At 37.3% G+C, this 72,089-nt stretch overlaps 1 pseudogene; it reads right to left on the minus strand.

Annotated features, from left to right (window-relative positions):
* Window positions 1-7,623: 7,623 nt before the first annotated feature.
* LOC149183305 (DNA gyrase subunit B, chloroplastic/mitochondrial pseudogene) lies at window positions 7,624-46,493 on the minus strand (annotated as a pseudogene).
* Window positions 46,494-72,089: the final 25,596 nt, after the last annotated feature.

The following is a 72,089-nucleotide window of genomic DNA, read 5'->3' on the forward strand; positions in this document are numbered from 1 at the left end:
CCGGGTGTGTGATAGACATCACAGTGTGGCCAAACTGTAGAAATGGGTTTCGGATGTTTGGGGAGATAATCTGAAGGAGATACTGAGGGTTCAAACCCTAGAAAAAGGGTGGTTCACACTACATTTTAGCAGCTTGGAGCACACCAACTTGGTGCTTTCCACGGTTTGGCACTTAGACCTGGCCCCGGTTCTCCTCCATCGATGGACTCCCCTTTTCGACCCGACGAGGGAGAGGGTGGATGCGGGCCCGATTTCGGTTCATTTGCTCGGTTTACCATTGCACTTCTGGATAGAGGATGTCTTCAGGCACATTTGAAATGCACTCAGTATCTACCTCACCTTTGATAAGTCTTATCTAACCTCTGGGAAGTTAGCATATGTGAGGATTTTGGTACACTTGGACTTGTCTGAGTGTTTACTGGAGGTTATTGATATTTGCTGGAGGAAATACACCAGACGGTAATTGCTAGACTACGAGGGTGTTCCCTTTAGATGCCATCAATGCCATAAGGTCGGGCATATTTTTAAGGACTACCCTCTACTGAAAAAGAAGAAAAATCAGACCACAGAACAGGAGGTGGCCTCCCAAAAACATACTCATTAGGAAGCACAGCCTAGGAGACAGGTTTCCTTGGCCACACCAGTCCCGGATGCAGTTGAGATCCCGGAAAATCAGCAGAAGATTCCAATAGTAGAGGCAGTGGCACCTCCATAGTTGAAGAAGTGCAGGCGGCCTCCAAATTTTTCACAACCTTCTCAGTCTCATCCACTATCGCCATCTGAGGGCCTGTCCTCTTCGGATATGAATCCTTCCATTCCTTTCCCCACTTGCAGATCTTCTCATATTGATTGTTATTTATCTAGCACTTTCTCTTCTCTGCATGTGTTAAACCCTACAAGTGATCATCTGGATGAGCATTTGTGTGCAATCCCCCTTAAAACTACTCCTCTCACCTGCTCGATAGCATCCGCTCCCATATTTTCCCCTGCACCCGCCCCTAATCCACCTCCTCATCCCCTGGCTACTACTCCTACCTCACAAGCTCCCCTACTGGGAGATACATGACCCGCTCACAATCAAAGAGACAAGCCCAAGATCAATTTGGACTTGAAATCCTACACTCCCCCCCTCCCCCTAAAATTCAGAGGGGTCGACCCTCCTTCCTTTCAAAAGCCCAAGGCACTGCTGAAGATGAAATTGCTTTGGGGGTTCAATCCACCATTCTAGGGACGCTTAGAGCAAGAGGTTCCCAACATACCCCCCCTCCATGAAGATCTTCTCCTACAAATGTAGAGGGTTGGCTAGGCTAGACAAGAAACTAGCCCTTCGTAGACTGTTAAAAAATGAACCGTTGTATATTATCATTCTGCAAGAAACTCTGGGACCCATACTAGACATTGTGCAGTCCCTACAAAATATGCTTTTTTGTCTTGATGCACATGGGAGGTTGGGTGGACTTGCATTGGGGTACAACTCCCACACCATTAAATTACATAATTACTGGGGTGGGATGGGCCATCTAGGTGCAAACATCAGTTCGGCTGAACCGGGGATACATATTCAGATCTTAAATGTATATGGACCGTGCCAAAACAGACCTGCTTTTTGGCAGAACCTCCTAAGCTCCGATTCTTTTATGTTCGACCACCTGATCCTAGGTGGCGACCTAAAATTCTCCATTGGACATGCCAAATCCTGGGGTCACAGGGCATAGAGAGACTCTCTCTCGGATTACTTTTTGTCTGAACTGGATGCCCACCATCTGATTGATATCCCCTCAGCCAAACCTCAAGCAACTTGGAGGAACAACAAGACTGGGGATGACAGTCTGGCTCGCAGACTAGACCGTTTCCTCATCAAAGAAAAGGTTTTGGAATTGGGGCTTCAAATCAGACACTGGGTTGGTACTGGGGGGATATCTGACCACCTCCCCATTTACCTGGAAATAGTATGGGGGCGAGAAAAACCTAAAGGACCTTTTAAGTTCTGCTCTGTTTGGCTCAAGGATGACTCTTATAAAAAAATGATCTCTGATTTCTAGAGAGCAAATCCCCCTGGGAGAAGAGAAGACAGCACCAAAATATTTATTCAAAATCTTACAACCCTTAAGAAGATGTCCAAACTTTGGGCCCATAATAAAAGAACACAGGAGGATCAAACTCTCTATAAAATTGAAGCTGATATTGCCACTTTTGAGAATAATCTAGGAGACATCTACTCCTCACAAGAACACAACGATAGGATGGTTTCTCATTATGTAGAGAGAGGTAAAATTCTTAAGGAAAAGGAGGAATTCTGGTCACTGAGGAGCAGAGCCATCTGGATGTTAGAAGGAGATCAAAACACCAAATTCTACCATAAATTTGCCAATCGAAGAAAGGCAATCAACACCATATGGAAGCTTCAGAATGATCAGGGGTAGGCATTAAATACCTTTCCTCAACTTGCTAAACTTGCCTCCTCACACTTCAAAAAAGCTTACAAAGCCCCCCAGGATATTAATCTTGTAGAAATCATCAAGGTGGCACAACTCTTTCCTAGATATGTGGATCTCGGGGAAGGGGAAGATTTAATTAAGGCAGCTACTCTGGAGGAATTTGAACAAACCTTAAAATGGTTCAGAAAGGACAAAAGTCTAGGGCCTGATGGTTGGTCGGTGGAATTCTATTTGGCTTTTTTCAACATCATTGGGGAAGACCTGCTTCGAATAATTGAGGATTCGAGAAGCAAAGGTTTTCTTGAAAATTCTATTACTTCTACTTTCCTTGCTCTCATCCCAAAGAAGGACAACCCAAACACCTTCGAGGATTTTTTCCCCATATCACTCTGCAATTTCATATATAATATTATTGCCAACAGGATGAAACCCATCCTCTCTAACCACATCTCACCGGCAATTTTCTTTCCTACAAGACAGACAGATCCATGATGCTATTGGCACTGCCTAGGAAGTAATTCATACATTACACTCAAGGCGTGGCAAAGGTATGATTTTGAAAGTTGATTTATCTAAAGCTTTTGACAGAGTGAATTGGCTTTATATTAGAATGTTGTTAACTCATCTGGGCTTCCCGTATTTATTCATTAAATGGATCATGAGCTGCATTACTAATATCCCCTTTAGTGTCCTGGTGAACGGAAGTACATCTCCCTTCTTTACCTCTGGAAGGGGGCTGAGACAGGGATGTCCCCTCTCACCATTACTCTTCCTGCTCGTTATGGAAGGTCTCAGCAATCTCATCAAAGATGAGCATCAAAGGGGTAGACTAAAAGGCATAAAGATAACAGAAGGTTGCACCCTAACACACCTTCTTTTTGTTGATGACATTCTGGTCTTTATCAATGGTAGTATTGGGGACATTAGCATCATCAAGGAAAATTTCACCCTCTTTCAAGTGGCAACAGGTATGATTGTAAATGACAGCAAGTCTACATTGACAACAGCTAAGTTTACTCCACACGAGATATTATTTGCTCTACAACGCTTCCACTTCACTCAGCTACAATTAGTAGAAGGCCTTAAATATCTGGGCTACAAGTTGAAGCCACTAGGCTATAAAATTGGAGACTAGACCTAGCTCATCTCCAAAATGGAGAAAAGACTAAACACATGGTACCTCAAATATCTTTCGCGGGCTGGAAGACTCACTCTCATCAAAAGTGTCCTGGAGGCCACCCCGATATATTGGATGTCCTTGGCTTGGATTCCTAGAGGCATTCTCAACAGAATTCAAGCCATCTACTGTAGGTTTCTTTAGCAAGGGAACAAACAGGGAAGGATATTTTCTTGGGTCAGGTGGGAGGCCCTAAATCTTCCAAAAAAATGTGGTAGGTGGGGCCTTAAAAAACTTGAGGATTTCTCTTTAGCTCTTGCTGCAAAACTTGGCCAGAAATTAGTTGTAGCAGACAGCCTATGGACGAGGGTTACATATGAAAAATACATAGCTCCCCTACACATCATGGACTGGATTAGGAGAGCTCATCAAAGTACCTCAGGGGTCTCAATTATCTGGAAGGCGGTACTTAAAGCTTTGAGTCCGATCAGGGAAGGTATCACTTGGAGAATTCGATCAGGAAACACAGTCTGAATTGGTCTTGATCCTTGGGTGGGATGTGGGGACATGCACCGATTACCCAGGGAACTCATTCAGTATCTCCAGCAATAGAATTTCACTTATATATCTCAGATTGCTGACCTAGAAAATTCCACTTTCCTTCAACAAGCCTGGAAATCAGTAGAGCAGTTAAACATTCCTCCTATTTGGTCATAGCAATGGGAGGAGTACACTCGAGCCCTTATGGATGCCCACATCCGAATACTGGAAGGGGATGATGAGATTATTTGGGATGGTTATTCCCCAAAGGATGGTTATTTGACATTGGTAGCACCAAGGAAGCCTCTACTACTTGCTGACTGGTGGAGACATCTTTGGAAACTAAAGGCCCCCCCCAGATCTAGACTCTTAATGTGGACCATTCTCTGAAACAAAATACCAACAGGAGAAAATATTCTCAAGTGAACACAACATGGGCCCCACTGGTGCTGTCTCTGTAAGCAGACAAACGAGTCAACTTCTCATGTTTTTTTAGAATGCACAGTAACTTGTAATATGTGGAAACTGATTCTACAACATATCAATCCTTTGGCTACATGGGCTGGGAATACTTGCTTCCTGGCAAGTCTGGTATCACACTTCCACATCCCCAAATATTCAGACCCTTCCACTTCTAAACTGTTGGACAATTTGAACTGCTAGGAATCACAACATTTTTTAAGATTTGGTACCAAATTGGGATGTCCTGGCAAAAAAAGTCATTGTTGATTACGTTCTCATCTTGGATGATCCTCCTCCCAGTAATCGGCGCAACCCTTCTCATCTACAAATAAATTACAACAAACCATGGGATTTTTTGATGGAGCTACCCAAGAGCAAGGTTGTGGCGGGAGGGGGGGGCTATTCTTCACCTATCTCATCATCATTCATTCAACATGCTGATTGGACTCCACAGATGCACAAACAACTTAGCCAAGCTCCTTGCCACAAAACACACCATTCAATTCGCTTTGGAGAAAAATTGCACAGAATTGCAACTTTATGGGGACTCTAAAATAATATGTGATTGGCTGAACAAAAAAACTAGATGCTCTACATATACATTATTGCACATCTTGGATGAGACTTTGTGATTGATCACATATTTTGGTACTTTCACTTACACACATATTTACAGGGAGAAGAACAGAGTTGCCGACAGCTTATCCAAAGAGGCTACGATCGGGGAGCCGGGCATCTGGATGATCAGAGAACATGATGGAGATGCTTTCTACCAATATTATCATAGGCCTTTTATGAATCTGGTTTAGCTCATGTCATGTTTCTCGTATATGTATCTCTTTATTTTTATTAGGCATAAACCTTTTTTGATTATATATACTGTCTTGGTATATGTTTTACAATTTCTTAATATGACACACAGTTATGTATTTTATTGTTGCCCCCTGCATGGATCAAAGGCAACATTTCTGTTATACATGATTTTGATCATGCATTGCATATGCATCAGCATCTACAACATGTAATTTCCTCTTTTATAAATGAAATTATGATTTTTCCTGATGGGAAAAAAAAATTGAAAGAAGGACATTAATAAATAATTAATTCAGACCGCTGTCTGGTCAATTGGTGTGGCACAGTATTATTAATGCATGTGGCCTTGGATGTCCCTCTTGGACTTCCTCAGATATATTTCCATCTATGGGTTTTCTCTCATCCATGAGACAAGTGTTGGATGTGGTTTCATTGTCCTAATTTGCACAAAAATCTTCAATTCAAGGGGATGCACCAATACAACTTTCTTTAGGAGATCCATAGAGGAGTAGCCCAATTCTTCGTGTTGTAGTTCCTTCAATGGTATCCTATCTCCCATGTCGTTCTTCATGAATTTAATCATATAAAATCCAAACCTTAACTTCTCCCTTAACTAACCCAGCCACCACTAGAATAGAAATCTCCTTGTGGAAACAAACATAAGATATTCTGAATGGATGTTGTCTCCTTAGTTTCGGTTGGTGGGTTTCCCTCCTATCCAAGTGATTGAATGTAATTTGATGTAATAACCATGATACTACACCTATAAAATATATGTGCTTCTCGAACACTCCAACAATTGTCATTGCTACTTGTAAATGACACTTTGAAGTCATTTGATTTGAGAAAATAAATGGTATTCAAGTTATCATAGACCATAAGGATATTCTAATAACCACCCAAATCAAAACCTTGAACTCAAGGAAATCCGCAAATGATTAAAATTCTTTTGTGGAGTTGTCATCTTTCCTCAAAATCGTAATCTCATGGTTGAAAGAGACTGCAATATATTCTCCACTCGCAAAAAACACAATAACTTTCACCCATCCTCGACATAGTGTTCTGTACAAGTTGACTAGCCAGTAGTGAATTGTTTCATCTCTATGATTGGAATGCGAGCATCCCCTTTTTCATTTCATGAGCCACTCTAGGTTTTGATCCTCAAATTTATATTAACTGCTCGATCAGCTGAAAAATTTGATCGATCTGGCAATGTAGTGCAACCACGCAGAAGAAGAACCTTTTCAAGAGACCATTCCACCAAAGTAGTGACTGGTGAAGTAGTTCACGACTTACGAAAGGTTGCATAGTCACATTTTCACAAAGTCGCATTACTTGGATGCTCTCTTGAGGCATAATAATGTAATATCAAGACCTATGGTGGGAGTGCAACTCACTGATGGTCGCATAGTCGTAGGGAAGGGTTGGTCGCATTTTCTGCAATCTCGCTTGAGGCATTGGAATGTGACCATTCGACTTGGCTAGAAGTGAGAGATGCTAGAGATCACTCAGCCATAGTGAAGTTGGTCACACTTCCAAATTATACTCTTAATATGCGACTTCGCAACTTACGAGCTTTCCAAAAGAATGTGACCCATTAGATCTTTGGTGTTGGTAGCTTCGCACTCGTTGGGGTACTTTTAGAAGGCTTGGAAAAGTTCTTCATTTACTACTATAATACAACATGCTTGCCCCTCACTTCCCCAAAAAATTTCCTTTAATGCTATCCTTTGAACTTACTACATGATAATACAAACACAAAAGAGAGATCACCAGAAAAATCTATACCTAGATTCGAATTTTAAAACAAAATCAACAACACACATGACTTCTAAGACCTTGACCGTTCATAGCCACAACATGGTTGAGCATATACTTCACAGAATCATCTCTGATTGAAAATTATCTTAAATATCAAGGTTTAGAATGTTGATTTTAGATGCAAATTTCTCAATAAGTTCCTTTCGTGGTTCCACCTAATTTCCCATTAATAAAGAGAAAACCTCATTTGCTTCTGCAACATCTTCCACTATTAGTTGTTTCAGCTTCCTTGTTGCTGGATCCAAGGTTGTCTCCCATAATTTTAAAGGCATCATCTCCCCTAATCCTTTGAAACGTTGAATGTTATATGATGCATTTGATGGAAAAGTCTTTTGCAATTCCTTTAAATCATCATCATCGAAGTAGTAATGAGCTTGCATACCCCTCTCAACCTTATATATTGGTGGAACTCCTACATATATGGAACCTTCCTCAAAATGGTTTTCTGATACCACACAAAGGTAATATAGCCTGAAATTGCCTATCTCATCCTTGTTTTGTGCTACCACCTATGGACTCTCCTTCAACTATAAAAATCTCAAATTCATGAGGATTTGAGGCAGAGCAGTCAGCCAACTTTCCAGGAAGTGTAGAGGACCTTAAAATTATTTTTTCTCCTTACCAATTATCTTTCCCTTTTCTATGCCATGGATGCCTTGTATGAAACTAAATACTTTGAGAGAATGGATTCTAGAACATGAGGATTTAATTCCAAATACTCTGTAAGATATTCCTAAATAGATTGGTTCAAAATCCTCCTCACCTCTAGATTTAGTAGCCTTGTTTTTGTTTGTAGCTCAAACTCTACGTCTTGAAACTTTAACTGAAACTACACATGTCAACCCTTCCCTCACATGCTCACCACTGAGGTTCTCATCCTCCTCCTTGATAAGATTTGACTTCCTTCCAAGGTTATTCATTGTTTTGGTCAATGCAGATTTCACACCATCCATATGAGAACCTCCATCACTTGTTCAGATACTGTTTTCATATCCCAACAAGGTGTCTGTATATGCATCAGAGCACCACTGAAGGGATAAGTCAACAATGACTCTATCTCTTTCCCTCTTAAAGGAAATCGGTTCATGAATAGGTGCCTTGTCACAATTTAGCCAACAGATGTATTCAACTAAGCCTCCAACATAGTGATATTCATTATAGGTTATATTTGTTGCATCTAAATTCTTCTCCGTCAAGGTTATCTTTATCTATGGGTTCAGAAATGCAAGCTCTCTAACATGTCCAACTACTATGTTATAGTCAAACTTTGTCATGGTTGTGAAGACTTCCTGATCTGGCCAAAACCTTACACATGTTCCCTGATGAAATTTGGATTCATCTAAAACGTCATGAGAGGTGAGTTCAGTCACTCACTTTCCACGCACAAAGGTTTGATCCCATTCCTTTCCATCACACCAAATTGTCACTTCCAATTTCTCAGACAAAGCATCCACTACAGGAACACCAACACCATGCAATCCTCCAGAAACATTATAGCCACTGCTTTCCCCACCGAACTTGCCTCCAGCATGCAACACCATCAAAACAGTCTCTAAAGAAGACTTCTGTGTAACATGATGTAAATCTGTGGGAATCCCTCGACCATTATCCGTGATGCTAACAGAGCCATCAAGGAAGAGAATAACATATATGCATGTTGCAAACCCAGCTTGGGCCTCATCTATGGCATTGTCTAAAACTTCATAAACCAAATGATGGAGACCACGAGATCTAGTGCTTCCAATGTACATCCCTGGCCGCTTTCGTACTGGGTCTAGACCTCCCAAAACCTGAATCTATCCAACATTATAAGACTTTGCAGCAGCTGGATCAGATGAAGGGTCTGTGGAAATAGTTGATGACATAAAAGCCTGTATGGTCGTAGAACATCTTGCAAGTGTGAAATTTGTAATCCTTCTGAAGGTGTGTGCTCTCTGGCATCAGAGCATCTTAGCAGTGTCATGTCAAGGGACTACTTATGCAACTGTAGCATAGTTCACTGTATCTCCATGGCATCTTCAACTGAATTCCTGAAAAGAAGATGAGATGAAAATAAGTTAGTTTGCAATAGTGATATTTTCGTGTGAAAACAAATGAGTAAATAAAATAATTCATTTGAGGAGCCTAAACAATAAATGATCCAAACTAAGATGTTATAAATTATATTGGTTGATAAAAGCATGCTTAAGTTTGGAGGCCAACTCAACATTCAAGTGCTTTCATGGATCTATCAATTGTAGTTGATTTTGATATTACATAATGCCCAAGGGGATGATGCACTCATAGAGCAAGTTCCTTGAAACATTTATGACAGTTGGACTATTCATTACCACGATCTAGGGCTTCGAATATACATGGGAACAAGAGCCTTGTTATAAATCCTAATGCACATGCTGAGATGAGGAACCAATCATGAACCTAGGGTCATATGACATGCAATAATTTCTTCCATGATGCTTGACAATGTCGATGGCAATGCACTTTCGTAGGGATGCAAATTAGGTTAAAAGCGGCGGGGGGTCACTTTTTTTTTTTTCTTTTCTTTTTTTTCTTTTCTGAATTTAGGGTTTCTCCCAAACGTTAATATTTTCAATCATAAGGAAATCAAAATTGGATGGATGCTTGCCCAAATATAGGTCATCTGTTGATCATGATGCATATCATGAGTTTCAAAATCATGGGAGACTCTTAATCGCGTCAATGGAGATATTGACCTTCAAAACCCTAAGACAATCCTAAGGCCTATGTTTGAGGTAAAACATGATGTGCGGATGCAATGTATGAAGTGTGAGTGGGCGCACCAAAGGGGTTGGATAGGCAAGGTCGAGGGGAGAGTAACTAGATGAAGGCCTTATCGAAACCCTAGTAGCTTAGGGTGAGTGGTGGGGTGCCCAAAGTTTTGAATATGCCCAAAAATTTGGGTGGTGTTGGAGAGGCTACAACACCTACTAACCTTTTGAAATGTCAATTATATGGAATATGACTACTATGGCAACTTCTCACAGATAGGAATGAGAACTTCCACCATGAATCAATAGGTAGTTTTCCGTCATTCCTCATTTAATATTATTTCAAATAAGTTATAGGGTTAACTTCACTCTGTTAAGGGTTTTCCACTCGATCCTGAAGATTTTGTTCTATGGGATTTTTTTGAGTAAGTCATTTTTAGCTAGGTAAACATAATGTCTTCACCTTTCTAGTTTAAATTTACAATTGGCTCATTGTAGTCATAACCCCAAAGGTTTTGTTGGCCACTCGAAAATATTTTGGGCCACCATAAAGGTGTAGAATTCATTATCCTATCGCTTCATTGTACATATTTTTTGTAGGGTTCAAGTTCGAAGACAGTTTTTGTGTCTTTATACATTTTATTGTGGTGTCTTGTTTTATACACATTGTCACTTCTCTTAGGGATTCTAAGTTTTTTTTCATATGACCATTACCTAGCATTACAAGGGATTAATTTTTCTTTTCATAACCCTCTAAGGTTATACCTCAATTTTCGAATTTAGAAAAGAGGAACCATTAATTTCATTTTTATTATAATAAATGGCATCTATTCTCTTTTTTTCTCTCCCATAAAATCTTTTCCTACCTTTGCTCATATTTGAGCATAGTATATAAAATAATTTACATTTTTATTTTATATGGGATTCTATTTTATTCATTCAATAAAGTCATTACTTTTTTGCATATAATGGGGTTTTTTTTCTCTCCTATAGATTCTAGTCAGAAAGTGAAGGTTATCTTCTTCCATATAAGGTGAAGCATTTTCTTCTCTTGCAAAAAGTTTCTATTTTCTTTATTATTGGTAACACCAACTTTGATGATGCACAATTTTTCATTAAATCATTGTTTGTAAATTATTATAGGTACCCCTTATCTTATTTGTTCTCAATATGATGGTGTCTATGGATAACACAAAATTTCTGTTTTCAATGACATACTATTAGTTTTCCTTCTCAAGTTGGCAGTGTGCTATCCACCCACTTCTCTTCGAGGCTGCCTTTAGCAACATAGATATATTCTTTAATAGAGACAAATTTTGTTGTCATAATACATTCTAGTTTTTATTTTTTTCATATCAATTTTGTTTTGACAATATTTGCAGATATTAACTAAATACAATTTCTATATTTTTCTCTCCAAGAAGGTTCCTTACATAAGATCCATTCTCAGTAATACTTGTGTTAATGTTTTGACATAAATTTAACTTCTATTAAAAATTGTTCAATGGAAAGAACCAAGAAATTTATTTTGATATTTACAATGTAATTTATAAAGTTAATTCAAAACTCATATATGTTTTATTGTCTCCTTATTTTCCAATCATATTATCTTCTACTACTTGCACTGGTGCATTTAAAACTTAATCCTTTTTTAATCTAGTATTAAAATATTGTTTTGAGAGTGGTACTCGTTTAAGAACATGCATGCTCTATGATATTCAATAATTATTTATACATTCTATTCATAATCTCTTTTCACAGTTGTTCCTGAATTCTGAGTACTAGCTATCTACTCATTCATATGTTCTTAGATAAAGAATCATAAAAAATTATATAGGAAATTAATATTATTTAAGTGCATTGTTCGTACCTATTAGATTTTGTTACATTCTTCATGTTTATATTATTTCCAATGTGTGTATATATATATATATATATATAATCTTATATTGAATAATTTTGGCTTAAAATCCTTGTTCTTTAGCACATGATTTCATCACTAAAATAATTATTTCTCAAATAACTTTTATCTCTAGTTTTCCATTTACCAAGAAGTAAAGGACTATAATTTTTTTAAGAAAACTAGTCATTATGTAAAAACTTCTTTTCCGGTATTCATAGAAATGTATGGAAAATAAACTCAATAACTCTCATACTAAACAAACAGACATCCTTTTCTTTTCATTCAGAAGATTTCAACTTCATACCACAAACATAACTACTCTTATCTTTTGAATAATAAAATTTAGTCAGAGATATTACCGACTTGAAGTATTTTATGGAAATAGAATGGCTAGTAACTCGACACCTCCCAACCTGGACAAACCAGATACAGTTTGTACCCCTGAGCAAACATGGCTCACAACTTTTATGTCTATTATCCCTCTTCTCTTTAGTTTTTGTTATCATTTTTTCTCAAAATAATCAAATCCAAAATAAGATAATTATAAGATATTATCCATCTACCACCTCTTTGGGTGGTTATTAACTTCCTCCACCTCACCAATAGGTGGAAGGTAGTTAACTAATCATTTATGAGCCTTTATTTCCCACTTTTGAAGAAAACCTTTTGTCTTGTAGGAAACATGTAAATGCTCATTTAGTAATTTCTAGAATAAAATCTATTCACCCAAATTAGATGCATAGGTCTTTTGATGTATAATAATAAATTTTCAAAAAAATATATTTCCATCCTTTTTCCTCTTTCATCCATTTGTCCCTAGCCATTAATTTTCATAAAATAACATAAAAGCAACTTTACAATAGTATCTATACATCAACCATTATCAGTAAGATTATTGATAATAAATTATTTTATTTTATTTTTCTAATATAGCATACTAACTTCAAAAAGAAGATTATGTAGATGTGATTATTCTAAAGTTTTTAAGATAAGGATTATCACATCCTTGCCTGCTTAAATTTGACATCGTCCCAATGTCTCAAACTTTTGGAATCATTTCAAAATTAACCATAGAAGGATAAGATTCCTTAAAATCATATTATAATTCCCAATTTTCTTCTTCTGGAGTGAAATGTTTCCATTGAACCTTTAGTTGTGCCACTTCTATATTCCAAAGGGTAACCACTCTACAGTCTAGAATATGCAGTGGTTCTACTAGGAACTCTCCCTCTGGTTCCACCTGTACAACATGCCAATCAATTACATGAGAAGGATCATGTACATATTTCTTTAATAATGAAACATGAAATACATTATGAATCTTAATGTTGGATAGTAGGGCTAGTTGGTAAGAAACATGCCCAACTTTGGCTAGCACTTCAAAGGGTCCACAATATCTAGGAGATAAATTAGTATAGATTCTAAGTCTAAGTGTAATTTCTTGGGTTTGAACTTTAGGTATACATGATCTCCCACATTGAATTATTTCTAAGTTCTCTTCAAACATGCATAACATTTCTAATGGTCTTGGGCTATTTTTTTTTTTTTTTAATTTTCTTGACTACCTCTTCCATTTCCTTTAGCATGTTAGGTCCTAGTATGATTTTTCCCTCAATGTGAACCCAACTTAGTGGTACCTTGAATTTCCTCCCATACATAACTTTGAATGGGATAATTTTCAAAGAAGTCTAATATCCAATGTTGTAGGAAAATTATTTTAGATGTAGGTAATATTCCCATTTGGTTTGTTTGTATTTCAGATACATTCTTAACATGTATTCTGAAATATGATTGGTCCTTTCTGTTTGACCATCAGTTTGTGGATGATAGGATGTGCTAAATTTCATCTTAGTTCCCATGTTTTCAAACAAGCCCTTCCAAAATTTGGAGGTAAACTTGGCATCTCTGTCAGAAATTGCAATCTTAGGTACCCCATGTAGTCTGAAAATTTACCTCATAAATATTTCTATAATTTTATAACATTAAAGGTTGATTTAACTGTAATAAAATCCGTTGATTTTTTTACGTTTTCAACTACAACCATGATAGCATCATGTTGCTTTCTGCTTTTTGCTTTTTGGTAACACCGTAATAAAATCCATTGAAATAGTCTCCCATTTCCATTCAAGAATAGGTAATGGTTATAAGAAAATAGTAGGGTGTTGATGAAATGCCTTAACTTGTTGGCATTCAAGACACCTTGACACATATTCAGTTGTTTCATTCTTCATATTTGACTTGTAGAAATCTTTCTTCAATGTTGTAATAACTTTTTATAACCATGATGGCCAATTGTTGGGCTTTTATGAAGATGATCTAATACTAAATTTTTTATACTTACCTCATTTGGTATGTAAATTTTGCCCCAAAACAACAACATTTTTTGTTTTTAATTGAGAAATCAATTTCTTTCTCTCCCAATTTTTCAGTTTCTTGCAAATTTTCTTTAATTTTTACATATTCTGGATCAGAATTTGTAGTTATTTTGAGTTTTTTAGCGAAATCTATTTACCATTTAATTGTTGTTATTTTACTAGTTCAGTGAAGTTTTCTAATTAATGCATCAACTATCATCTTTTCTTTGCCTTTTATGTGTGAAACTCAAAAGTCATACTCAATTATAAATGTTATCCATCTTTCTTGTCTAGCATTTAGATTGGGCTAAACAAATAGATACTTAAGGCTCACATCATCTGTCTTTAGCAGAAGTTTCCTCCCTATTAGGTAATGTCTCCACATTTTAAATGCCTAAATTATTGCTGCTAGTGCTATGTCATGTGTAGCATAACTCGTTTCATGCTCTTTTTATTTTCTTGATTCATGGAAAATAACATGGCCATCTTTCATTAAAACTCCTCCCAATCCTTCTTTTCTTACATCTATGCACACTATTGTAGCTTGTTTTTCACTATGTTCAAAATTCAAATATATGTGTGTGTGTGTGTGTGTGTGAAAGCCAAAAAAATTATATATCATAAAATAAAAAAAGAAAGAATATTTAAAACATGTTTAAGGTCATTTCTCGAATAAATAATGTGGGACTGAGAGTGATGTAGGATTAAAGTTCATTCAATACAGAGCGGCGGGGCCCAATGCAGAAATAAATTAACTATCATGCAATTTGGGAGCATGCTATTTCTAATGGCATTGGATCTTCCCCAAAGGAGAAACCTCACAACACAAAATGTGCAATGGTTATGTACTTGAGTGCCCTCATAGAAGATTCGGTGGATAAACCACCTATGTCCGATCAACGGTTGCGATCGACTGCAATATCATTAGTCGATGGGACCACTTACCACCACTGGTGCCCCTGTGTACGATAAGAGGATTTTGTCAGAGTCTACATCAAGCTAGCACATTCAACAACATGTGAATGAGATTATTACATTGAATCATCTACCATATCACTCCTCCATGTCACCCGACACCTCATCTCATATATTCATGTCATCATCATTACATCCTCACCTCCATGTCAGAAATAAGACATCATGTCTTACATCTATCACTTCATCATTTAACCCTGTTTTTCCCCATTTTTTCCTCGTTTACCCATAAAACCCCGTTGTTATGCTCATAATTATTTATTTTTTCTTTGTTCTAGAGTGTACCAAAGTACACTTGCGTCTGCCAGCTTGCCAATTTTAAGTCCAACGTCAACTTAGAATTTCCAGGTATTTATCCACCATGTACACTTGCTCAACTATTCAAAAATGTTGAAGAAAACATCTATGGTGGGTTCTACAACCCACATTCCTCTTATGGACACAGAAAGGAAAGTTTTTACCTTGTTTGCACTCTAAACCTTATGGAGTTGCGTGAAAACATCTTAGTTGGTAGATCAAATTCCATCGTATATTCTAGAGTTGTAAAATCAGGATTATTCTCTACAATTGTCCCTCAGACATACTTTTTCCCAGAATTCATTACTTGGTTGACTTCTTATCTTTATCCTCAGAAATGTTTTGTGATGAATTCATTGGGGGAAATATCTTCCAATTCTCTACCTTGTTAATTTAGCAGGCCCTTGATTTTCCACACTTTGAGCATTATACCTCTTTTTCTAAAGAAACCCTGATGTCTAGTTTTCAAAACTTGTCTGGAGGGGATTATGCCAGCTTATCCTTCCATATTATGCCACTTGGATACATTTTATCTCTAGATCCACCTTTGTTTCCTCTAGATAGTTTTTTTGAAGTTGTTAAACCAATTTTACAACTAATTTTCAAGGTTTTGGGGAAAGAAAACACCTTTATTGTGGATCATGCAATCATAGGAATGTTTAATTTGTTCGTGCAACCTAATGTAATTCTTGATATACCAAATTTTTGGGAGGCATTAGTGAATTCACAATTGTCAAACCTAAAGCTTATAGGTTGTTTCAGATTCCCATCTATGTTGGTCTACATGTTCCTCTATGTCCATGTAGAGAAATTTATGCATTTAGGCCTTAACATAATGGATCCTCATAAAAGAAAATAGTTAGTGATAAGTTGGACTAAAACTATAAGAAGTCATCCTATCTATGAGCGTTTTTCATATTTCGTTGCCTCCTTTATGTCAGTTGTCTATTCCATTATAAACAATTATGTTTCACCATGCCTCTTGCCTAAAGCCTAGTCCTTTTTACAGCTCAGTAAGGATGTCAAAGTGGGTGATTGGTTTCTATTTGAATATTACATTGAAATTAGAATATATGGACCAGAAGTTTCCCCTTGGAACTCCCATCTTTTGTAACAATTAGATTATTTTCACTGGAGTTGATTAGGTAGAGTTTGAATGTATATCAAGTTCATTTCGTGCCTACAAAGAAGGGATATTTTTTCAAGTTTCCCAAAACTGTTGGGCCTTTCATTGTTAATAACATACAGGCTATGGAGGAAGTGGAAAAAATGCTTCAAGACATGCACTTTCAGCAAGGAGATAAATGGTCCTATGACCCTCATCAAGTTGTTTCAAAAAGAAGAGTGGAGAATTCCTATGCTCCATATATACATGAATCAATACCTGAAATAGAAAAAATGGCTAATGGGGGCCGATCTCAAGCATAGAAAAGGGTGGAATTTGAAACTCCTCACCTTGTAGAGAAAGGATTTAAGAGAGGATTTGAAGATATCATTGACTTTTATGATGAGACTAGCCAAAGTTCCATGAAATAAAAATTACATGGAAAGGAAAAGGAATATGAGCCTTTGGTTAAAAATTCCTCTTATGCAATTGGTTTTCAATTATAGTCGGGATAAGTAAGATGCACTCCTTCCTCTCCTATTCTTGAAGAACTTGAACATATCTCCATTACTATTTTGAAGGCGCCATATGAACAGATTGAAGAAAAGAATAAGAATGTTAGGGAGAATGTTGCTTCTCATCTCAAAGCCCAATCAATGTCAGAGTACCATACCAAGTTACTATCAACCATGGATTTAGAAAGGAATTAGCTCAAACTTTCTTTTTCTCATCCTTCTTCTTTAATAGTTTCCTCTGCATTAGGATTACAAATTGTAAACTTAACTGTGGATGCAAGAGATATTCCATTGTCTGAAAAAATCAATCTGCATAGGAAATCTAGGGAACTTATTTATAGTGATCTAAGCAAGACACCGTTAGCAGCAAGTAAAGTAGAAGTTTTACTGGGAAATGTAATAAATCAGCTGAAGTGGGAAAAGGCCAATTCTAGATTTTTGCATATCTAGAATGAGGAACTAAAGAAATTAATTTTCAAGCTTAAGGTAAACACTGAAGGTAAATTTGTTATTCAAAATGTTTTGTAGGGGGGAGAATTAGAGATTGAAGTATTGAGGAAGAAATTGAAGTTGTTTGTAGTTGAACATGTTATGGCCCCAGGGGTGGCTCAAGTTGAGAAATAAAAGGAGCTCATAACCCAAGAATTACTTGAAAGAAATAAGTAACTGGTTACTTTAAAAGAATTTAATGCAAACTTGCAGCAAAAAATAAATACTCATGTGTGCACAATTATAGTGCAAACATATTCTAAAGATCCTACTGATTAACTTACTAGGGTCATGAACGAATTAAAAATTTTAGAAGATGAAATGAAGAAGATACATAAGATTCTAGATAACACAAAGGAGCATCTAATGATTAAAGAGAGACATCTGAATATGGCAAAGGCAAGTGCATCAGAGCATCATAAAAACTATCATTCAACATGTGATGAAATCAAAGAACTGAAGGAGAAATTCAAAGGCAATATGTCTCTTATATAGGCGAAAGAGATTTTTTAGAAAGATATTATATAGAAGGTGAAGGAAATATGGGATTATATGTTGATTATGGCAGAGGAGAAAATCATTGTAAGGGATTTAGAAATTATTATTGTTTCTAGTAAAGAGAAATATTATAGAAGTGCCCACCTAGCAAAAAGAATGATTGATTTCCTCAATTCTAAATCAACTCAAGAATTGAGAGCTATGGAGGTTGAAGAAAAAACAACTCTTGTTGTAGAAATAAACAAAATGGTACAAAAAAAACCTTTATAGAAAAAACACAGAGGCAAAATTTGGGGAAATCAAGGAGTATTTTTTAAGTTTAATACATATTTTGACATAAGGATGAGAGTTGTATTTCCCTCATGCTAGAATAAGGAGGGTAATTTGTTGCCATGGGAGACATATGAGACACTATTGGTTGAGGCAAAAAGTAAGATTGACTCATCTCATGAGAAAATAGCAATACTGAAAGGTTCTACTATTGTGAATTATTTACGCAGGGGTTTCCAAAAACTGTGGTTGGTTAAAACCCTCTTCACATAGAAACCAACCTATAGTAGAATCACAAATTTCAGGATGGCTCATGTTAGGTTTATCAAATTCCAAAGCTCAAATTCGTCAATATAGAGGAAATGTAGAGCATTGATGTCACCAACTGAAGTAGTTGAACCTCGGTCTTCTACAAGCAAGCCTACACAGGCATCACAAGTCATCGAGTGAAAATAAATCACATGTTTTATTTAATAAAATATTTCAAGGAGACATTGCATTTTGTAATTTTAAAGTAAAGTATGTTAAGATTTAAGGTTCAATTCCTCACAAGGATAGAATAAGTCTTAGAGTAGTTCTCAAAAGTAGTTTAAAAAGTTCATGGAAATTAACAATTTTTATAACTATCATCTTTGTAATGATTCCTATAGAAAGGAATCGAGGAACCATGTTTTGAATTTCGAATTTTGTCTTCAGAGAGGAAAAAACCTCCTGTGTAATGTGTTTATCTTTTCTTGGAGATTAAATAAAGATTTTCTAGACTATTCCAAGTTTCCCATTGGATATGACATGTGTTCTTTATATTGTAAGTCATTTATTGTTTCTTCTTCTCTTGGAAAAGGTTAATGAAGCTAATGGTTATTTACTATAAAATAGTTTACTTAATCCATAGTACCTATAAATTTTAATAAAATTACTTGAAAATGTGCTCCATTTTTCCATCTATTTAGTTTCTGAGTCTTTCATTTATATTTCTAAGGTTTAAAATAAAATATTTTGTAGTGGTATCCTTCTGTTTTTAACCTTCAACTATTTCTTTCTATCACCCTGCCATAGCTTTTAACTCATTTTCATAGTCAGTAAGGCTGTCTTGAAATATAGTTCTATCCCAAGAAGTTTCCTTTACATTACCTGTGAAATTTATCTCTGGATAATCATAATGGGAAAATAAATAGTACTTATTATCCTTCTGTACAAATGTTCTAGGGACTGACCTCTACTCAGCCAAAGGTGGTCATTAGGGTTACAACATCTTTTGGGGTCATTGTCGGGGAACAAAGAACAAAGTTATTTTTCCTTGGGTTTGTTTCTTAAAACCATTTCTTTGTTTGGTGACCAGAGAAAGTGTGTTGGCTGAGTCTTCTCACCAAGTAAGATTAAAAATAGTAGTCATTAATCCCAAAAGACCCCACATGAGGTCAGACACCTCACAGCGAAAAGCCCCAGTTGTTTTTATCCATCAACCTCAGCCAAGCCATATCCACCCAAGATTGCTAAAAGTCACTAAGGTCTCAATTTGAATTCTTGTCTTATGAGAAAAACTAGCCATCTCTGTTGAGAAAATACAACCATCTTAAAGCTTTGGCTTGAGTTCTAAGTAAATTCCTATCACTACCATGCCTTATTCCATCCTTATTCACCTTTTCCAAGCTCCACCCCACATTCTAGATCACTCCCTAAGATTTCGGCCTATTCCTATAGTAAAATAGGGGATCCTGTAGGTGAACTAGTACTTCCTATAGGAAAACCTATAGTGGTCTGTTTTGAGCCCGAATGGAGAAAATTCATCACTAAAAGCTTGGATTAGGTCCCTACTTTCCCTACAAGTCATCTGGACCATTGTCCTCCTTTTCCTCCACACCTGTCTCCCCTGCCAAAGAACCAAGCAAGATTAGAATTTGCATTTTTCATGAAAAAAGATAAAAAGAAAAAGAGTTCTATTACATTTGTTCTTGCACACAATAGTTAGCACTCTTTAGATCAAATTTCATGCTTAGACTAGTTAAAACCTCACATGTGTTAAAATAGGGTTCTTCTGCAAGCAAAGTAGATTAGTAAGTAGAGTAAGAATTTCATGTTGGTTTTCAAGCATTTCTTTCAGTCTTTCCTTCATGCAAAATACAACATTTGTTTTCTTCTAATTAGGGTAAATATCCCTTCTCCAAATTGGTAATCAACCTTCTTCTAGTCAATAGAAGGTTGGTTTGAGCAACCCTAGTGGTTTATCACCCCAACTCAGTAGTGAAAAAGAGTAGGCCAATTACATGTATTTGTGTATACATCACTGTCACCTCCAATTTTTACGAACCCCAGGTTGATGAAGTAAAGTCGGTAGCCCCAGGAGTTGTATCATCCTTGCTGCAATATTGGTTCACATCACTTTTTGGTGCCATTGCCAGGGAGGTGTCTAAGTAGATGTGATTTTTTCTTTCTTCTTTACTTTTATTATCTCTTTCATTCTGTAATTAGTTCCATTCAATAATTAGTTGCAATTCAGTTTTGTTTCCTTTCAATTCTGCAAGTAGTTTAAAACTCAAAAAAGAAAAAAAACTCCTTTAATGCCTCATAGGAATAGGGATAATCTAGGAAAATTTATACCAAATACCCTCACCACTTCAAATAGCCAACCTTTCCTCTTCTTCTGTGGCTGTGAATTAGAGGACCCCTTAGGCGAACAACCATAGATGTTTGAAGAACCTATAGCAGAAGAAGAAGAAACCATTCCAACTGACATAATGGCTGAAAATAGAAATGAAAGGGGAGATAGGGAACAAATTGAGGGTGTTTTTCCCATGAGAGAAACTACTTGGAATTCCAAGATGAAAAACATAAGGCCCTCTTTTCTTCCTCACTTCCATGGCCTGACCTCAGAAGATCCAGATACTTTTTTGTTCGAATTTGTTGTCATATTCAAAAATTATGATTACACCTCTGATGATCATAAGTTCAAATTATTCCCATCCACTCTCAAGGATGCATCCCTGCACTAGTTCATGGGTTTACTTGGGGATAGTATCACCACTTGGGCTTAGATACAACAAGTATAGGGACAACTGCAAGTCCAAAGATACCAAATGGGAAATTTTTAGAATGACCTTGTGACATGATGAGTCCTTAGAGGATTATGAGGAAAGATTCCAGCTTAGCTATAAAAGGTCCAGGTGCACACTTGATCCTGAGTCACTTAAGTTAGTCCTTCTCAGGGGGATCAGGGAAGACATTCTAGAAACCCTCAACCTGCTATCACGAGGGGACATCTACCAGTTACCCTATAATGATATCAAGACACTTTTCAAGAATTGGTCTAGGGCAGCTAGAAAGAAGGGTAGGGTTTTCCAAGAAGTGTCTAGTTCATCCTCTTCCAACACATCAATAAAAAGTGAAATTGGGAACATGTTGGAAGACTTTAAGAGTGAAATGTTGGAAACCCTTTTTCTACAAATAGACACTATGCAAATCAAACGGAAGCAAGAGGAAGCAGAGAAAGAATTAGCCATCTTCTGTCCTATATTCACAAGGAGGCACCCTAGGAATGAATGTCTATTGAACCTTATAGAAATCTGCTCGGTCTGTGAGGAAATTTACTCCACAAACAAGTTACCTTCTTTGCCTGGATTAAAATTTATGTATAGGGAACTGAAGGGGTGACTGAACAACTCTGCTACATCAATAAAAGGAGGCCTCATGGACCTCAACCATACCAGCAGGGCATGCAAGGGTCATCCTATTCATATTACAACCCTAATCAAAACACATACATTCCCCCTTAGTTCCCCCCAGCTCATCCTTCCTAGTCTACATCTTCTCCCTGGTCTTTTGCAACTCAATACCATTCCCAATTGGCCAACCAACCATTTCAACCATATAATCCTCCACAACCTTAGTGGAATGCACCACCCCAGGGGTGGAGGCAGCCATATGATCAAGCTCCAACTTTATTGCCTACCCATCCATCTCAAACACAACTCCTACACCTTGCTCCACCTAAACAACCTCATATTCCTGCCCAGCCAAACCCGAACCCGAACAATATATAGGCATAACAAGTTTACAGTGGAGAAGCATCCTACTCTGCCTATGTCATGGAAATTCATGAAATTAACCTTAGATCTAGGAGAGTGCTCCCGGATAACCACCCTCCATCTCCACCTAGGGAGAGTGAGGAGGAAAGAGAGGAAAGTGTGCCTAGAATGAATCCACCCCCATTTCTTGAAAGGTTAACCCATCTAGCCCAGCACACCCCAGAAGAAAATGAACTTCTAGGTGAGTTGAAAAATCTATGTGTTAAAATTTTGCTTCTCAAACCTATCAAAGATGTCCCCATTTACAACAATATGATCAAAGAGAAGTGTTTCAAACATCCACGGAGGTGAGAAAGAGACACCCCTACCATTAATGTCATTAGATAGTTGTTCAACTTAATGTTGGGGCGGGTAATTTACCCGAAGTATTTAGATCCTGGGAACTCTGTAATAGATGTACACATTGATGGCACCATTGTCCCCCATACCTTGATTGATCTTGGGGTTGCCATCAATGTAATGACTAAGGACACTATGCTCAAGCTGAATCTCTAGGGATCATTAAGGAAGACCATGACAATCTTGTAGCTTGCAGACCGATCCACAATAGCCCCTGAGGGGATTGTTGAGGATGTGATGGTATCCATTGATTACTGGTAATACCCTGTGGACTTCTCAGTTCTCCAGCCTAAGACCAAATATAATGGTTATCCTCTCATCCTTGGGAGGCCTTGGTTAGCCACTGTCAATGCCTACATAAGCTGCAGGGCTAGAAATATGACTATAAAAAATGGGAATTTATCCAAGCAGTTGGTCATGTACCCTCCTGCTTAGCCATCTCTAGAACATGACTTACCTTTATGGCTAGAAGAAGAGGAAGAAGATGAAGACTACTCAACCCAAATCTATACCCTAGAAACTACCATAGGAGGAGAACAACCCAATGAAGATGATTTTATTGAACACATCCTCCAAAATCAAACTCCCAACACCATGTCTCTGGAGGAAGTAGTGAAGGAAACCAAGGAAAACCACTGAAATTTTCTATGCTTAGCTGAATCAAACCCTATTCGTGTCAAGACAATAGAATTCGGCCATACAAGAGAATTGAAAATCAACCCCTCTCTCTCTGTACACCAAGAAGAAGAGTTATGTAATATGCTAAGAGAGAATTTCGATGACTTTTCTTGGAATTACAAAGAAATTAAGGGAGTGCACCCCTCAGTGTGTAATCACCACATTTACATCAAGTAAGGTTGCAAACCGAAATGACAACCCCAAAGGAGAAAGAATCCAGCTCTCAAAGATATATTTGAAGAAGAGTCGTAGAAGCTGCTGGATGCGGGATTCATTTACCCTATCTCGAATAGTAAGTGGGTGTCTCCTCTAGCGCTAGTTGCAAAGAAAAATGAAAAGTGGAGGATTTGGTCAATTACTGAGAGCGAAACAAAGCCACAAAGAAGGACCATTTTCCTCTACCTTTCATTGACCAAGTGTTAGATGGTCCAGCCGGAAAGAAGTTCTTCACTTTCTTGGACGGATTCAGTGGGTACAATCAAATCCAAATCATCCTAGAGGACCAAGATAAAACCACCTTCACCTGTACTTGGGGTAATTTCACTTATAGGGTCCTTCCTTTTGGTCTAAGCAATGCCCCTACCACTTTCCAGAGAGCAGTCCTGAGTATCTTTGTAGAGCTAGTCCATGGTGTAGTACAAATTTATATGGATGACTTCACACCCTATGGGTGTGATTTCCAGGAGGCTCTCTCTTACCTGGGAAAGGTTCTAAACAAATTCATTAAAATGAAAGTATCCCTTAGTCATGAAGAATGTGAGTTCTTGATGACTGCAAGGGCTATTCTAGGTCACTCAATATCCTAGGAAGGACTGCAAGTAGACCCAAATAATATATCCATCATCAAAAGGGTCCCGACTCCACAGAAGCAGAGGGATGTTAGAATATTTTTAGGTTTAGCCGAATACTATAGGAGATTTATAAAATATTTTAGCAAGTTAGCTTCTCCCTTATTTGGGTTATTGGCCAAAGACTCCAAATTTTTATGGTTAGAAAGATACCAAGAAGCCTTGGACACCCTAAAGGATAAGTTGACTACTGCATCTATTCACTGAGGCCCAAATTAGGATCTTCCTTTTCATATTCATTTCGATGCCTCTCATAAAGCTATAGGAGCAGCCCTAGGCTAGATAGATGAAAAGCTACCTTATACCATTTACTTCATCAGTAACAATCTGTCGAAATCTAAGTTAAACTACACAGTAACTGAAAAAGAGCTTCTATTTGTTGTGCATACATTAAATAAATTTAGACATTACATTACTGGTTACCAGACATTTTTACATACCAACAATGTTGCAATTAAGTACTTGATGAACAAACTGGATTTAAATGCCCAAATTATTAGATGGTTACTTTTATTGAAACAATTTGCTCTAACTATTATTGATAAGCCTAGCAAGGAGAATGTAGTTGAATATTTTTATCCAGTTTGACTTTGCCTATAGGGGAGGAAGGGATGGTTGATGATCAGATAGAAAATGAACATTTATTCACCACTTCATTTCTCTCTCCATGGTTTACTGACATAGCAAACTACTTGGTATCTACACAGTTCCCTCCAAAATTGTCCTCCAAGGAAAAGAGCATAATCATAAGAAAAAGTGCCCCATTCACCTGGATTTGGGGGAATCTCTTCAAGCTAGGTCCATATCAAATTTTGAGAAGATGTGTCAGGGAGGAGGAAATCTTCGACATCCTTCTATCCTATCATGATGGGTCTTGTGGAGGTCACTTTGCAGCCAAAAGAAGAACATTCAAGGTACTACAAGCTGGATATTACTAGCCCTCTCTTCACCAATATGTAAAAAGGCATACTAGCCAGTGTGATCAGTGCCAAAGGAGGGGAAAGCCTACCACTAGGGATGAAATTCCCCTATAACCTCAAGTGACTTTCAAGCCATTTGACAAGTGAGGCATGGATTTTGTCGGGCCAATTGACCCTCCATCTAGACAAAAGAAGTACATCATTGTGTGCACCAACTACTTAACAAAATGGGTTGAAGACAAAGCTATCAAGGTAGAAACAGAAGAAAAAGTGGTTGAATTCTTGAGGGAAAGTGTATTTTATAAGTTTGGATACCCTCAAGAGTTGGTCACTGATCAAGGCAGCCAATTTACATCTCACATGATTGAAAATATGTTAATCCAGCACAAGATCAAGCACAGAAAATCCACCCCTTACCACCCACACACAAATGGGAAAGTGGAAGTAACCAACCAAGCATTGGAAGGAATTTTGACCAAGGTGATTAGCAGCAACAGAAAGGATTGGGAAATTATATTAGTTGGGGCCACCTGGGCCTACAATACCACTTGGAAGACCACCATTGGCTTCACTTCTTATGAGATGGCCTATGGGAAGAAAGCCCTATTGTCCATTGAATTTGAATATAACACCTTAAGGATGGAAGCACGGCTGGATCTAGATATCACAAGGGCACAACATGAAATATTTCTCCAGCTAAATGGGTTAGATGAATTTAGGATGCATTCCCTCCTACACATAGAAGTGACTCAAGTACAAAGGAAAATCTGTCATGACAGAAATATCAAGGACAAATTGTTTCAAGAAGGTGATTGGGCTTTACTGTGTGACTCCTGTACAAATATTTCAAAGGAAAGTTAACGACCAGATGGTTGGAACCATATGTGATAGAAAAATACCATGACAATGGCATTGTTCAGATAAGAACCATCAATGCAGAAGGTATCCTTTTTCTTATCAATGGATATAGGTTAAAGGTCTACAAGAAGCCTTTATCAAAGTAGCAATTCATTAGTAGCATCAGCAAGACAGTGATGGTGATTGGAGACGTCTCATCTTCAACCTCACCAAGTTCTTAGAAAAGAAAAAAAGGGACCTACATGAAAACCTCCATGAGGCACCTGAGTCCAACTTTTGGGTTGAAAACTTCTTGAGGCTGCCCAAGAGTATTTAAAAAAACGAAGAAAGAATAAAATATCTTTGGGTGAAAACCTCTTTTGAGGCACCCAGGGTAGGAAACAAGGATGAAAACCTCCTATGAGGCAACCTAGTTGTCTTTTCAAAAAAAAAATTGAAAAAAGAGAGAAAAGCATACAAAAGAATAAAAATTCTATTTTTGCAGGTTTGTAAGAGGATGGTGTGCACAAGCTATTGAGGATAGCAAGCCCTACCACAAGCCATGTTTTTGTTCATCCATCTCATCTCCACCATATTCCCTATGTTCTTGCATCCACACTCCACTCCAGATGCCAATTCCAAGCAACTCTGTGTTTTCTACAGGATTCCCATTAATACTACAGGAGTTTCTTGTAGGATTTACAGGAGGCCTTTAAAAAGTTTAGGGAAGGCATTCCAATGGAAAAATGGGGACACAAGCCTATTTTGCATTATAAAACAAGCCATTGACCTCACCATACCTCAGCCAACACCCTCTATGACCATGTCACCATTTCACCCATCAAGGAAATCAAGTCAGAAAAAAGGAAAAGAAAAGAAAACATCAAAAAGATACATGCCACAACAGCATACCTCATCTTCCACTCATTACCACATCCTCCACTCATTCCAATTGCCATTCAAACTTGGAAGAAGAGAAGAGATGCAAAATTTTGAGAAGAAAAAACAATTACAGGACATCCTATACACATCCTGTAGGAATTCCTGTAGCATCCTATTCCACAAAAAAGACCAAAATTACACCAATCCACCTTCAGCAAAAGGATCACAGTGCTGAGGAAGATCCTCCAAAGCTCAAAAACAACAAAATCTAGCACCTGTATATCATCAAGGGAGCAACTGATCAACAAAACAAGAATAAAAAAACATAGTGAAGAATATGCAACAACGTCAAAGAATAATGAATTAGCACCATTCTCCAGCATGCATCAGCGAAGCAAAGGACCAATAGGTATGTCATCTCACCAATACTCCCTCATAGGTACGAATATGATTAAACTGTAGGAATGAGGCAGGAAGTTGATTTTATAAGCGAAGGTGGCTAGTTAACTTGGCCACCCTTGATCAGATAATGAGAAGAAAAAGGGTTAGTCAACTCCACACGTGGCAAGGTCACATCAAAACAAGGGGAATGAATCAAAAAGTGGTTAAGTTACGGAGAATGAAGTGGGAGATGATTACGAGGCAAGGTGATGTGATGAACCAGTAGTGGGACCAACGGTCCGAAAGTAGGTATTTGTACTCAACCATCCAACACACCACCCAAATAAATCATCCACAAATGGAAATAATCACTGACTCCCATGTGAAATATTAGTATTTTGAAAAGCTGAAGGCATAGGCAACTTCGAGGAGTCATTAAAAAAATAAAAGTTTCTCTTGGCATCCCTAAAATGGCAACCTATAGGAAATAGTCAACATCTGCATCAAAGAAGAGAACCTACAGGAAACTACAGGAAGGCTACAGGATATAAAGGGAATTACCACACAAAGTTGCAAAATGGCACCAAGGAGTATTGATTCAAGAGTTCTCATCACCAGAGCATAGGAAAAGAAGGTAGGTGCCATATCTTATGTGTTTTTCATCTAAAAAAAATAAATCTTCCATTCTTCTGAGTATTTTCTATTTGCATAGAGAGAATTCTGTGAAGGTTAGTGAAGGATAAATTTTGGAACCTCATCACCTATCAGAACCCCTAAACTATAGCCACCCAAACCTCACTCAAACAATAATTTCCAAAAATTACGATAGGAGGTTTCAACAAAAGAGAGCCCACCAACATAGCCAGAATACACCAACATCCTGTTGTGGTATAAATCTTTACAGGGAATCAATTGATGGGGTTCTTTGAGCTACTAAAGGGATACAATGATGATGTGGCTAGAGAGTTTGCAATGTCTCTCATACCTCTAATTAGAGCCATTACCACTATTGTAGTGAAGGGTTTGTTAGTAGCAATTAACCCTGAGATTATTAGTAGAATAACAACACTCCCCCTAGGGTTGCAAAGTAGAAAAGAGGACAAGACTAATAACACTCTTGCAAAGAAAAAAAAATTCTTGGAGGGAGAAGAACCAATTGAAGAAAAAATTGGGGTTAGAAGGGAAAGCATTCCATATCCCTGGAATGATGTGAGTTACCACATCATCAAGTATATTTATTGTGAAGGTAGATACAGTGTAGTGTATGGATACCACTTTAGACTCCTGCATGAGATAAGATTTGTAGAAGAGACACTTCCTCATAACAGACTTAGTATACCCTATTGTATGTTACAATCCATGATAGACATGAACATCAATGTACAAGAAGGAAAACATCAACAAATATCCCATCATAGGTTGATCAAACTCATCCTTGAAGATTCTCTACACAATTTAAGAATCCCTATTACGTGGTAAACATTTGTAGACATGCAAGAAGAAGGGAAAATTCAAGCCATTGAGTATGACAGAATCCCTACTGCTAGTGAGAGAGAAGAAAAACATTGGATGACAAGGGAGAAGAAGAAACAGAATATGACAAGGAGGAAGAAACAAAGAATGGAAAATAATAAGACATAGATGATGGAGAAGAAGATGAAAAAGATGATGAAGTACAACAAGATCAACAAAATTTTGAAACGCGGAGTATGGAAGAAGAAGAATCACCAAGGGTGTCTCCAGAGCCTACAGAGAAGGAGAGAACAACTATTTTAACTACTGTAAGTACACTTATCAAATCAAATGGAAAGAGGCAAAGGAAAACTCCACTTTACTTTAGGACAAGGAAGGGCACCAAGATTAGATAAGGAGACCTCAAACCCCTACCAAAACTCCAATTGTCATAGAGGACTCACCAAAACAACAAGAGAAAGCAGACCCTCTAGTGAAGAAGGAAGGGGAAGGAACATCAAAACAACCCTCTCCCAAGTCTCCAATCACATATGTTAGGAGGCCTATCACTAGGTCAGCCTCAACAAAAGGAAAAGGTCTCCTATAGGAGACATAGTAAGACCTACAAGAAGTAGAAACAATCCTATAGGAAACCCTGTAAAACCTACAGGAAACACAGAAAATATATCAGGAAAGGCTACAAGGGCAAAGGGAAGGAAAAGAGGAAGGAATTACTCAAGGAAAAATAGAGGAAGAGGCCCAGGAACTAAAGAAACTTAGCCCACAACCAAACCTCAGCTCCTACTGTAGATTCATTGAAGGAGGTAGGGTGATACCACAAAAATTTTCCATTCCTCTATTCTTTGAACTTGAAAAAGAGAGGGCAAGGACATATAGGTGGATGAAAATTTCTAAATCAAAAGGGGTAGAGGATGTAGGCCACATGGAAGATAAATTGCAAGAGATGGGCAGAGAACTAAGTAGCATAAGAGATAAGGAAACAATAATGAAATCTCAGTTAGAATCTGAGAACACCTGGCTAAGGAAGCAGCTACAGGAAAAGGAAGACCCGTTGGAAACTATAACAAGTTTATCCATGGATTCACTTCAATGCAGGATGCCATCAAAGTCATATTCCTTATACCTCAAAGAACAATGGCTGCAGTTACATATAAAAACCCTAACAAAAAGAGGAACTATGCCTTTCCAAGACTACAGGCAATTCATTGACCTTTGTGATCAAAGAAACCTAGAGGATAGAGAAAAGATATTTGAGTTCTACCTACACAATTTATCTTTGACATATTTAAATGTGTGGGACCCAAATCCAAACCTAGGGGACTTACAACTAATGGCCTTGGCATCTTGGATGATTTATTAGGAGGCTAGAGCTACAAAAATGAAAAGGTATTAGCAAAAGAAGAAGCAGAACCCCTTATGATCAGTGTAGAACAGTCTAACCCAATGCTTGTCATCAGCACTCATAACCTCATCAAAAATGGTCCCAAGATTGCACCAAGATACCTTGTTGTACAAGAACAGGAAGTCACTCATTTTGAAGACATGCTAAGATTTGTAAGAGATGACAACCAACAAGCCTGCCAAAGGAGATGGAACACCTTACCCTATGGCATAAAGATCAAATAATATCATTCTCCTAATAGGATGAGGGATGCACTAGAGAGAGTCCCAATGTATAATAAAACATTACACAAACTCAAGGTAAAATGAATTAGATTATTACTCAGCCCACCATTTCTTTTAGGTATGTTACAGGGGAGAAAGGAAGAAGAAGAAAGAAAGCAATGGAAAGAAATAGAGAGGAATGTAGGGTTTTATCCACAAGAGGAAGAGACTACAATAGAAGCCTGGAATGTTAGGGAGGCCACCAAACCAATGAAAGACATGGACATATATTGAGTTTCTTAGAGGATGAGAAGCATTTTCAGTAAGGGGGTGATGATGGGGCTCATCAATGGGTAAATTATATGGACCTTAATGCATCTCCAGCTTACTAAAATCAACATTTCTCATCATTCTTTACTTGTTTTAATTATGTTTTTCTTAATGAGGAGAGTAAAGATGAGATGTCATGTATAGTGATCTAATGTGCCTTGATTGCAAGTTTTGGATAAAATTTTGGCTAATTAAAGTGTAGGAATACGAATCGAGACAATCAAGAGTGATTCTAGGAGACAATATCTCCCTCCTTAACTCCGCCGTCACTCGAAGATTCCTCAATCAAATCTCATCAGCTCAGAGTTGCAAGCAACCGAGTCATGAAGTTCATTGGTAGCTAAGCCAGTGACAGTTGAAGACCAGTTGATCTCGAGATTGGAGCTAAGCCTCCCTAAATTTAAGGAAGTTGTTGGTAACTTCAGTTGTATAAATCAAGAGGCCTAGGGCCTCATTAGGCTTGGGATTTTTTGTTCAAGATAGCTAAGCAGTTTTCGATTTGAAGCATTGTAACCAAGTAATCTTATGTATTTCTAATTTCTTTAATGAAAATGAGCATCGTTCCCTTAATCCAACACTGAGTTGACTGATAGGGCTGAAGCTCTTGGGTTAGGGCCCAACCCTAGTAGCAGAGGTTCCTATTATTGTATATGTATGCTTAGGTTATCTCATAGTTAGTTGATAAACTGATTTTGGTGTTGTTAATTTGCAAGTATTGGTAGATTTGATTAGTTTGCTTCCATTTGTGAATAGTTCTAATAGTAGCATTGTAGTGAAAAGAATATATTCCAAAAAGGCTGACAGCAAGTGGTTTTCACCTCATTTATTCCTTTCAGGGATCATGGTTTGAGGAATACTTCTCATGCAGCCCAAAATGACAGAATTCTATCTTTTTGTGTAATTTAGAGTTTTCTTGCTAATTAGGTCATTATCTTGCAGTTTTGTAGAGAAGTTGCAGTTAGTATTTTCTGATCGCTTAAGTTTTGCATTGATCTCATCTTGCTTTCATATTGGTTCAAAGCATTCCCATGCATGAGTGTTACGAGTAAAGTCACCCTAGGGTCTTGGGTTGAGAACCCCAATAGAGCAGAGGGCTTACAACATAAAGAGGCATGCAAACAGGCAATCCTAATACTTAAACTACTGAAGTAAGAAGAAGAGGTGTTACCTTGAGGTCCTACTTTTGAGGTCGTTCCCGTAGGGTCTAAACTCTCTGCTTCTTCCAATGCTTTAGAACCTGAAACTCATTCAATCAAAGCATATAGAACAACAGTAATAGAAAGCATGTTCATGATATAGGTGTTAGGTCATATAAGCATGTAAGAAAACAAGCATTAACATAAGATTCATAAGAAAATCATAACATAGATTAATGCATTAAGACCTTAAATATCAAGAAACAACACCTCTTTATTGATGTAAACTAAAAAGTATGAAAGAACGACAACCTGAGTCGTCCACTGGCTCCAAGCGAAACTATCCTCCGGATCCATCCTGCCTAGGCCTCAACAATCCTCCTCCATCAGTATACACAAGGATGTCATAAAAGGATGAAGGACATCTTGAGAAAGAAACAAAGGTTTCCTATGACTTGGGAGTGCAGAAGGCACAGGGATTTCTTTAGAATTGACCAGGGATGTAATCAACTATAGTATCAATATCTAATATATTCTCCTCCTTTAGGGATTACCATGGAGGTCTATTTATACTTCTCAAAATTAGTTTTTCAGTTGGGAAACAGTTGGGCCACGGGCTACAGTAGGTGAGTAATAGGTCAAACTCATAAACTATGCCCGAATTTAAGGAGATTATATATATTTTTAATGTTTTAACACGCATACGCAAGTTGGGTATAGACTAACCCACATGTACACGTGATATATACAGGGCAAAACAATGTATGGGATTTAAAACATTGTTTTCTATAACTTGGACCAAGTCTGGAAGGGAAAAGTTGCCCTAGGCCATAACATAGAGTATCAGATCTTCCAAGGGTGGTAAATGGTGCTATAACATATGCCCCCTAATATATGAGGTCAGAAGGGGTACATGATGGCCGAAATGTATTAAGTGTATAGAAGGAATCATGCCAAGACCTGAGAGGAGTTCACCAGAATTCAACCTGCCAAGCTAGTGGAAGAGATCAGAAAGAAAGTTGTTGTCTGAGGTGGGCATACCCATGCTCAGAGATAATAAAGCATGTTCACATATCAAATACAAAATTGGATCCAATATGTATACAAGTATAAAAGGACTGAAAATACATAGTGGATCATCTGATCATATCCATAGAAGTACATGTCTCAATATCACATATAAAGAACTGATCAATGATGCTGAAGTAGAAAGCTGATCACTGAAGTCATAAAGTTGATCCAAAAAGTACCAAGTCAAATAGTGGAACAAATGGTACTACATGAAACTCGAGTGACAACATATAGGATGTTGTTGTAATGAACTGCAACATATAAGGTGGATGGTATCACTAGTAGAAACAGGAGGGACTCGCAAGTGAACCAAAAAATGTTGATGTAAACCCGAGGTCTTCAGTGACTATCGTGGTAAATTTCTACACAGTGGGAATAAATGATCTGAAGTCGACCATGTGAGAAATTGTTTAGTTATCGATAATTAATGTATACCGTTAACAAACGTGAGACTACTCACCGATAATGATGATGAGAGCCAAGGTACCCAGTACAATCTAACAAGTGTGAACAAATCAGTTGAAGTCGAACACTTGGAAGAATCTATAAATCAGGAGACAATAATGTTTTCCCACTGTCGATAGCGAAGGATTTTATCACTGATGACTGTAAACCCTAAGGTACTACCAAATGGACTCTAGACCTTATCCCAGAGTAATGAGTTGAATTCGATGGGAAAATATTTGCTAGAAGGAAGGCATTAAGGCATCCTTCATTAATCCAGTGTGAGTGTAACCCATAGGCCAATAATGTGGAAGGAATCAAATGAAGAAAGATTGACTAACCCAACTGAAGCACATTTTCTGCTTACACAAGATGTAGATAGCGCATGATAGAAACCCTATGAACCAACCAATAGTGAAAGTTGACACAGAGGCGAGGAATACACCAATAGTTTCAAATGGAAACCAAGGTACTACATGAATCCCAATGTGTGATAATGAAAGCTGACGTTGAACACAAGGGAAACCACTCAGTCAAAGACCCATAATATTAATTGATGTTGAGCACAAGGTGACCTATCAATAATGAAAATAGGGCCAGGGTGCGGCTTTAAGTTTACTCTTAGAGAAATTTTTCGTAGTCGATAAGAGCAAGACCCGCGAGCAAGAAGTCAATGGAGACCTTCTCAAACCAGCGTGAGAAAAGGACCAAATAGCTAATGTGATAGTGAACATGACTCTAACAACTAGGGATGGCCGACTTAAAATGAGTCAAGAGACATTACAGAAAGGTTGACTCATGTTTATTTCCCTCGAACAAAATCATGACTCAAATGTGTCAATATGGCAGCATATGATAACTTTGTATAATTTTGTCACGCAAGAGGCACGAACAAACTCTCCATATGATTAGAAGAGATAACCAACTAGAGGAGTACTGACTCAATAGCAAGGTTAAGGCCCTCCTAAGTCAAACTAAAGCCCATCCCAATGGAGGAAAGACTTAATTTTGAGTTCTTTGTTCAAGGGAAACACAACCGACTCTAGTTGTGATCAATCATGGAAGTAATGTCACGTTCCTGCTCTTTTTGGAATATGTTATTTTTTTTCTTTTTCATTTTTAAAAATCCTGAAAAAAGAATAAAAGAATGCATATGGTACAGTGGAAAGAATGAGTGTCCAAATATAGATGTGTGATCCGGATTTAAGCAGGAACACAATAGATTACAGAGATAACCATAAATACAGAGATGCGATAACCATAAAAACAGAGATGCAGTAGAAATAATACTTCATTTCATTAATGGAGAATATTGAAATATGCTTACAAATAGAAATAACCCAGCTAGGGCGATGGTAGCTTATCTCTGAGAAGAGATGTGTCGGCTACATGCCTCTGAACTGTTTCGAACTATGTTTACAATGAGGCTCAAAAGCCTATTTATTATTGAGAAATAATGGAAAACCCTTAACATTCCAAAACCTAACCCTAGAAGATGAAACGCCAAACTATGGGCCCCGTTTGGGTAAATTGGTACATCAACTTCCCGGGGTCGTAACTTTGGCATACGATCTCCATTTGACGCGCATGATATCCTGTTGGAAAGATCTCCCCGAGGACTACGACAAAAAAGAAGATTTTTTTACCTAAAAAATCATGGAGGTATATTTCCCAAAAAATGTCGTTTAGGGCCTCAAAACGGCTCCAGAAGTTTAGGACCTGAAAAACTGCTAAAAATAGTAAACTACGCTATAATTAAGGAAACTGAAAAATTGAAAGAGACAGTTGTGGGGGTCCAAATGCGATAGGTGGGTGGCCACCAACATCCACCTAGATCATTCCTCCCCCCTTAGGAAGCAATGGTCCCCATTGCATTGAGTTCCTCCTTGAGATGAGGAAGCTTCTGCTGAGCTGGGTCTCCAGTGAGCTGTTCTGCAATCTCTGATGTGTCCAGAAATGGTGGGAAGCATGGTCGGTGATGGTCCACATTGAACAATCGATGCAAGCGAAGGAATGGAGGAATGCTGTGCTTCAAAGCATTGTTGCCCACAGCCTTGTTACTGGTGTAAGGACCATGTCGAAGCGGTCTGAGTTTCTGATGGGTTCTGGTAAGGCGTTCTCTCTGCAGATGTAACCAAACTTTTTCGCCCACCTGAAACTTGTGTGGTACCCCTCTGGGTAAGGAGAAGTTGTTCCTATGTTCTGTCATGATTGTATCCCTATGTTGCTGCTGCTGCGTGGAGGAACCCTTTGCGGGGGTCATGGATGTAGCAACGATCTTCCCCTTACTTTGGGAGCAAACCAGACAGAAAATAAATTTCCTAGTCTGTGAGATGAGCTTGCTGCCTTTCTCAGCAGTGATCAAAGAGGTGGTGGTAGGTGGAGCTACCTCTGGTATCCTGTATAATGATTTATCCAAAGAAATAATGACAGCGCGAGGCCTTGACTCATACACAGCATGTCGCCTCCACAAGTATGGCTGGCCTAATAGTACATCACAAACATCCAGAGGTGTAACATCACACAATACCTCATCTATGAAGGGCTTAATGTTGTAGGGAAGGCGGCACTGCTGGTGAAATTTGAGATCTCGTCCTTCGTGAAGCCACCTGATACTGTACGGTTGTGGGTGTGGCGTAGTTGGTAAGCCCAACCGCTTCACGACCTCTACTGAAACGAGGTTCTTTTGGCTGCCACTATCGACAATGAATTGCAGCGGTGAACCCTTCACCCACATCTGTGAGTGGAAAAGACGTTCCCTCTCCTCTGGCTCTTCAGGCTCATTCTTCTGGATCTTCGTAGTGGCAACAGTGGCACTAGGATCTGCATCAATGATTTGCTTCCCTTTGCCATCCCCCTTGTCGAGTTCCGGCTCAGAGTCAGAACATGCATCTGATTCGGAAGCCTTCAACTCGACCACCAACAACTGCTTGGTCCGACACTCACTTCTGTTACGAGTGGGACTCTTGTGGAACTCACACACTTTCCTATGTCCTTCTTCGGCTTCGTGGTTTTGTTCTTTTCTTGCAGCTTAGAGGGGTTGTCTTGGGTCACCCCACCTTGGCTTTGTCCTTTGGGCTTCGGATTTGTAGATCCAAAGTCTCGCTTCTTCTGTTTGAACTTTTGCTTGATTTTGATAGTGTATCGGTATGCTGTGCCGAGTGAGGAGATGTTCAAGAACTCCATCTCTTCCTGGATGTATTTGTGTAGGCAGTCGTGGTATTTGAGTACCAGATGCAACTCAGAATCTTTGATACCCAACTGTGTGCAAAGGGTATGAAAAATATTTGTGAACTCTGGTACATCTTGGTCTCGTCCCTGCCGCAGTGTGGTCCATTTGATGTATTTGTCCTCATAGCTTTTGATAGGGTAGTACTGCTCCTTGATGGCATCTTGGAAGTCATTCCAAGTGGGGGCGGCTGAAAAAAGTGAGCCTGTACTTTCATCCTTCTGCTCGCAGTATGTTTCCCACCAGTCCTTGACGTGGGGGGCTGCTTTGAGAAGAGCGAAAACAATCTTTTCCCAACTTGAAAATTCATGAACAGAAAAATACCCATCTAGCAGATTTAACCATTTATCTACAACATCTGCGTCTATTTGACCCTCGAAGATGGGGATTTCAAAATTAACTTGTACCTTAAATGGTGTGGCGTTTCCAGAGTAGCTGTTGGAATCCAATGCATCGCCTCTGGGTAGCCGCTGAAGGATCTACGCAAAGCTATCCATCATCGCGTTCCTTTGCCGCTCGAGGGCTTCTTCGAGCAAGATTCTGATAGGATCTCCTGCCCCCTCGACTTTCTTCTCATCCGCCATGGGAGGTCGTCGAGATTTGCGAGGCTGGTCTTGCAAAGGTTCGACCAATTCAAGCCCTAACTCCTTATATCCCGACCTCGTTGGGGACATGCAAAGAAAAACAGAGAAAAAGCAGACCGCTCTGATACCACTGATCCAGATTTAAGCAGGAACGCACTAGATTACAGAGATAACCATAAATACAGAGATGCGATAACCATAAAAACATAGATGCAGCGGAAATAATACTTCATTTCATTAATGGAGAATACTGAAATATGCTTACAAATAGAAATAACCCAGCTAGGGCAATGGTAGCTTATCTCTGAGAAGAGATGTGTCGGCTACATGCCTTTGAACTGTTTCAAACTGTGTTTACAATGAGGCTCGAAGGCCTATTTATTATTGAGAAACAATGGAAAACCCTTAACATTCCAAAACCTAACCCTAGAAGATGAAACGCCAAACTATGGGCCCTGTTTGGGTAAATTGGTACATCAACTTCCCAGGGTCGTAACTTTGGCATACGATCTCCGTTTGACGCGCATGATAGCCCATTGGAAAGATCTCCCCAAGGACTACGACGAAAAAGATGATTTTTTATCTAAAAATTCGCAGAGGTAGATTTCCCAAAAAACGTCGTTTAGGGCCTCAAAACGGCTCCGGAAGTTTGGGACCCGAAAAACTGCTAAAAATAGTAAACTGTGCTATAATTAAGGAAACTAAAAAATTGAAAGAGATAGTTGTGGGGGTCCAAATGGGATAGGTGGGTGGCCACCAACATCCACCTGGATCAATGTGCTAGTTCCTGGGAGGGGAACATTCCTATGCTCAATGCAAGGTGACGAAACTGGTCAGTGACACTAAAAGGAATGTTCTTTCCACGAGTAAGAAGGTGTCAAGTTGCAGAGGCTAAGTAACTGCAAGCTTTATTTTGCAAAATACATGGTCAAAATGTGACTTAAACATGAGTCCAAGTGAAGCTGGCTTAAGGCCAAAAGGTACAAATGGTCAACATGCAATGCAGTGGTACAAATCAACACAAAGGAGCCTCTAGGGTATAAATCCAGAAAAGAGAAGAAGAGAATGAGTCTTCAACTCACAAGTCATGGCGGGACTAAAGAGGACTCCCGATCTTATGCAATATAGCAGCATGGGCAACATATGTTAGTGAGGATCTAACTAAGATTCCCATGTAAAGGTTGGCTCTACCATCATATCATGATTTTACAAGTCAGTGAGTGAAAATGGTTTTAGAACCAAGACATGATGGGATTGACCTATGGAAAAAATATCGCATTATGGAGGCTAGTATGCAAAATGCTGCGCAAAATGATATCCCCTAACCTATATGCCAGTGAAAAGACGATACTTACCATGATGGGTTTGCAATCATGGAATCGAAGTAGTCTCTCAAAAATATTCAAATTATCTTGAAAAAATGACCCATCCCAACACTCCGAGCCAGAAAAGGTCATAAACTCCATAAAAAAAAAAAAAAAAACTTTTAGAAAAGGTAATTTTCATATGTCAACTTATATAAGTATTTTTTGACTCACTATTCTACATTTGTGTTCTGAGCAATTGGGTGAAGGAGCTCTAGAGAAAAAACTAAGCAAGCTTAATTCATAAAATTCATCCATTCATTCAACCTCCAATCTTTTAGGTAACCTTGTAACTGAATTTTTGATAAGTTTTAATGCTTTTTAAATGTTTTTGTCAAAAATTTGACCATGGGAATTAGTTTGAAATTTCACCCTGCGTACACATGGGTTGAACACATATGAACCGTGTATAGAAAAGCCCTATATGCGACTGTGTGAATACCGAACCTACATATGCACGAATTCAAAATTTGGAACATGATTTTTCATTATTCAAAACATCTTTTTTTGCATAATTTTGATTACTTGGCGTGAAAGAGAGAATAGTGTGATTGATAATGAAGTAATGGAAGATCCAAATGCATTAGATGCCTTACGAGGATGTAGATTATTGAATTTCTTCAAAATGTCAAACATGAAGGCAAATACCAAGTTGCTTGAGATGTTAATCCACTACTCGGATCCTGAAGAAGATACTTTTGTTATTGAACAGATGCCTCTGAGGATTGAAATAAAGGATATCTATTTCATCACAGGTATTTCTCGGATAAGAGAGAGGGTCAACTCATTAGGAAGAACAAGAGGTAGCCTTAGTGTGGAAGACTACGTATGCATCTATTGTCCAGGAAACAATGAGAAGATTGGAACCCAGATTCCAATCAAACATGTAGAGAGTCTATCCATGAGAATCCTTCTTTTTACCATTTCCATAGTAAATTATTCAGCTTCTCTACATCATGATTCTCGTGTTTTAATGAGTCTTTCACTGAAGTGTCTCACGATAGCTTTTGATTGGTGCACACCCCTTTTAGCCAATATGAAAAAATAAATTACTTCCATCCAAAAGGGTCAGACAAAGAACTTTGCATATGGAACCATCTTATGTTCCTTCTTCTTTGAGAGTGTACTAGGGCTTCGACCCAAGGTATTATCCACCATCAGCAGCCCAAGGGACCCATGAATGGGTAGGTGGGTTGATCTAATAAAAAGACTACGAGGCGGTGAGGTCCCTAAAAATACATTTGATGACGAGTTCTTATTTTGGTGGGAACAAAAAGTCATAGTGGTTGAAGACTATCCCCATGCTGGTATGGAATTCAGAGGAGATACAGATATAGTGTTGCCACCAAATGTAGTGTGGGGAGCCATAGGTACAAACATTCTTTAATTTTTTAGATTTTATGATTTTTTTGGATTTTAAGTATAAATGAATTGAAAATATTTTTGATGAGACAAATAATTACAAACTTTGAGATCATGACACAGATGTTGGACCAGTAAGACGTGAGGGTCTACCTCGACATAGGCATCATAGAAGAGACATAGAAGGAGCCACAACAGAGACTAAGAGGACCCTCCATGATGTCTAGAGAAACTTGGTGAGGTTAACTCACTAGGTACCTATGGTGGCTATAAAATACCTTCCAGAGGAGATGCAAATATGTGTGGTAGGAGTACCATGTGATTGGGTGCAGCTATTTCGACGGGTGGAAAATTCCATCGTTTTCTTCTGTGCTGCTCACCCTGAGCAGGACCCATAGATGGATGACCAGATATTTTTTTATTAGACATGATTATGGGCATGAGCCCTAATTTTGTAGGACATTTTTGTCCCAATTTTGTATATTATTTTGGACATAAAACTCTATCTATGTACAAATGGTTTATCGTGATGATCATATATATATAGATGATACTTCGATTATTTTTTATTTTTTAATGTGATGAATGATTTATGTGCTAATCTAATGCTTGATTAGTGATAGAATCTGCAAATGAATTTTCTAATCATGGAATATGAATAAATGTGATATAAACAAATGATCTTTGTAATAAAAGCACTCTAGAAAATTGGCGATATAAATAGGGATCTCTCACATGATAGATGTTATTTAATTGAGATACCACCAGTTCTGAATCCAAGTAAACTACTAATGAATCAATATCAAGAGATATTGTCTCAGATAGTAAATTAATGACAACATTATATTCGGCAACATTATTTTAAGCGGGACTGATACATACGCCTCTTGAAACCAACAACCGGCTAGATGGATAATAAATCAGCCAAGCCATGGAAGCAAGGTTCTGGGTGTGTCTACTAGGACCATTGGCGAACCCTAGAAATATCAAATCATTCATCAATACCTTCCAAAGAAGATCAAAAATATTGACATCACTATAAAATAGATAGATAAATATGCACAAATATACAATATTTACAACTAAGAAAATGTTAGGCCAAAGCCTAAGCAAAATAGTTTTTAAGATAGAGCCCATTTCTGGGCTCTGCCAACTCATTTCTATTGATTTTGGGTAGCATCGGATGTTCTCTAGCCATGAAAGTTGGTGGAGAGGCTAAAGCACATGATATCTCCAAGACCCAGATATGGTTTGCACAGATTCTACCTAGTTTAAGAGATATTAAAATAATTAATATTTTTAATGGAGTTCCTAAGTCTAAACTTAGGAAAAATAAAATATTAATGGGTATTAATATAAAACTAGGTTAGAAGGTTCTAAATGACATGAATCAAGCCAAATCTAATCTTAGCCATTGATTAGAGATGTAATCTTGGTCATTGAAGGACCAACAGGAAAAGTATAAGAGGAGGCTTGAGGGTCACTTAGAGAATACAATAGAGTGACCAATCATTCAATTTTCGAGAGTGGCGTTTGCTAAGAAAATTTGAATTAGTGATCAGTTTGCAGTGAGGGGTAGTGAGTATTGGAAAGAGAGGTAGAGATAGTTCCAAGGGGCCAGCGCAGAGGTAGAATCTAGAGCAGGCCACGCAGAGGCTAGTTGAGACAGCGCAGAGGCCAGAAGTGGTTGCATCATCCAAGAAGAGGGTAGCAAGAGTGACACAAAATTTTGTAGAGGTTGTGCAGTCCCTCATAGGTGTGACACAGAGGTTTTTGAGGCTGATGCAAAGGCCAGGAGGGCTGAAGCAGTGCTTCATTTGTGATGGAGAGGCTTTTATGGGGAAGATTTTCTGAATATCTGCTTCAGAATAGAGAGGTATTACATCTGGTTATTTTCTCTATTAGGTGAGCCAAATTTGCACCTAGTTGTACTCAAGGAAATACTAAATAATAAATAACCCTCAAATTTTCTACACCAGTTTTCCCAAGTTGAGTTTTTCCGGGGACGAGTTGTCTAAAAATAACGATATCACTTGTGTGTTTTCTATTCTTTCAGCTGTTGATCTATAGATGGTTGAGACTATATTGTGTTTATTTCGATATTTATATGTTTAAACAAATTGTTCGTAATTAACAAGTAGGATAAATAAGCCATAGGAATACAGATAAAATTTCTAACAAGTAATACTTAGAAATTTCAACAATTTCCCTCAAAATCAATCAACTCATAAGCTCCCTTTTTCAAAACCTTCTTGACAATGAAGGGACCATACCACACAGATTTAAACTTTCCTACCCCCAGGGCATCTTTGTCTTGGTCATAGACCATGGCAAGGTCACCTTCATAGAAAACTCTACGACGGATAATCTTATCATATTGAGTTTTTTACTCTCTTTTTATCAAATTCGTTGATTATGGTTGCATCTCGTCGCTACTCATTGAGATGTTCCAAATGAATGAGGTGTTATTCGAGACTAGAAGTATCTGGAAGAAGTTCACCAAATAATTTAAGGGAAGGAATTTCACATTCCATAGGAAAAATTGATTCTAGCCCATAAACTAGTTGAATAGGAGTAAAACTAGTGGCAGTCTTAATTGACATTCGGTATGCCCAAAGAATTGGATATAACATAATGTGCCAATTGGATCGAGATTTGTTAATCGTCCTTTGCAAGATGATTTTTAGGAACTTATTCATGGCTTCAACCTACCCACTGGCCTGAGGATAATATGGAGATGAATGCTTCTATCGAAAACCCAACTTAAGAGCCAATTTAGACATCAACTGATTTTGGAAATGACTGCCATGGTCAGTGACAATCTCTTTATGAATACCAAAATGGGAAATAATTTGATTGAAGAGAAACAAGGTTGTTGTTTCACCATCATTCTTGAAAGTAGGCATAGCCTCGGCCCACCTAGTAAAGTAGTGTACAACTACGATGATATACTTTTGATTTCCTACTGAAGGTTGATTGCAAGTAGTAAAATCAATACCCCACTTCGTGAAATGACCAACAGTGATCACAGGGAAAAGAGGAGATGGATGCACGTGCATTTTCCAAGTATAAACTTGAAAAGGGTGGCATCTCTTTACTACTTCGATACAATCCTTAAAGATCGAAGGCCAAAAGTAGCCTGCACACAAAAAACATTTGGTTGTTTCAAACCCAGATAGATGACCACCACAAGCTCCACTGTGGAAATCATTAAGCACTGACTCATATTCTTCTAAGGTTAAACAACATCTAAGGATTGTATCAACCCCGTGACGATATAAATTGTCACCTATAATAATTTATCTTTAACTAGGTGACGTAATTTTCTACGTTCATCCTTCGAAAAAGCAAGTGGAAACTTCGAAGTCTAGAGATATATGATAATATCTCAATACCAAGGATATTGCGAGGAAATAAGAAAAAGATGTTCATCAGGAAAAGGTTCCTCATAAACTATTTCTTCCCCGTAAGGAAACTCTAAGATCAATTCTAAGAATACTAAGGATTTCTTAGACTTAGCCAACATGAATTCGAGATCGAATTATTGTAATATGACAATCCATCTATTGTATTTTCCCCCAATCACTTGGCTCCTGAGAACAAATTGAAATGGATTGACGACTACTAAGATGAAATTTTTTCGAAATAGAATATAACATCTAAGTCATTGGACAGCATGGAAAAATACCAAAGCTAATTTATCAATAGGAGAATAACACGATTTAGGGCCCACTAAGCTTCGGCTCAGATAATAGATTACGTTCTCACAGAAAGCATCATTCTCCTGAACCAGAACCATACCAATAGTTGATTCTGCTGCAACGAGATATAAAATGAAGTCTATCCTATAATCAGGTGGAATCAACAAAGGATCATAGGTTAATGATTTTTTCAAAGAATCAAATGTGCATTACGTGAAATCATCCCATAGAAATGGGATCCCTTTCTTAAGAAATCTCATAAATCCTTTAGTAATATTGGCATAATTAGCTATAAATCTCCTTCAGAAATTAGCTTTTCCTTAAAGACTCTGGAGTTGACGAATAGAGGATAGGGGAGGAAACTAAAGTATTGCCTCAACCTTGAAGGGATCTACATGAATCCCTTCAGTCGACACGATGAATCCCAACAACCGACCAGATGTGACAGCGAAAACACACTTATTCGGATTCAACTAAATTTTATAAAATCGACATTATTCAAAAATCAATTGAAGATGTTTAGGATGATCTATTCTCTTTCAATAACAAGCAGCTAAATTATCCAAATAAGTTTTGATAACATGTTTGATATCATGAAAATCATATGACATGGCCCGCTAAAAGGTAGCTCCAACATTTTTAAGGCCAAAAGACATCTTTTTATATGTAAATGTACCCAAGGGGAAAATAAAATTTGTCTTATGTTGATCTTCTAGAAGAAGAGTGATTGCAATTTCATATGTCTTGATCTCATGCTAGACTATAGATGGATCTATCCCAGGAATTTCCTCATAAGACCAAGCGAACACATCTCGAAACTATTTAAAGAGATCGGTATAAGTTTGAATTTCTTCAGGGGAATAGTCAGCTCCAATGAAGACATTTTCAATAACGTTGGGATTCCTAGAGATGTTCACTGGAACAATTTGTGAAATGACAGACATGTTACCCTCGGTTGAAAATTGTGCTAGAGCCAAAGGATTTAAAACTACATGAACATCACTAGTAGATGAAGAACTGGATAGGCTTGATTCTACTTCTCGCAAATGAGGGAGGAAATATGACCGATGATGCAAATCATTCCATGGTATTTCAACACCCATCATTTCTTCTAGAATTTATTCTTCATATGGAAAAATAGTATCTAAGCAATCCATAGCAGAAGTTGAATCTAGAGTCCAGGCCAGAGCCACATCCCCATCCAGCTCCTCTGGTGAAAAAGGAGTAGGATCAGAGTCTACAGTGTTAACAATAGACTGATAAGAAATTTCAGCTGCAGACATAGGAAATTCCATTCCACCCACTTTCCCCTCATCTAATGTGGTGGTAGAAGAGGGTAAGGGCCAAGGATCCAAAAAATAATGAGTTCTAAAGAACTCTCTTCGAGAAGGTGCCTTGGAGGATGAAATAACATTAATTCTAGCAATAGGAGTAGGAAAATCAAAGGTACCCATTAAGGAAGAGTACATTCCAACTCCTAGATTCTCTATAGGCTACTTTGGATTGTTCACTAACGAAACAGTAGATTCAGAAGATGCATTGGACTCACCCGGAGAATAATCCATCTAATCAACCATTACAATTCTCCCTTCATGAGGAAAACAAAGGATGCATAATAACGATGATACAATATCATCCATCTCAGAAACTCAATTTCTACCTAAAAGTAGATTGTAATCCAAATTTCCATCAAATATTTCTACTTCAATATTTACAAACTTACCCCCAACACTAATGGGAAAGGATAGAATAATCCCATGCAGGCTATGAGAATGACCATCAAATGGTATTAATAGAGTAAGTGAAGGAACAACCTGAGGCAATCCAATAGCCTTCCAACATGATATAGACATTACACATGTGGAAGCTTTCTCATCAAATATGGTCTGAAAGATATTGGTCTTTTGATATGTAGACTTGATTTGAAAACAAATATTATGTGGGAGTCTCTTCTTGATGTTTTCCATGTCAAATGTAAGAACAAGAGAGTTTTTTGGACAAACTTCTTCGATTGCAGTGAGTAATACACTCCATTGTGCTGGGCACAAGGAGTACCTATAACACCAACATGGCACAAGGACTCTGAGCCAGATATTCTAGAATAGAGTAGTTTTGAGCCACCTTGGCATTACAGTTAGTTTCTGAACATTTTGAGGAGCCTTTTGGCATCCGAGGTATAGACTCAACTATGGACCTCTCAATATAGAGTGGATCTAAGACATATAGAGTAGTCTTAGCCTTAGATTATTCTAATTCACCATAATCATGTGATTGTGTAAGAACGTCAATATGTGAAATCATCATATAAGAATTTGATGTATTTTCCCCTTCCTGTTTGCCCCCAGTGGAGGTACCTGTGCTAGAATTTGTGCCAACAAGCAATTGCTACCCTTAGGGAAATGGGTTAGTTAGCACAGCCTAGGAGCTAGAAGATCCTTGTTGAACCAAAAATCACTAAGCATCTTGAATCTTAGGGAAAAGATGAGTCAAATGGTCACCATTTCATAACTTGCATGGAAACTTTACTTTCTTCTTAGAGTCTTTTTTACCCCCTCGAACATCATCGTCAGGTTTGTTTGCATTACCCTTCCCATCCTGATTCTTTTTCCTACCACATCCTTTCTTATATTGATTGGATTGTTGGTTTCCTTTAGGGTTAGATGTTTGAATGACATTTATAAATGAAGGTTGAGAAGGAATAGGCACTGATGGCGATGCCTGCATAGAAGAATAAGTTTGTAAATACAACTGATGCAATTGATTTAGCAGGTAATCTGTGTTACTATCAATCGATCCGACTAGCCCATCAGCATGGGGAACTAGCTTCAGCTTGGCTAGATCAACCTTGGATTTAGGAGCATTAGGAAAATATTTTTGCAGAACCCCAGATTGAGAATACATAAGTTCTAGTTGTTGGGCTCTAAAAATAGCAAGGAAAATTTTAAGGATGGAAATTTTTCTTGAAGTTTAAAAACATTTCTGAATCTCACTAATCCTTAATATGCAAACTATAAAAATGTTTATTGATATATTTGTAAAATTAATCAAATTTATAATGATTTTATATATAGTCTCTATATAATGTTGGTGATTTTTAAGGTAAAATAATTTTATATTATAAAATTTGGGCAAATAATCTTTTATAAAGATTGGAAATTGGAAAATATTTTTTGTGGAAAATTCATGAAAAATTAGCCCACTGGGTGAACATTAGCTCCTAAAGTTTTCCATGAAAAATACCATGTTCTTCAGTGAACACACTAGAGAGAGATACATCATTAGAAATTTCAGGTTGCAAAGATTTTAGAAACCATTAAAGAAGGAATTCTTGTGGAATATCGACTTTAATGAGCCTCTTCCTTCTCCTCCATTCCTGGATATGATCCGAAATGTGGTTTGCCTAGCCGTGGTGGAAATTAGATAATAGCTCAATTCTGACATCATAACAAACGAGCAACTGAAAGTAATTTAAAAATATGGTAGTCAAATCATTGTACAAAGCGAATTTTCCCCCTGGGAGTTTAATGTACCATTTAGCCACATTCCTAGCTAGGGTATGTTGGAATAATCTCAACCTAATTGAATCATCTATCAGGGAGTTCGACGAACACCATAAGTGGAAAGTAGTTATATGGTTGCCCGGATCTTCACCAGTTTTCCCTTCAAATTTGGGTATATCTGACAAAATTTTGGCTGGAACTGGAGGCCAAGCCGAGTTATATCAGATTGGATCATTAGTTAATTTGGATAGATCTGGAAATTTTAAAGTTTCCAAGAAAGGTAATCGTGGAGGACCCTAAGGATTCCACCTGGTCTATGCAGAATTTCCAACGTTCTAAAAGGAATACCCTAGATTTGTGAAGGCACTAAGTTTCCTGAAGTAATTCGTAGAAAACCCTGAACCATAAGGAGAACCTTGTGGCCCAGAAAAAATCAGAGTTTGTCCAACTCCTACCGAAAAATTTCCATATCCAGTGAAATTCCCCCCTAGAGAAGTGTTGAATGGAGTAGAGATCCCTTGGTAAGGGTTTCATCCATTAGCATAAGGAGAAAATATCTGGAATGATCTCACAGAGGAATATGACAAATTCCTTTGTTGGCCTAAAGAGAACTGATTCCCAACTCCAATTCCACTAACAATTGAGTTATTTCATCCTTGGAAAGGATTATAATTGTGACCCATGGAGGGAAAAGGTATTGATCCTAAAGTTGGGTTAGAATGTGGTATATGACCACTCCCAAAAGGGAAACCCTAAAAAGAAGTTGACGCACTTGCCATGGAAGTCATATATGTGGAAGAAACTGATGGAAAACTTAACGGAACCGAAGGAATTACACTAGTAGGCATTCCAAAGGGGAAAGAACCAGTGCCAGAGGAAAAAGTTCCGGTGCCCCCACTCAAAGATGGAATGGAGGTAGAGCCAAAAATTTCAGTGCTAGGAGTGATTGAAGGTATGGAAATCATACCTCCTCCTTGTACTGATAAAGGAGTTTGTACACTAGTAGCACTCATAGTTGAAACCATGCTCCCAACAGTGGCCATCGAAGGAAAAGATCGAAATAGACCAGGGCTTGAAGGCCTGTGGGTCGGAGTCCCGACATATAATAAAACGTCCAGATAATCAGGAGGAAGAGGAGAAGAAGGAGTCAAAGGAGACTCAGGGAGTTCTTCAACCTCTATAATGTCTTCCGACTGGAAGAGGACTCTAGAAAGGACTAGAGTGTTCCTCTCCAAATATCTTCTTATACCAGGTCTATTATGTGAATCAATTTCTTGAACTGGAGGATCAATCTATGTTGTGTCTGCTACCATTAATTGGAAATCAATGGAAGAATTTCTCCTACACCTTCTAGAACAAGACTCCGCACTTGCACGTGAAAGTCCATGAAGCCTCCTAGACCAATGAACTGGTCGATCAACCATTTTTAATTATTTTTAAGAAAACTGATTAAAGACTCAAAAAATTTATAGAGCTAGGCCAACTTGGAGCAAAGAGAACTTTCTAACAAAGTCCCTAAAAGATGCAATCACTTAAGATACTTCCAAGTATTTCCACTCTAGGTGATGAGGACCAGACACCAAAATACAAGAAATTGAAATCAAGGACCTTATGAAAATATTATGTGATAATCACGGCCCGGGCCTGCTATAAAAGGTAAAAGAAGTAGTTATGATGACCTCTAGACAAAATCCTTTGTCAGTGCAAGCACCCAAGCTTCACAAGGGTACCCTCCAAAAGTACTAATGAATGTGATGCAACGTTCGCCTCAGGTGCCATGGGATTCCCCTCCACAGCCACCTATGTGATCCCTAGGAATAAAAACTATGGGCACTAGTTCATGTCAAAATCCCGGTGGAACAATCTTGGGGTGGGATCTAACAAGTAGGAGAGGAGGTACCTCTCTTCATTGCTTTCATTCTCCCTTGTGCTCGACTCCCAGTCATGGAGCTTTCCTGGTATTTCTAACAACATTGGATTTCACTCATTATACAACATCTATGTTTGCTAGTTTGAGTGACCTTGGAGAGTTAACTCTCCACTCACCTATTCCAAGGCCCTAAATATCTAGCCTTGTTGGTGTAATTAATGAAAAATTTAAAAAGTTCTAGTTATTTTTATTTAAGCGCTTGATTTTAGAGGGTTGTTCTTTAGGTCATTGGTACAATGAGAGTGAAACTTATGGTTTTTTGATGCAAAAGAAATCAACAGAAACTTATCTATATGCAAAATGCAGCTATTTTCTTCGATGAAAAGAGATTTCTACTTGGTTCTATGAAAAACTTATATAAGCATTTTTTATTTTTTTTTAGAAATACACTCCACACACTTGAATTCTAACAAAAAGGCTAAAAATGATTACAATGCAAACTATAATGATGATGCAAGATCTTATGAATTCTCAAATAATAAGAAAATGTGTTTCTTTACAAGATAAATAAGCCAACTTGACTACAAAGAGGGCATGCATTTGATGAAAAGATTCCCTTGAAGCCAAGCAAAACCAATTAGAAAATTTCACAATTGCTCAAAAACAACAAAGAAGAAAAAACTAAACTAAAAGAAAAAGAAAGGCAAGAACTTTGTTTTTGTCTTTTCCTTTAAAAAAAACAAAGAAAATTTTGAGACCACAAAAGACTACTAAACTTCAAAGACCAAAAACAAGCATAAAGAGTCCCAAAATCCACAAGTTATGCACATCACCAATGTAATGATAATTTAAACTATAAAGGACCACATACTTACATAAATTGATCTGGATAGCAGTACAAAGAACTTTAGTAAACCAAAAGAATGTCAAGAAATACTTTCAAGATTGTCGAAGAGGCACTCAGAAACCATGAAAAACAAAATAGGTCAACCAAAAAGGAAAGCAAAGTAAAGAAATCTGAAAATTGGGTTATAAAAAAAACTGGAATCAGTTTCTTGTTCTACCAGGTCAGAACAGCCAAGAACTTCCACAAGAATCCTTGAATCCAAACCCCAAATTGAAACCTTAATAAGAGGAAGATTGGAGATTGAAGACTTGCAAGAAAGCAGAGTTTTACAAACAGTGAATGACCAAAAAATAGCAAAAATCACTAGGAAACAAACTTAACTGGGCCAAATATTTTGAAAAATTAATTCAAAATAAGGTATACGCAACTGTGTAAAGACATAGAAGCGTGTATACATGACTAAAACAGAGGAAACTCACATATACGCGAGTCTATTTGGAGAAACTAGTGTGTATACACTACTGTGTCCTCTGATAAAAGTGTATATGAAGCTCGATTAAGATAAACAAAAATTCAAACCTAATCCAAAAGATCAGACTTGATGCCCAAGAAGCAAAAAAGGTCACAAACACTCAAAAAGCAAGGAACTAATCAAACAGGCCCTGAACAAGAAGAAACAACCCAATCAGGAAAAACAATAATAAATTCCCCAGTAGAGTCGCCAATTTTGTTACGGGTAAAGTCACCCTAGGGTCTTGGGTTAAGAACCGCAATAGAGCGAAGGGCTTACAACATAAAGAGGCATGCAAACAGGCAGTCCTAATACTTAAACTACTGAAGTAGGAAGAAGAGGTATTACCTGGAGGTCCTACGTTTGAGGTCATTCGCGTAGGGTCCAAACCCTTCACTTCTTCCAATGCTTTAGATCCTGCAACTCATTGAAGAAAATCATATACAACAACAGTAATAGAAATCATTTTCATGATATAGGTGTTAGGTCATATAAGCATGTAAGCAAATAAGCATTAATGTAAGATTCATAAGAAAATCATAACATAGATTAATGCATTAAGACCTTAAATATTAGGAACAAAACAACACCTCTTTATTGATGTAAAGTAAAAAGTATGAAAGAACGACAACCTTAGTCATCCACTGGCTCCAAGTGAAACTATCCTTCGGATCCATCCTGCCTAGGCCTCAGCAATCCTCCTCCATCGGTATACACAAGGATGTCATAAAAGGATGAAGGACATCTTGAGAAGGAAACAAAGGTTTCCTATGACTTGGGAGTGTAGAAGGCACATGGATTTCTTCAGACTTGATCAGGGATGTAATCAACTATAATATCAATATCTAATATTTTCTCCTCCTTTAGACCTTCCCATGGAGGTCTATTTATACTTCTCCAAATTAGTTTTCCAGTTGGGAAACAGTTGGGCTTCGGGCTACAGTAGGCGAGTAATAGGTAAAACCTATAAACTCTACCAAAATTTAAGGCAATTATATATTTTTTAATGTTTTAACACATATCCGCGGGTTGGGTATAGACTGGCCTAGTGTACACGCAATTTATATAGTGCAAAATAGTGTATGGGATTCAAAACATTGTTTTTTAGAATTTGGACCAAGTGTGGAAGGGAGGGGCTATGCTAGGCCATAACATAGAGTATCAAATCTACCAAGGGTGGTAAATGGTGATAACTTTGTTTTCTTTTACTCGAATACACCTTTCATGTTTTTGATGAGTTCATATATGAATGCCAAGAATGACATTTGTTGATTGTAGGAGTTTCTAAATTGCAAGAAGACCTCATCCCATCAGCCTTAGCCAAGCCATATCCATCCATGATTTCCAAAATTCACTAAGGTCTCAATTCGAATTCTTATCTTCTGAGGAAAACTAGACATCTCTGTTGAGCAAATCCAACGATCTTAAAGCTTTGGCTTGAGTTCTAAGTAAGTGCCTATCACTCCCATGCCTTATTCCCTCCTTATTCACCTTTTCCAAGCTCCACCCCACCTTCTAGAACACTCCCTAAGCTTTCGGCATGTTCCTGTAGTAAAACATGGGATCCTGTAGGTGAACTAGCAATTCTTGTGGACATCCTATAGGAAAATCTATAGTGCCCTATTTTGAGCTTGAATGGAGAAAATTAATCACCAAAATCCTGGATTGGGTCCCTACTTGCCCTCCAAGTCATTTGAACCATTGTCCTCCTTTTCCTTCACACTTGTATCCCCTGCCAAATAACCAAGAAAGATTAGCATTTGCATTTTTCAAGTAAAAAGATAAAAAGGAAAAGAGTTCTTTTACATTTGTTCTTGCACACAGTAGTTAGAACTCTTTAGATCAGATTTCATGCTTAGACTAGTTATAACCTAACATGTGTTAAAGTAGGGTTCTTCTACAAGAAAATTAGATTAGCAATTAGATTAAGGATTTCATGTTGGTTTGTAAGCATTTCTTTCAGTCTTTCCTTCATGTAGTAGACAACATTTCTTTTCTTCCAATTAGGGTAAATTACTTTTCTCAAAATTGGTAATCAGACTTATTCTAGTCAATAGAAGGCAAGTTTGAGAAACCATAGAGGTTTATTACCCCAACTCCACAGTGACAAAGAGTAGACCAATCACATCTATTTGTGTATACAACACTGTCACCTCCAAGTTTCTATGAACCCTGGGTTGATGAAGTAAATATGGTAGCCCCAGGAGTTGCAGCGTCCTTGCTGCAATACTAGTGCTCATCAGTTGAAGAAATTAAAACTGTTGATTTTTCAACCTCATACCAAATTGTTTATGCAATTTCTGAGTCAGTTCCCATATCTATTTCAAGAAAGAAACCCTCTTCCTCCCCTCCAAAATCAAAATATGGCAATTCCAAGGTTCCTTATAAATCGATATTCTCCTCTAAATCTTCCCAAGCCTATGAATGCTATGCCTTAGGATTATTTAAAGTTGTTGCCAAGATTCACAGGAGAAGATGAGGTTACAGAGGAAAAAAAAACAAAAACAAAAATAAAAAACAAAAACAAAAACAAAAGCAAAAACAAAAACAAAAAACAAACAAAAACAACAAAAAAAAAAAAACAAAACAAAACCAAAAAATGAAAAAAAAACAAAACCAAACAAAAAAACAAAACAAACATATTGCAAGGAGAAAACCTTAATGTGGAGTATCTGATGTATAATGAGGTTATTTGTACAATCATTGGATGGAGAAGTAATAAAATGGTTCAAGGCCCTCCCAGCCAATTCAATTAGTAGGTGGGAGGAATTGGAAAATTACTTTATACAGAGATGGGGTGAAAAGAAAGATCATGAATATTTCTTAAGTAAATTTAATGCAATAAAAAGGAAACCAAATGAACAAGTGGCCGAGTTTATCAAAATGTATAACAAACTTTAAAATAGTATCCCATTAGAGATAAAACTACCTCCTACTGGTGCAAAAGTAGTTTTTACAGGAGCATTTGAGTCAGATTTTGGTTTTACTTTAAGGGAAATACAATCTCCCACTTTAGATCAGATTCGAACTTATGCATTAGAGATTGAGGCAAATATATTTGTAGCGGGGAAAATAAAATAGAAATTTGAAACAGTGGACAAAAATAAATAAAAGGAAGAAGCATGATCGTCTAATCATCCCAAAGATTCACATGAATAGAAGCTAGATGACATGAAAAAGGTTATAAGTATTTTGTCTAATAAATTAGTGGAGATGGAGCTTGATAATACAAATCCTCCCAGGAAAATTCAATAGGGGAAGAATAGAAATTTCAATCCTTAATTTAGGAGACCACCACTACAAATTATGCAAAGGAAAAAGGACCAAGATCAGGTATATCCACCTCTGTATATGGAATATGAACCTGAAGAGGGAATGGAGGAAGGTCCTAAATGTTAGGAAAATGAATACTATACTTTGTTAGAGGAAGAATGAGGAGAAATATATGATGAGGAGTTAAGTCCTGAATCACAAATTGCATTATATAATGAATTGAATATTAACTTGAAGAAGGAATGGAGGAAGATCTTAAATTTCATGGAAAATTTGTACTATACTTTGTCACAGGAAGAAGGAGGAGAAATAAACGATGAGAATTTAAGTAGGAGTACATCTTCATCATGTCCAATTTATCACCCTGATTAGGGGGATAGCACAAGATTTCAACCCAAGAATTCCCATTCAGTGAGACTCCATGTCCATTACCAATTGAGCTACCCCAAACAGATTTTTAGTCCTGAATCACAAATTGTATTATATGATGAAGAGATTGATGAATATTGCAGAAAAATTACATATTTGATGCAGGGAGAATTGCATAAGAAATATGGTCTTAGATATAGAAAGAGATCAAGGAAACAGGATCAAGTTGAAGAATAACTAAAACAGCTAAACAACAACCTATTCAAAAGGCCAATGAAAAGTGGAAGTAGCCTCTTAGAACAATTCCAGTTCAATCAAGATAAAATTCTAAGAGTTAGCAGATTAAAATGAATCATGAGAAACAGGTTCAATAACCTGTGGTGAGCCAACAAAGGATTCAAAAGGAGAAATCAACAGAAGAAGATGAAGTTAAAGAAGAAAATGAGGTTCATTCTTTTAATATTCAGAAATATTTCGGGAAGGTTAAAATACTCATACCATTGATTAAGTTAGTGAAGCAACCTGCTTACAATAAGTAGATTTCAGATTTCATTAATTTATCTCAAACGAATGTTGTTGCATACATAGTCAATTTGTAGGAGGAGAGGCTAGTGGTTATGTTTGGCCCACATGTAGAGGAGCAAGATTCGTTTACTCCTCCTTTTTATATTTCTATTATAATGCATATACCTTCATTCTTAATAATTGCATGCTGGACTCTGGGGCTTCTCACATTTTTTGCCCCTCTTAGTGATGAAGCATCTAAACCTTCAAATTACAAAACCATATAATGATCTATATTCTTTTGACTCTAAGAGAGTCAAGTGTGCTGGGATCATTAAATACCTTGTGGTTTCTTTGGTTTAGATTCCAACCAAAAGTATTGTGATGGACATAGTAGTTGCAGATACCCCAACTTGATTTGGAATGTCGCTTTCTAGATCTTTGGAGCTAAGCTGGGAGGAGTATTAAAGATTGATTTCACTTATGCAATCATCCCATTCTTCGATGGAGAAGAAAGGAGATTGTATAGGGAGTCGAGGTTTGTCAAAATAATTACTATGGATGGTTCCAACAATTCTCCTATTTATAGTCAGGAGAAAGATGATTTTTCTTCTTTTATGTTGCAAGTACATGAAGAAATTGTTGGGGATATGCAGGTGCAGCTTCCTACAACAGTTCAGAATAAAGAAGAAGTAGAAAATCGAATTTTGAAGTTATATTTTGATGGAGCATATTCAAAGGAAAGGAATGGTGCAGGGGTTCTTATGCTTTCCCTAAAAGGTGAGATGATTCCCCTTTCTTAAAAATTGGAGTTTCTCTCTAAAAATAATATAATGGAGTAAGAGGCTCTAATTCTTGGTTTGAAATCTATCAAGAATATGAAGATAGAATTCATTTATGTCTTTCGACATTCGGAATTAGTTGTCAAACAGATCAGAGGGTGGTGTCAAACAAAGATTCGAGGCTTAGAGCTTACTAGAATGAAGTTTGGTATCTATTGGATAATTTCTATTCAGTTTTTAATATTCATTTTTTCCCAAGGGAAGGAAACCAACTGGCTGATTCACTTACAGTGGGAACCAACACTTTAGACCACCATAGAATCCAAAGTTGAGGTATGAAGTTGAAATTCGAAATAGACCTTCTACACCAGACAATGTCAAACATTGGCAGATGTTTAAAGATGTGGAACAAATTAAAATATTTTTGGAAGTGGTAAGAGATTTTTCTAAATTAAAGGTTGATCAAGAAGAGGAAGTTGAAAGTGTTGCAAAGAAAGGAATTGATGATGAATTACTCTAGAAAGATTCCATGGTTGGCCAAAATATTTTTCAATTGAAAGGCAATGTGATTCCCAAAGGTATGGTACCTTTGGAGAATTTTTTTGATGCAAATTATGTTCCAGTAAATGTCAACAAGAAGAGTTGGGAGGATGATGTTGAATACTATAATGTTGGAGCTAAAAGGAAGCCCAAATTGTGAAGTTGGAAAAGGGTATCTCTAAATATAATAATCACAAGGATATAGATCTATTCAAAAATTATTTCGATGTTTGTGCATGGTCTTATGAAGACCTTAAAACTTATGACAAAGCCATTATTCAGCATAATGTTCCTTTGAAGTGAGGGGTCAAACCATATAAATATAAGTTAAGACAAATCAATCCTTTGATTTTTCCTTCAATAGAGAAGGAAGTGAAGAAATTATTGCAGGAAAAGATAATTGTTCCTTTCAGATATTGAGACTAGGTGGCTAATTTAGTACCTGTAAGAAAGAAAAATTGAGAGATCATATTATGCATAGATTTCTAAAATATAAATGGAGCATCATTAAAGGCAAAATACACTATTCCAAAAATGCTTCATATTTTGCAGAAAATTATAGGTTATTCAAGGTTGTCCATGATTGATATATTTTCAAGGTACAATCAGATAGAAATGCATCTATATGATCAGAAGAAAATAACTTTAACAACTTCGTCGGGAACCTTTATGTATCCAATGATTCCATTTGGGTTGATGAATGTTGGTGCTAACTTTTGGAGGGATATGGATATATCCTTTGTGGGAGAAAAGAACAAATTTGTGGTCATATATTTAGATGATATTACAATGTTTTCCAAATCTGATGAAGAATATTTAAAACACCTTCAATAGACTTTTGAGAAGTGTAGAAAATATAGGTTGTCACTAAATCCAAAGAAGTCTCATTTTTTTTTAAGAGAAGGGAAATTGTTGGGGCATATTGTGTCAAAGGAGGGAGTCAGAATTGACCCAAAGCGATTTGAAGTAATTAGTAATATACCTATGCCAAAAAATAAAAAGGAAATTTAGCTTTTCTTGGGAAGAATAAATTTTCTCAGGAGATTGATTCCCAACTATGCAAAAATTGTTAAAGAGGTTATTGATATGTTAAAGAATGATGTAGAGGTTAAATGCACTCCAACAACAAGAGAGTATTTTAAAAGAATTAATAATGATTTTGGAGAAACTCTAGTTTTGGTAAATCCTGATTATCAAAAGCCTTTCCAGTTTTGTTTCTTTTGTCTCACCTTCTACTGTTGCAGTTGTTCTCTTGCAAAGGAATCAAGACAATAAGGAGCAGCTATTAGCATTTTTTAGCAGGGTATTGAGAGATGTTGAGTTAAAGTATAATATTTTGGAGAAACAAGCCTATGATCTAGTCAAAGCCTTGAAGGCTTTCAGAACGTATGTTTTGTAGTCTTAGATTACTACATATGTACCAAACTCAGTTGTTAAGGATGTGTTGACAGAGGGTGAGAGTGAAGGAAGAAGGGGTAAATGGATAACAAAAATTCAGGAGTATGTCATGGACATCAAACCAATAAAATTAATAAAGGGGCAGGGATTGGCAAAGATCTTAACAGAGGAAAATTACCAAACAATAGGGATCAATTGGCTAGCAGAAGTTCCTGAACCAAAGTCAGTTGGTGAAGAAGGTAAGAAAGATGAACAAGATAATAAAATTTAATATAAATATATATGCTCAAATTTTCTTAGTTGTCCAACAACATTAGGTAGAGAAAAATATAAATATTTAAGATTGAAGACACAAAATTATATGACAAAAATGTTCAGTTATATTGGAAAGATCTTGTTGGTGTTTTTCTACTTTGTCTGACAGAAGGGTAAACAATTGAAATCTTCAATGAATATCATGGATGTGATTGTGGAGGCCATTAAAATTGGAAGGTAACAACACACAAAATATTGAAAGATTTTTTATTGGCTGACTTGGTTTTCATATGTTTGCAGGTTGGTTAAATGTTATGAAAAGTGTCAACTTTTCACTGAATAGAAAAATTTGGGACCACTGCCATTAATTCATGTATTTTTTGAAGAACCATTCAGGAAGTGGGAGCTAGACTTCAAAGGGGATATTATTCCACCTTCTAGTGGACAACGCAAGTGGATTCTAATAGCCATTGATTACTTTCCCAAATGGGTGGAATCTATTCGAACTAGAAAGGCAACCGATTCGATGGTGATTAAGTTCCTAGAAGAAAACATTTTTACATGATCTGGTTTCCCTAATAAATTAGACACATACAATGCTCAAATATTCAAATCTACAAAATTAATTAATTTTTTCCATAATTACAATGTCATTATTTCCCATTTAACCACCTATTATCCTTAAGGAGATGGGTTGGTAGAATATTCTAACAAAGCTCTAGTAAGGATACTCAAGAAAGAAATTTCAGAAAACAAAAACAATTCGGATTCTTAGCTAAAGTTTTCCTTATGGGAAAATAGAGTGACTACCAAAATATCTATTGGTAAGTATGTTGGGCGCGGGATCCCCCAAGGCAAATTTTCTGGCTTAAAGCCCAAATTTTGACTAAATCCAATGTAAAAACTCCACGTTTTGTGGGCACGAAGTGCGAAGATTATAAATGAGTCATAGGGTTGTCCTCCCTCAATTTTGTAATGTAATGTCAGCTTTAGAGATCTACCCATGGTCCGCGGACCATGGGATTGTATAAATAGAGCGAGGCTCTAAGTTGTAAATAACCAATAATAGAAAAGGAAGAAATATATGGAGAATTAAGTTTTATCTAAGTGTAGAGTAGAGTCTTTGGGTCATAGTAGGAGAAGGCTCTGCAGCTGAGTGCGCAGAGGCCTAGTAGTCTGTAGCTGAGTGCACAGACCCTTGCAGTTGAGTGAACAGGGCGAGTCGAGTCTGTAACCATTGGAGAAGTAATAAAGAGAAGTTTTACATCATTTCTATAAATAATATCTTAGCTCGAGCAACAGAACCATTTGTTCCCCTTAAGCACCATGTAGCGAGCTTATGCTTAATGCTGGATACTTGTCGAAGATACCAAATAAAGCTTAACCTCAATAAGTGTTTGTTCCTCATTCCTTTCGGAAACATGTTGGGACATGTGGTTTGTAGACATGGACTAATGGTAGATCCTGTGAAGATCATTGTGATTCTAAATTTGGAAGGGCCGCAAAATGTGAAACAGCTGCGCACTACCCTGGGACATATGGGGTACTACAGGAAATTCATCAAAAGCTATGCCTAGATCATCGCACCAATGGAAAAGCTATTGAAAAAATATGTCACATTCTGCAGGAATGATGACTGTAAGAAAAGCCTAGATGTATTGAAGAAAAATGGTCATTGCGCTGATCATGGTCTTCCCGAACTGGGACAAGGAGTTTCATGTACATGTTGACGCATCATGTGTAACACTTGGAGAGGTACTAACACAGGAGGGTGGTGAGGGCTTGGACCACCCTATCTTATTCGTGAATCGTAGATTGTCTAAAGAAAAAAAATAACTATTCCACCACTGAGCACGAGGGACTGGCTATGGTGTATGTGCTCCAGAAATATCGACACTACTTGCTACGAGGATAGTTCAAAATGTATATAGACCATTCCATGTTGAAATACTTGGTTAATAAGCCTGTGATGTGGGGGCACATATGCAGATGGCTTTTATTGTTCCAAGAATATGATTTTGAAGTTGTTGTGAAACCTAGACAATTGAACGCAGGACCGCATCACTTGTCACACATTGAGACAGGAGAGGAACCTACTAGTCTGGAGGAAGGATTACCTAACGCACAGATCTTTGTTGTGTGTGTAATGAATGGGCATTTTGAAGATATAATCAATTTTCTTACGACTAGAATTGCGCCGAAAGAGTACTTCGTTCAGCAGAAGAAGGAACTAGTGTTGCACGCGGAAGATTTCTATATCATTGTGGGGCACCTATATAAGATGGGCAATGATGAGATACTGCGAAGGTATGTACTTGAATTTGAAAGAAGCCATATCCTCTCGGACACGCATGGGGGCGCTGCAGAAGGACATTATGCAAGGAGAGCGACTGCATAGAAGATTCTTCGCACAGGGTTGTGGTGGCCAACCCTTCATCAGGATTCAAAAGCACATTGCAAGGACTGTGATATATGTCAAAGAATAGGTAAACCATCGCGAAGGGGTTAGATGCCTTTGAATCCGCAAATGATGCTGCAACCCTTTGAAAAGTGGGTGATGGACTTTGTAGGACCTATCAAAGCTCAAGGAAAAGCAGGCACGAGATATATTATCACTATAACAAAGTACCTGACTCGTTGGATAGAAGTGCAGATGATAAAAGATTGCACGGCCACCACAGCCGTGAAGTTTTTGTTTGAACATGTATTGACATGATTTGGATGTCTAAAGATCTTGATGAGTGACCGTGGTATGTATTTTCTGAATGAGACGATTAGCATGCTGACAAAAGAGTTTCAGGTGTATCATCAGAAAAGCACACTGTATCACCCACAAGCCAACAGGATAGTAGAAGAATTTAACACAGTACTAGAAATTGCGCTGACCAAAGTATGCAACACACAACGAAGTGATTAGGACATGCTTGTACTTGTAGTATTATGGGCTTATAGGATGACATGTAAGAAAATAACGAGGCATACACCTTTTCTGCTGGTCTATGGAGTGGAAGCCGTAATGCCAATGGAATATATCCTCCCTAGTCTATGCATAGCAGTACTCACAGGTATGACGGATTGCAGAGCCTTGAAGGAGAGGCTCACACAGTTGGAGGAACTTGAGGAAGAACAATTTTTGGCTGGCTTTCACCAACAGGTACAAAAGTAGCACGAAAAGGCTTGGCATGATAAACATATTAAGTTGCACACCTTCAAGGTGAACGATTTGGTGTTACTATATGATAGTAAGTTTGATAAATTCCCAAGACAATTTAGAATGCATTGGTTGGGACCTTATGTTATTAAGGAGCTCACAGAGGGAGGCGCAGTGCAGTTGGTAAAGTTAAATGGAGAAAATTTCCCAGGAAGAGTGAATGGCAGCCGATTGAAGCCATACACAGGTGGCCCGAATATCTGAGTAGCCCCTTGAAGCACAGTCTTAGTGCTCTAGGTAGTTGGAAGGATGTGCAATACTATAAACAGATGCAGGAAACGCAGGAGCAGATACAAGGACGTAGTTCATATACAACAGTCTCTGAACAACGCATGCAGGAGGTACAGCAGGTAGCTACTCAGTGCGATGCCAACCTTGCAGTGGTCTGAGTAGAGTTGGGAGGTCTCCACGTGAAGAACTCCGCATAGACTAAATGACTCGAGGGCGAGTCATGATGTTTGTATTGGGGGCCTGTTGGGCACGAGATCCCCCAAGGAAACTTTTGGGGCTTAAAGCCCAAATTTTGACTAAATCCAGTGTAAAAACTCCGCATTTTGTGGGCACAGAGCATGAATATTGTAAATGAGTCATAGGATTGTCCACCCTCAATTTTGTAATGTAATGTCGGCTTTAGAGATCTACCCATGGTGCGCGAACCATGGGATTGTATAAATAGAGTGAGGCTCTAAGTTGTAAATAACCAATAATAGAAAAGGGAGAAACAAATGGAGAATTAAGTCTTATCTAAATGTAGAGTCGAGTCTTTGGGTTGTAGAGTAGGAGAAGGCTCTGCAGCTAAGTGCGTAGAGGCCTAGTAGTCCACAGCTGAGTGTGTCAACCCCTATAGCTGAGTGTGCAGGGTGAGTCAAGTATGTAACCGTTGGAGAAGTAATAAAGAGATGTTTCACATCATTTTTGTGTATCTCTTTCTTATTTTGTGCATTGAATGTATCATATATAAATTACATTTATATTGTTTATATGATGCATGAACTTATATGAATGTGTTGATAAAGTGAATATAAGATAAAGTATCTATTTACGCGAAGATAAAAAATTGTTATAAGAAGATAAGTATGATATGCGATGTAACTTGGGGAAGTAGCGTAGATCGCTGCTAGGGCAGCACGAAATCCCCTCAGCCCCTGGTGAGGGCTGCGCGAAGGTGATTATAATATATTGCAAAGGCCTCGCAAGTCAGAATAGTGCGTGAAGTGACCTACATGAGGGTATTCATAGTTGGACTAAATTGACCCCTCAAACATCTCAAGGGTGCGGAAACTTGGTTCCAACATCCCCCCATACTACTTCAGGTGATACCTCATTCCACGCTCTACAGGCTGTTGCCGAAAGGGCCAGTGGTACAGGGATTTGTTTCACTAATTAACTTTGAACCTGGGTCAGGCCACCTCAAGCCAACAAAGTCACCTTTTGAATTATCATATGGAGTATCATCTCTCTTCCCTAGTCAGCTAGCTAAACCAGTAGTTTCTTTCATTCGAGATGTTGAAGAGGAACCAAATGCATTGACTCAAAGGATAAACGAACTAGTAGAATTGAATTAGAATAGAGATAAGTGATTGAAAAATTGATCAGCTATCAAGAAAATATGAAGCTCATTCTTTACAGAAAGGCCAGGGAAATAATATTTTAACTCGAAGATATTGCCTTAAGGTGGGACGTCAGAAGGGAAGACAAAAGTAAACATGGTAATTTTGATCCTTTATGGTTTGGTCCTTTCAAGGTAGCAAAAGCCATAGCAAGCAATACTTTCATTTTTGAAAATATAGATGGAGAACCATTGCAGCTGCCTATAAATGGGAAATATTTGAAACATTACTTCCAATATTGAACACTTTTTAATTATTCCATTGTAAATATCAGTATGATCATTGTAAAATATCCTATGAGCTTATTATTGTAATGTTTTTAAGCTATAATATGACTCCATGCCCAAGGTGAAGACATTAATCTATGGTTCTTATTTTTTGTTCAAAAACACTATCCCCAGGTGGAGCCAGAGGCTGTAGCTCATTTTTCACTATGTTAAAAATTCAAAATATGTGTGTGTGTGTGTGTGAAAGCCAAAAAAGTCATATATGTGATAAAATAAAAAAGGAAAAATATTTAAAACATGTTTATGGTCATCTTTCAAAGAATTAATTTGGGACCAAGAGTGATTCAAGATTAAATTTCATTCAATATGGAGCAGTTGGGCCTAGCACAGAAAGAAATTCAGTATCATGCAATTTGGGAGCACTATGTTGCTAATGGGATTGGGCCTTCCCCATAGAAGAAACCTGACAACACAAAATGCGCGATGGTTATGGACTTGGGTGCCTCCGTAGAAGAATTGGAAGATAAACCACCTATGTCCGATCAACGGTTGCAATTGAATGCACTATCACTAGATGATAGGACCACTTAGCCCCACGGATGCCCCCATGAGGCGTAAGAGGATTTTTTCAGAGTCTACGTCAAACCTTCATGTTCAGCAGTAGGGGATTGGGATTATTACACTACATCATCTTCCATATCACTCCACATTACTTAACACCTCATCTCATATCTCCACATCATCATCGTTACATCATCGCCTCCACGTCACCAATATGACATCATGTCGTGAATCTGTCCATTCCTCATTTAACTATTTTTCCCCTGTTTTTCCCCCATTTTTCCCCATTTACCCATAAAATCTCATTTTTACGCTAATAATCATTTATCTTTTGTTTTTATTAGAGCATACGAAAGTACACCTATGTCCTCCATATTGCTAATTTGAAGTCCAACGTCAGCTTAGAATTTCCAGGTATTTATCCATAGTGTACACTTACTCAATTGTTCAAAAATGTTGAAGAAAACCTCTATGGTGGGTTCTGCAACCCACATTCCTCTTATGGACATGGAAAAGGACATTTTTGACCCCATATGGACTCTAAACCTTATGGAGTTGCGTCAAAACATCTTAGTTGGTCAATCATATTCCATTGTATATTCTAGAGTTGTAAAATCAATATTATTCTCTGCAATTGTCCCTTAGACATACTTTTTCCCAGAATTCATTACTTGGTTAACTTCTTCTCTTTATCCTTAGAAATGTTTTGTGATGAATTATAGGGGGGGATATTTTCCAATTATTTTCCTTGTTAGTTTAGTGGTCCCTTGATTTTCCACACTCTAAGCATTATACCTCTTTTTCTTAAGAAACACTGGTGGATAGTTTTCAAAACTTGTCTAGAGGGGATTATGCTAGTTTATCCTTCAATCTTATGCCACCTAGACACATTTTGTGTCTAGAGCCAACTTTGTTTCCTCTATATAGTTTTGTTGAAGATGTTAAAACAATTTTACAAGTAATTGCCAAGGTTTGGGGAAAGAAAATACCGATATTGTGGATCGTTCTGTCATAGGAATGTTTAATTTGGTCCTACAACCTGATTTAATTCTCGATATACCAACTTTTAGGGAGGGCCTAGTGAATTCTCAATTGTCAAACCTAAATCTTGTTGGTCGTTTCAAATTCCCATGTTTTTTGGTATACTTGTACCTCTATGTCCATGTAGAGAAATTTAGGCATTTAGGCTTGAACATAATGGATCCTCATAAAAGAAAACAGTCAGTGATAAATTGGACTGAAACTGTATGAAGTCATCCTAACTATGAGGGTTTTTCATATTTCATTTCCTCTTTTATGTCAGTTTTCTATTCCATTATAAATAATTATGTTTCACCATGCCTCTTGCCCAAATCCTAGTCCTTTTTACAACTCAGTAAGGAAGTCAAAGTAGGAGATTGGTTTCTATTTGAAGATAATGTTGAAATCAGATTATATGGAGCAAAAGTTGCCCCTTATAGACTCCCATATTTTGTACCAATGAGATTATTTTCACTAGAGTTCATTAGGCAGAGTTTGAATGTAGATCAAGTCCATTTTGTGCCAAAAAAGAATATATATTTGTTCAGTTTTCCCAAAATTTTTGGGCCTTTCATTGTTAATAACATAGATGTTATGAAGGAAGTGGAAAAAATGCTTGAAGACATGCACTTTCAGCAAGGAGATAAATGGTACCATGACCCTCATCAAGTTGTTTCAAAAAGAAGAGTGGAGAATTCATATGCTCTGTACATACATGAATCAAGACCTGAAATAGAAAAACTGGCTAATGGTGGTCAATATCAAGCACAGAAGAGGATGGAAGTTGAAACTCCCCACCCTGCAGAGAAAGGATTTAAGAGAGGAATTGAAGAGATCATTGATCTAGATGATGAGACTAGCCACAGTTCCAATAAATCAAAATTACATGGAAAGGAAAAGGAATCTGAGCCTTTGGTTGAAATTTCCTCTTCTGCAATTGGTTTTCAATTACAGTTGGGAGAAGTGAGATGCACTCCTTCCTCTCCTATTCCTGAAGAAGTTGAACAAACATCTATTATTGTTTTGAAGGATTCATATGAACATATTGAAGAGAAGAATAAGAAGGTTAGGGAGAATGTTTCTTCTCATCTTGAAGCCCAAACAATGTCAAAGTACCATACCAGGTTACTATCAGCCATGGATTTAGAAAGGAATTAGCTCAAAATTTATTTTTATCATCCTTCTACTTTTACATTCTCTTCCGTAGCAAGATTCAAAACTGTAAACTTAACTATGGATGCAAGAGATATTCCATTTCCTGACAAAATCAATCTACAAATTGGGGAAATTATTTATAGTGATCTGAGCAAAGACATCATTAGTAGCAAGTAAAGAAGAAGATTTCTTGGGAAAGGTAATAAATAAGCTCAAGTTCGAAAAAGTCAATTCTAGAGCTTTGCATACCAAAAAGGAGGAAATAAAGAAATTAATTTTCAAGCTTGGGGTAAACCCTAAAGATACATGTATTGTTCAAAATATTTTGCAGGGGGGAGAATCATAAATTCAATCATTGAGGAAGAAATTAAAGTTGTCTGCAATTGAACATGTTATGGCCACAGAGGTGGCTCAAGTTGAGAAAGAAAAGGATCTCATAACCCAGGAATTACTTGAAATAAATAAGGAAGTGGCTACTTTAAAATAATTGAATGCAAACTTGCAGAAAAAAATAAATACTCATGTGTGCACAATTGTAGTGCAACCAGATTCCGAAGATCTTGCTCATAAACTTACCAAGGTCATGACCAGTTTGAAAATTTCAAAAGATGAAATGAAGAAGATACAGAAGAGTTTGGATGACACAAAGGAGCATCTAAATATTAAGGAGAGAGATTTGAATATGGCAAAGGAAAGTGCATCACAACATCATAAAAATTATCAGTCAGCATGTGATGGAATCAAAGAATTGAAGGAGAAATTGAAAGGTGATATGTCTCTTATATAGGCCAAAGAGATTATTTAAAATGATATTATAGAGCGAGTGAAGGAAATCTTGGATTATATGTTGATTATGGCAGAGGAGAAAATCGTTTAAGGGATTTAGAAATGAGTATTGATTCTAGTAAAGAGAAATCTCAGAGAAGTGCCCAGATAGCAAAAAGAATGATTTATTTCCTCAACTCTAAATAAACTCAAGAATTGATAGTTATGGAGGTTGAAGATAAAAAAACTCTTGTTCTGGAAATAAACAAAATGGTACAAAAGAACCTTTATAGAAAAACACAGAGGAAAAATTGGTGGAAATCAAGGATTTTGTTTTAAAGTTTAATACATATTTTGACAAAAGGATGAGAGGTGGATTTCCCTCGTGTTGGGATCAACAGGATAATCTGTTGCGATGGTAGACATATGAGACACTGTTGGTTGAGGAAAAGAGAAAAATTGAATCCTCTCATGAGAAAACAACAACGCTGAAAGACTCTTCTATTGTGAATTATTTACACAGGTATTTCCAGTTATTGTGGTTGGTTAAAATCTTCTTCAAAGAGAAACCAACCTACAATAGAATCACAAATTTCAGGATGGCTCATGTTAGGTTTATCAAATGCCAAGGCTCATATTTTTTCAATATGCAATAAATGAAAAGCATTGATGTCACCAACTGAAGCAGTTGAACCTGGATCGTTTAAAAATGAGCCTGCACAGGGATCACAAGTCGTCGAGTTAAAATCATCACATGTTTTATTTAAAGAAATTTTCAAGGCGGCATTGTATTTTGTATTTTTTAAATTAAAGTATGTTAATTTTTACGGTTCAATTCCTCACAAGGACAGAATAAGTCTTAGAGTAGTTTTCAAAAGTAGTTTAAGAAGTTCATGGATGTTAACAATTTTTATAATTGTCATATTTACAAAAATACATTGAGAAACCATTTTTTGGGGTTCTGAATTTTGACTTCAGAGAGGAAACAAGTCTTGTGTAATGTGTTTATCTTTTATTAGAGATTAAATAAAGATTTTCTTGATGATTCCAAGTTTTATGTTGGATATGACATGTGTTCATGCTATTGTAAGTCATTAATTGTTTCTTCTTCTTTTGGAAAAGTGTAATAGAGATACTAGTTATTTAATAGAACTCAGATTTACTTATGTTAGAGTGGGTTAATTTATCAATCGAAAATTTCCTCGAGTCAATTATTTTCTGCTTAGAAGAAGGTAAAAATCATAAAATTTTCTCACTGTTATGTTTTAACCTGTCACTACTCAAAGGAGTCATCTTCAGCCGGGTTATCACTTTGGTCATCAAGGTCGGTCATTGGAAAAGAGTGTCTAATTTTTGTCAAGTTTTATTGTTGATTCTGGGTATTAGGTGATGATAGGTGGGTAACATGGTCTGAGTGTTAGCTACTAAGGGAAGGATCTCAAAAGATCTTAATTATTAATGCTTCTACCTACACCTTTATTAAACATTTTATTAATCCTTCCACCTATCTCCTTTTCCCCGCATTTCATTCCTTCCCCTCATTCCCTAATTCTACCTTCATCCTATCGATTTAATTTAGGCCTAAAACCTTTATCATCATTCTCACCTAAACCACATTTCCCTAGGCTTAAAACTATTCATTTTCCTAAACACCATTACCCACCATGATTTGTTTATCGTCCTATTCACCCTCACACACTTTGATTATCATAGCTAAATCCTCCACCACCTTACAACTTTTGAACAACACTTTTCAAGAATTTGGAATTTGATAAGAAACGTAGGTTGCACATTTACCTTACTTACATCATTACCATAATTTCAAATCATTATTCAGGCTGCCAATTTTTTGTGTGACTACTTGCAAGTGATATGCAGGGGATGAGATAACTAGTTTATTTTCATAGGAAAGGTCGAAAGAGATTTCAGAAGGCGCAAAAAGGCTTAGGAGTTGTAGGGAGGTTTACAAGTTGTAGACAATTTGAGCATGGTGTGGCATTCTTCTTGTACAATGAAATAATTCATCTCAAGCTAGTCTTCAATGTATAGATTGAAATGAAGAAATTGTAGAGGTAGGAAGAAAGTCACCCTTCCTGTGAATTCATATTGATAATTTTCCTAGTCGCAATGCTTAATATTTGTCTGAAACTATTAGAAAGTGTGTGCTGTGCACATCCTATACTATTAGAAAACACAGTCTTACCTTCAAGAGTGTTGTTTTACTCCTCAAAGCCTAAATTTTGAATGATGAATGCTTCCTGAACCTTTGATTTTAAATACCTTTTAAATGTTTAAAGTCTGTTGCTTGTATTCCATCGCATAATCTGTGTTGTCACAACCTTATTGTTACAACTTCCTGAGTGTATTTTTATTGTCATATGCACCTGTTCTCATTCCTTTGAGTCTACACACGTAGTCCTAACCCAAAAGTCAAAATGCATCAAATAGGTGTAGAGGTAGGATGGCCCCTACTGCCAACAAAAAAGGAGGTGACCTCGTTCCCAACAAACCCATTACTCTAAATTTTCTCAATTCATCCCCTACCATTAGAGTGGCTTTTGAGAACACATGGTGCATTCCTACCTACGAGAAGATTCAGAAAGTAAGTCATAATACCAAACTAGTCTGTTTATTTTCTCTAAATTTTCAAGATATAAGAGTAAAGCTAGGAGACCTAGAGATCATATTGACCAAAAAGTTCATAGCTGATGCAAATAATCTCCCAATAACATGGAAGAAACCATTCAAGGGGGATGAGTTAGACATTTTGGCTTATAAGCAGTTTGTAAAACTAGAGTATCTTGAGAAGTTTGCCTCCAATTTCCCTAGAATTTATCTCTAAGAGCAATATGTAGACCTTCTAAAGTTTATCCAAAGATATTTTACTTATGAAGGGAGGTTTAGTAGAATGTACAAGTATCATTTGAGGTTGCTATGGAATTTCACCGAAATAAATCCCATGAACCTCCCTTATTTCTTGCTTAAAAGTCTAGAAATAATGGCCACCAAAGTACAGATTCAAAAGGATAACCATGTTTCAAGTTTGTTTCATTTCTCTTTGATCAAAATCTTGGTTAAGCATGTTGTTGAAAAAAATAAAATGCTTTGGTCTGATTTTCTTGCAAGTATTGATCTCTTCCCACAAACTAGGTTACCTTCAATCAAGGCAGATAAGGAAGAATCCAAGCAGGAACATCCAAAGAAGAAGAACACTTGTTAAGTTATGGAAATGAAAACTATAAAGGAAGGTGCCAAGCCAGGCAAGAAATTTGTAGGTAATTGGAGAAATAAAACTAAGTTGCAAGGCATAGAGGATGACAAGGTAGACAAAAGAATAGAGGAACAAGAAACATCAACTAAACAAGCCAGAATTAAGGCCAAAATTGAAGAAATAGTCTAAGATGAATTTGTGATGAGACTAAGAGCAAGGTCTAGAGTTAAGAAAACCTAGGAAGAGGCAACCCCTCAAGAAATTGTAGGAATGTATTAAGATAAGAAGATAGATGCATAGGTGGATGAGAAAGTGGATGAGGTCAAGGGACTAGAAATGGTACAATTAGATTATGAGGAAGAGATAGATCACTAGAAATAGGTGTTATACAATGTAAGGAAGAGGGTCCTAAAATAATAAAGATGAGATAGACATTGTTTAAAAATCAGGTGAGAATAACCTTTTTGGAGAAGTAGAATAGGGACATAAAACAGACCATTAAACCAACAAAGGAAAATACAGTCACAAGAAACATGTTACCTTTGCTGAACAAGCTAAAATTGTTGTAGTGGGGTCTGGGGAGCCAACAGTCAGGGTGTTTACATCAAATTTTAAATATGTGCAACAGATGAAACAAATAGATAAATCCCCTGGTACACCCCCATTCAATCAATGGAAAGAGTAGCAGAGGTGCCTAGAGGGGTTAGAAGAAAGAAAAGACCAAGTCAATCAATTAAGGAAATAAAATTTGGAGTATAAGAATTATATTTAGCATATTTTAGAAAATTGTGACCATGAGGTCAAAGAGGCATCCAAAGCTCTTGACAGGAGTAATAATTTTGTCAACTGGTCACATCCAGTTAGGAGATAGTGTAGAAATTTGTATGTAATGAATTTGATCCTAAATGCATAGTTGAGAACTATGAGGCAAGATTTAGAGTAGGCACATAAATTGTTGAAGAGGTATGAGAGGATTGTTGTAATACCTCTACTCATGAAAATGCCTAAGTTTCATCCTAAATCCAAAACATCACTTGATTTATTTCCACCTATGAAGCAACATGACATCATCACTCCAAATCCCAAATCCATGACTCCTAACATCGAGGTTTCTAGCAACAAATTATCAAGCAAGAGGAAAAGAAAATGATCAGGCTTTCGTTTTTATTCTCAAGTTTTTGTTTTAATTTTCTGATGTATAAATATGTTAATGTTGATATGATCAACATAATAGTTTCATGACAGGGTTCAAAAGTAATGAATAGCATTCAGGAAATAGTTGCAGCAATTTTTCTACGCAGGCGTTGCGTACACGCTACACATTCTGTTAGGACCCTATACTACTAGTGTAACCCCTTATTGTTATTAGTATAACCCACTTATTATATTGATGTACCCATGTAGTTCCCATATTGTTGCTATTGTGCCCCATAGAAGCCCACTATTGTTATTATTGTGCCCTTACATTATTATTGTTATGTCGGCTCTGATTATGTTATAACCCCTTAGACTCCTCTATATAGAAAGGAGGTCTTTTCATTTGTATCATCCAAGAATTGTTCATTTATGTAATGTAAAGGAGGTTGCCCCCTAAAAGAGGCTGAATTCTAAGGCGTTGATCTTTCTTTTATATCTTTTCTTGAGCTGGTTTCATAACATTTGGTATCAGAGCTTTGGATTCTAGGGTTTCGCTGCTCCAAACAGGTCATCGTGAAATTTTCGCTATAACGTTTTTTCTGTGACATTTCAGAATTCGCAAAAAAAACCCATTTGAGAAGAAATCGCGCTGAACCTTGGGTCCGAATTTCAGAGATTTTTGCATGATATATTTGGAGATATGATCTGAGGAAGTTGGTCTTTTTGTAGACTCCTGAATTACACTCAAAACAGGTGACCTAGGGAAAATCGTCATAACTTTCTTTCTGAGCATCAGATTGAAATTTCGTAAGAAGGTACAGAAAGAGGACGGACTGCAGTTTTCTTTTATATATGTTTCAGAGTCAAAGGTTTAAACAGTGACACGTGGCACTTCATACAATTTCGCTCTACTGAACTAGTCTATAATCAGGTCACTGAGGGAGATTGTGCATAACTCTTTCTTCGAGAATCCAATTTGGATCAGACTAGTGGCATTGAAAAGAGGACACAGAAGGCTACTATACTTCACAATTTTAGAACTTAAAGATCTGAAAGTACAGAGTTACAGTCGTTTCAAGGTCGAGCTCCTAAAATAAAGAAAAAGCAAGATGAGGAAGTTTGATGGCAAGGATCCGGTAAATTTGATACTTCAGATGGAGCAATATTTTGATCTACATGGTGTACAATTGTTACAAAAGGTATGTATTGCATCTTCATATTTAGAACCAGATCAATTTTTATGGTATGAAGGGCTTTGTTCTCGTAAAAAACTTGTTACGTGGTCAATTTTCACGGAGGAAATGATAGCACATTATGAGGATACAAAGAGCAACACCTTCTTTAGAGCAACACCCCAACAATTGGAAAGAGTAAAAGGGCTTTGTGACATAATGGAAAGCAAAGTTATGGAAACCAGGAAGCATACCCCTCACAACTATAAAGATGGAAGTGTTGTTTCTGCCAGCCTTCCACAACCTACAAGGGTTACACCACAACAATTGGAAGAAAAAAGAGAAAAAGGGCTTTGTTACAATTGTGATAGCAAATGCACTAAAGGTCATAGGTGTGCTGAGAAGAAATTATTTTACATAGAATATGAAGAGGAGGAAGAAAAGGATCAAGAAACATCAAAAGAAGAGGATATACGCCAGGACACCATGCCAGAGAAAGAAGAAATGAATCAGACCATATCTTGTAAAGCATTGGCAAGAATTACCACTCCTCAAACTCTCAAGATAGAAGGACATATC

The sequence above is a fragment of the Pinus tabuliformis genome, chromosome 3_2, assembly GCF_031772625.1.
Source record: "Pinus tabuliformis cultivar Carrire ecotype Pingquan chromosome 3_2, CPIR1, whole genome shotgun sequence".
Lineage (NCBI taxonomy): Eukaryota > Viridiplantae > Streptophyta > Pinopsida > Pinales > Pinaceae > Pinus > Pinus tabuliformis.